Source organism: Dromiciops gliroides, chromosome 1 (genome assembly GCF_019393635.1).
Source record: "Dromiciops gliroides isolate mDroGli1 chromosome 1, mDroGli1.pri, whole genome shotgun sequence".
Taxonomy (NCBI): domain Eukaryota; kingdom Metazoa; phylum Chordata; class Mammalia; order Microbiotheria; family Microbiotheriidae; genus Dromiciops; species Dromiciops gliroides.
Genome location: NC_057861.1, coordinates 500487819 through 500559907, shown reverse-complemented (window position 1 = coordinate 500559907; position 72089 = coordinate 500487819). Strand labels below are relative to the sequence as shown.

Sequence of the window (72089 nt, the reverse complement as noted above, 5' to 3'; positions counted from 1 at the left end):
CATATGAGGAAACTGAGACAAACAGGGTTAGGTGACTTGCCCAGTGTAACACAGTTAGTAAGTATCTGAGGCCAGATTTGAACTCATGAGGATGAGTCTTCCCGATTCCAAACCCAGGGCTCTATACACTGCACCACCTAACTGCTGCTATCACACATTATATTCCATTCCTTTTCTTGGGCCCCAAAAGGGCCCAAATGCCAAACACCAGGAGATGAAACTTTCAGTAAGATCTTGAAAATCTTTCAACAATTCTGTATCTCTCCTTTATTCCTGTCTCATTCTACTTTGGTTCATTATTTTATATTGTAAATTCCTTAAAGTTAGGGATTGTGTCCTTTTTCATGTCTGACTCCAGAAGGTGCTTAATAATTGCTTATTGAAGACTTTCATTGAACTGAACTTTGTAAAGACTAAGCAAACATTTTCGTCCTTCTCACCCCCACTACCCACTTTACCCAGTCCCACTTTGAAGTGGGACAGTTTAAACTGTGGACAGTGTTGTTGTTGCTTTTGTTTGTCCTTCATTCTCAAAGAAGACCATAACATTGTTGTAATGTCGTGAGTTTCACTGCATTGGATTTAAGTTAGGAAGGGCTGTGCAATGTCACCAAATTCGCTCTCTCCTCCAAAGTCATCTGGGTCCAGTGACAAGATATACATCAGGGCTACTGGAGATGGCCCTTGATGGTTAAGGCAATTGGGGTTAAATGACTTGCCCAGGGTCACACAGCTAGTAAGCATCTGAGGTAAGATTTTAACTCAGGTCTTCTTGACTCCAGGGCCAGTACTCTATCCACCTAGCTGTTCCAGTATGGACAGGGAGGGAATGAGAAATACGCAATACATGTACTGAACTTGCCTATCCTTTTGTATAGAGGCCCACTTGAGAACGAAGAAAGGATTTGTTTTCCATTTTCACAGGTGCTATGTGGATATTTGGAAATGGGCATACTTATACATAAATGATCACTTTTCTGAAAATTGGCCATAGCATTTGTAGAGGGGGTGTTGTCGGTATCACTGTAGGTTCCCCGCGTAGAACAGGAGCATGGCTTTTCCCCCCACGTTGGCTTCTCCATTGCTCCTTTCTCGTTGATACATAATTAATTGTATCCGGAGTATGGAATATGAAAAATTTTCCTGCCTCAAAATGTATGGGTTTCCTTTCTCATAGCCCTGTTTCTGGCCAACATAAATGCCAGGTAAGAGGCATAGCATGGTTTGGTAGAGGCGTTCTGGTTTTTTTTTTGGGGGGGGGGTTTGCAGAGCAATGAGGGTTAAGTGACTTGCCCAGGGCCACACAGATAGTGTCAAGTGTCTGAGATTGGATTTGAACTCAAGTTCCCCTGAATCCAGGGCTGGTGATTTAACCATTGTGCCACCTAGCTGCCCCTGATGCATTCTGTTTTGTTCTCAGGATATTGTCTGCCATTTCAGTTGTTCTCCTAGTGGATCCATGTGGGTATGTGCAATGCCTGCCTCTGATTTTGCTTTGATGAAAAACTTGTGTGTCTGTATAAGGAAATAAACACGTTATTATGTGCTGGGCAGTTTACCAATATCTCATTTGAGCCTCCCAACAACCTACAGAGGTAGGTACTATTATTATCCCCATTTTACAAATGAGGAAATGGAAGCCCATGAGGTTATATGTTTTGCCCAGGTCATACAGCTACTAAGCATCTGAGGCTGGATTTGAACTCGTTTTGTGACTACAGGTCTAGTGCTCTATCCACCGCACCATCTCCTCACTTGCCATGAAGCATCATAACAATTGATCCTTTGTCATTTCCATGGAGGCCCGGCCTTGAGTTCTATTTCCTTTAATATCTCCTTCCTCCTGGCTAATAAAGATTCAATTCAACAAGGAATTAGTAAGTGCCTTGTATCTTGGCAAAGCAGCCTCTTCCCCAAATGGGGTAATCTTATATAGAATACATAGACTACGGTCTTTTGGTTTCTCTCCTTTTCTAGGTCATTTCTGTGTTGGTGGTGTGGTGTTATGTGTGTATGTGTTTGTGTGCATGTATATGTGTTTATGTATCCATATATGCATATGTATGTGTTTGTAATGTATATTTATATTGTACATATGGTGATATGTGTATATATGTGTTTATGCATGTATATATGAATCTGTATATACATGCATTTGTGTGTATATTTATATTGTACAAATGTTAATATGTATATGTATGTATGTGTATGAAGCAATGCAAGCTATAGTAATGTCGTGTTGGGGGGATGGGGAGAAGATGATGCAAACCCTCTGACAGTTCGTTTTCCTCCTGTTTCTTGCTTTGCTTGCTTGCTTTAGGCAGGAGGTAGTGGTGCTGGTAGTTGTGGTGGTGATTTGGCTTCCTGGTGGTCACCCTTTCCCTCTTCCCTCTAGGCCAATATACAAGCTAATATACAGCATATTACTGAATGCCTTAAGAAGCTGTCCCCAGACTACATTTCTAAGCTATTGGCACCTAATTATTTCATACGTCCTACCTTCCAGCCAGGCTTGTCTCCTTACTAAGTGTCTCCCATGCCTGGAATACATGTCTATTGGCTTGTCTGCTCACCTCTTTCTACTTGAACCTGGACTCTTAACACAGGGGCTATTTTGTGTCAAGGAACCAGCTTCCATACCCAAACAATGTCCAAATCATTCTCTTTGCTCCTATTCCACCTTCCCTTTATATTGCATCTCTCCTCATTAGAATCTGAGCTCCTCAAAGGTAGGGATTGTCTTTTATTTATATCCCTAGCACTTAGCACAATGCTTGGTTCATGGTCAACATTTATTAAATGTTCTATCATTCCCTGATCATTTATAGCTGAAATTTTCAAGACCTCAGAGCTTACCTAGAGCAGGGCTTTAAGAACCAGGTTAAGAACTAGGAGTCACAGATTCCTTCGGGTTTAGATTTCAGGCAATCCATGAACTAGGATAAGAAAAAAAATATCACTTTATGCAATGTGTCTTAAGCATTTAAAAACATTATTCTTAGAAGCAGACTGCCAAAGGGATCCATGACATTAAAAAGCTTAAGGATCGGGGCAGCTAGGTGGTGCAGTGGATAGAGCACCGGCCCTGGAGTCAGGAGGACCTGAGTTCAAATCCTGCCTCAGACATTTGACACTTACTAGCTGTGTGACCTTGGGCAAGTCACTTAACCCCAACTGCCTCATCAAAAAAAAATAGTATTAAAAAAAAGCTTAAGGACTCCTGGTCCAGACCACCCTCCTACTCATAAAGTGAGGAGCAGATGTCCAGAGGTTAAGTGAGTGTCCTGCCTAATGTTACTCACCTGGTAAGTGGGAGAGTCAGGAGCTGAACCCTCTGACTCCAAATCTGAATCTAAACTCTTTACAGTGGATGGTTCTTCTAAGATAGGAAAACTGTAACCCACATTGGAACTACTTCTCTGCATGAGTCTCTTGAATCTACTTCTAATTTTTAATATGTACACTCATATCAGTATTGTCTATTTCTCTAAGAATGTAATTCCCACATGAGTCACTGTATCCATATGATCCCCTTTTTTTACAGTGTGCAGCATATAAACAGTGATGGTTAATAAACACCTTTTGATGATGCTTCAAAGATTTCAATTTCAATTTCAATTCAATTTCAAAGATACCATTTGAAGGCTTGAAATGGTGCCCTTAAATATTAGGTTTATGAAATATGTTACCTAAATTTGGTTTGGTCCCTTGTGTCTGGTGGGAAATTAAATATGTATTCCTTGGAATGTATAGCCATAAATTTTTTTTTAAATCTAATATTTGAAGGTTAAAAAAATAGTTCAGAGTACAAGTTATCACTGGCAGGGTAAAACAAAACCATTCAAATGAATAATATAACATCATCTTAAGCTTTGCTAAAATTGGCTTCTGTTCAGCAACATGCTTACCTGTGACAGACATTGCCTGCAGCATTGGCTCAAACTCTTATTCTTGAATACCTAAGGCAGCCTTGAATGAGAAACATATAGAGAACACCCTGTTCCAAAAGGTATCTCTGTCCTCCCATTCCTATCTCTTCTTTAGTTAGTCTCTCTTCTTTAATCAATCAGTCAAGAAGTGTTTATTAAAGCCTACTAGGTTCTAGGCACTGTGCTAAGCCAATGAAGATACAAAGAAATACATGACAGTCCCTGCCTTAAGAATCTAATAATCTTTTTCTTGGGGGGGGTGGCAATGAGGGTTAAATGACTTTCCCAGGGTCACACAGCTAGTAAGTGTTAAGTGTCTGAGGCTGGATTTGAACTCAGGTCCTCCTGAATCCAGGGCTGATGCTTTATCCACTGTGCCACCTAGCTGCCCCTTCTAATAATCTTTATTATTTGTCATATGGTATAAAAATTGGGGTTGATCCCCTTGTCTTTTAGGATTCACATATAAAGCTAGACTTCTTATCACCTTCATTAGAATGTAACCTTTCTGAAGACCTTGTATCCCCAGTACTTAGCACAATGTCTGGCACTTAATAAATACTTGTTGATTGATCAATCAATTGAGGCCCAGTTTAGAGGACTGGATCTTATCCGATTCAGAAAACTACCAAGCCTTCCCAGGCTACAACTTTGGCACATTACAGACTCGTTGTACAAATTGTTGTTCAGTTATTTCAGTTATGTCCAACTCTTTGTGACCCTCTTGTGGGGTTCTCTTAACAAAAGTACTGGATTGGTTTGCTATTTCCTTCTCCAGCTTATTTTATAGATGATGTAAGGGTCAAATTTAGTATGGGGAGAGTTAATTGGGTGGCTCACCGTAATATTGGGGTAAGAAAGGAGATTGACAGCCTCTTTTCAAGAAACAAAACAGTGTTTATTAATGGGAACAAATTTAAAATACAAGTGAGGTTAATAGAGCTAGGGACAATGAGAAAGGGAACAGGGGAAGGAAAAAATATGGTAAAAAGGCCCCAGACATCCCAAACCTGCCTCCAGACCAGCTAGCTCCAAAGAGCTAGCCTCACCTCAACAACACAAACTCACCACCACTCAGAATCTGCAGTTCCAAAGAGAACCAGCTGCACAGCGTCCCGTGGCCCAGTCCAAAGGTCCACCCCACCAGTGTCTCTCTCCTTTTCTCTCGTGCACCCGAGTGAGAGCTCTCCTCTCTCTGCTTCCTCCCCAAAACCCCCGCGAAACCAGAAAACAGGGCTGTCCACACACATAGCCCTAAGCCAATTGGCTGGCAGCCCTGATTGACAGAACTAACAGGTGACTCTACAGATACAAGCTGGCCACATTCCAGATGCTGAAGACCATGTGACTTGTCCTTACTAGGCTTCTTGTCATGGCGGGGCTTCTCTACAGTATCTCTCTAGCAGTGGGTGGTATTCCAATTCTCACAATGAGGAATTGAGACAAACAGGATTAAGTGACTTGCTCAAAGTCACACAGCTAGAAAGTGTCTGAGGCCATATTTGTACTCAGGAAGATGAGCCTTCCTGATTCCAGACCCAATATCCTATCCACTGTGCTACCTGCCTGCTCCATTACAGACTTGTCATTTCGTTGTTTTAATCTGTACTCCTAAAGGAGCCTTTGCTGTTGATGTTCAAAGTTTTTTTTTTAATCTTACAAATACATCTATGCTAATTTAGTCATTTAACTTCAATCAATGCCATCCTTTCTTCCTTTTCTCACATGAAGAAAATGTTGGAATATGGAATCAAGACAATACACACTCAAATGGAAGAAGGATTTCCTATAGTGATGAGGTCCTCTAGATGCACTTGTTTACAGATGTCATTGTAGAGTCTCCTAAATGAGAGTCACAACCACTCATAAGTGTTCAGCCTAACAATCCCCACAAGAAAAACCAAAGGGATAAATAAAGACTATTATCCACATTATTATATGCGGTTGGTCAGACAGTCAATTGAATTGGTCCATTGGTACGTATCACTTGGATAGGCATAGTAAAAGAATATTGAATTGGACTCTGGAGTAAATATGAGGTAGACAGTAGACAGGATTGCATGTGGAAAATTGTTCTGTGCTTTCAACAACCTAAAATTTCTCCGTGAAACAAAATCCCATCTTTTTTTTTTCTTTAGTGAGGCAATTGGGATTAAGTGACTTGCCCAGGGTCACACAGCTAGTAAGTGTTAAGTGTCTGAGGCCAGATTTGAACTCAGGTACTCCTGACTCCAGGGCCGGTGCTCTATCCACTGTGCCACCTAGCTGCCCCTAAAATCCCATCTTTTAAAAATCAATATTGCTTATATTACTATGTTCTTGAAAATCATAAAATATTCTCTGAAAGAGCCAAAACTGAGAGTCATTCAATAGACAACAAAGAGACATATGGAAGACATAAATAAATTCTATTGTGCTAATAATGGAAAATGGAGTTTAAGAAGTAGTAGAAAAGATACCATCAAAGTAATATTATCTGCATTAAAAATGTGCCAATCATTTAGCAAAAACAAACAGAGGCTTCTGAAGGAACTCACCATCCATAAAGACACATTGACTTTGTGTTGAGTTCTTCTTCCTTACGGTGGCCAATCCTGTTTTTCATTTGATATTAATAATCCATGGGCCATTGAAAAAAATCATCTCTGTTGTTTCATTGTTAGTACCCTTCTGGTCTACTCCATCAATTTGCATTCACATTCAAAGGTTAAGACCTCAGAAGAGATGATGACTTTCAGATTCTGGAGGCAACCCTACAGTTGACTATTCCTATTATTATTACATCCCATGAGCCCCCACTGCTAAGCATGCTAGTACCCTTTAGAAAAGACATTTACTAAGATTATAAAGAGTTGTCACAAAACATTCCCCATCCAGAAACCTAAAGAAATCTACCACCATTAAATATAATGTCCATGGGAAGAGTCGGTTCAGAGTGAGTGTAAAATGATAGTGAGGCATAGGACATAGGTGTTACAAATGGTAACCAAAAATATTTGTACTGCAGGCTTGAAAGTCTTTTTTCTTTTCATAGAGTCCTCACACATCTCTCCTCAGTTTCAGTTACTTTGACAGGTACACCTTTCTGATGGGCTCATAGGATCTTCTTTGTTATTAAGGTTCATGGAACCTAAAAAGCTGTGTCCTCCCTCAAGTGACTGTCTCTCTGCATCTGTGTCTGTATTTCAGCATACGTCTTTGTTCCTGGTTAAATGCAGCGTCTACTGATCCTTTGAAGACATGGCCTATGTTGGGAGTCAGGGAGGAGAAAGGAGAGAAAATTCCTTCTTCCTCCTTGTTGTCTTCTGGTATAGGCAAAGTGCTCTGCTTCCACAAAGTACTGTTTTATTTGGTGGGGCAATGAGGGTTAAGTGACTTGCCCAAGGTCACACAGCTAGTAAATGTCAAGTGTCTTAAGATTGGATTTCAACTCAGGTCCTCCTGAATCCAGGGCCAGTGCTTTATCCACTGCACCACCCAGCTGCCCCCTCCACAAAGTACTTTTGAGCTTTGATGCCTCAATTCTCAAGCATCCTGGATGCTTGGTTAGCCTGTTTTCTCAACCAGTCCTGATGTTCCCTTCTTGATGAACCTTATAAAGGGATCAGAGGGGGTAGATGCAGCTTGTTTACACATTAAATCCTCATCATATGTGACCACATTCTGTGATTACATCAGCTGAATTGGGGAGGAAAACTCTCTCCCTTACACATCTATCAAGGAATTTTGTATAATCTTAATATATGCATGGGAAACACCTCATTAGATGAGAGCGCTTAAGGCTGTGTCTTGCTTTACTGAATCAGAAATGCTTTAGTAGTTAACAAATAGTAAGCACACTTAAAGCCTCTGCACATTTCGGTCAATTGTGTAACTCTAAAAAATTGTGTAAACTATATGAACTATGGTCTACTACTGAATACCATTTGTAAAAGCCTGTCTGTTCATTTAAAAATATTTTTCCATTCAGGATGCCCTGAGTGTATGCATAAGTTATTCTCATAAAGATTTTATGAAAGTAAGAAAGCTGGCATATGGGCAAAGAGTTATTGGCATTCTCATAGCTGCTTTTCTTTGGTAGGAGTAACATCTGTAATTTTTCTACTTGTTCCATATTTACTTCTCTTAAAGACATCACTGAACTACCTTAAAACTAGACACATTATGTAAAGGACCTCCTATAGTATAAGTATAATCAGAAAGAAAGTAGACTGGTCTTGTAATGGAAAAAAAAAACACACATGGGTGGCTTGATGCTTCACTGGAATCCACAAAATATTAAAAGAGCCAGAACCAAAGCTGTGGAGGGAGATGTTCTATGGAGTATTTACAGAAAGGCAAGCCAAGAATTAATGCCAATGGAATCATAGATCTTTCAAAATATTAAAGTATGTCATTCTAGTAGGTAGGCTTACTTTACAATTATCTGAAGTTAGGACAATCTGAGGGTACATATGATAACCTATATCTATATCTTTAGAGACACACTTATATATGTATGTATATATATATATATGTTTGTGTGTATAAATATAGATACACATATTTATAGTATATACCTATACATTTGGAAGAGTGTTCATGGGAAGTGTTCATGGGAATTTCTAAATGAAAACTGAAAAAAGACCTGACAGAAATCTCAAAGTGCTAAAACCCAGAATTCTGCAAAAAGGTCTTCTCAACCTTTCTGATTTCTTCTCCATTACTGATATTCATAGGAAACACACTCCAAGTACAAGTCAAAGCAGGATTTCTCCCAGTGCCAGAATCACAAGTTCAAGCTAGTTCCTAGCAGTTGGACTGGGTTTCTTTTTGCCTGTAGCATAGTTTTGCCAACAAGGGCACCAAACTATCCTAGTGAAGATAATGCCAATGTGCTGGGGCCTTTGGGCTCAAGGACCCCCAGGATGATCATGGGGGTCACAGTCATGATCCTCCCAGTCATCTGAATCAGGTTGAGACAACTCCATGCTGTCACTAGAATTAGGAATAACTTGGTTATTGAGTTTGAGAATAGGGATTGAGTTATGGGCAGGTTGGAGAGAGGGAGAGAGAAAACCAGTATGTTTCATAGATGGATCAAGGGGGAGGCAGGAAAACAACTAGTTTTTGTCAAGAAAGTTATACAGATAAGATGCAGAATACATAGATGTAGCAGTAGTGGAAAAATGGTCCATAGGACTAATCATGTCAAGCTCTAACACGTTATTCTTGAGAAACTCTATTTTAGGTAATAGCATCCAAGGGTACCAGATGTGCCATTGAAAACCTTTGGGGTCTTTGGCTGGCTGAAAGCTCAGCACTTAGTGCTAATATCTGTTGTTCTCTGGCACCCTAGACCAGGGAAGACAGAAGTGACTCTTTTGATATTTGTAAATAAGGTAGCAAACAATTCCACTCATAGAAACTGTGCAAATCCTTAACTATGGCGGTGGGTGGGGGGAACATTTTCTCATGGCCACATTACAATGTTATGCTAAACTGTGTTGTTTTCTTCACCTTTGCCAGAGCCTTTATCAGCCTACACACTGAGCAGCCTTTGGGGGGGATGCTTTTGTTTGTAAATCATTGGCTCAACTTGCACCGAAGGGTGAAGTTTCTATGGATTAAAAACAACCACCAGAAACAAGAAAAAAAAATTACGTATGGCCTCTTTCCTTGGGAAGGTATTTTTCGGTGAACTGGTCTGTAAGATGGCAATTCCAAACAATCTCACAATTAATTCCTGAGCGATGAAGTCCAATTAGAACAAATGCTTCCTTTCTAGTTTAATTAGAGATGGGTAAGCGCCTTTGAACTAATTTGTATAAAATATGTGCTCATTAAAGGAGACCTGGATCTGGTTCAGCTTGTTAGAAATGTCATGAAAAAGGAACTTTCTCACACAGTCGCCCAGTCCTCTTAACCCTTTAAATGCCTATCCTGAACATATTAACTGTAAAGATTATAAGTAGTACATTTGCCAAAGCAGATGAGAGGGGAAAGTGAGGCAGCTTAATGGATATAACATCGGATTTGGAGTAAGGAGGACATTAATTCCAATCCTGTCTTAGACACTTACTAGCTATGTGAGCCCTGGCAAGACATTTAACCTCTCACAGTGCTTCAGTTTCCTCATCTGTAAAATGGGGGTAATATTAGCACCTACCTAATAGTGCTGTTTTGAGAGTCAAATGAGATAATATGCTTCCCAAACTTTAGAGAGCTATATAAATGTGAACTGTTATTACTCTTTCTGATTAGAAACAAGCAAATTTATTGTAAAAGGATGATGGAGATAATATCTACTTGCTGGCACCACCCCCCTCTCATTTTCCTGGGAAATTGTCCTACCTTAGTATTAGTGGAAGGAAAAGGTCAGATGTGACTCATTAACCCTTCCTCCCAGACCAAGGGAGGGTGTTGCTAACATGATAAGATAGTGACTCTGGGTTGAGCATGCCAGCATGAGCATTAATGCATCAAAATGGGAAATTGTGGTGTGGACACCAAAATGCACAAAGAAGGATAGCCATATGCCCGAGTGTGGAGTACCACAAAACTAGTGAGACATACACAAACTCCCTTCAACTATATAGTATTGATCTTTGATGGGTGTAGAATAGTATGGTGGTGCTAGAGAGGAGCCTAGGAATGGCTTTCCCATCTAGAGTGGAATGTAGATCCATCATCCCACTCTATAATGGGTTTATTGCATACCCTTTGGGATTGCCCCCACTTTGAATATCATTGCCCTTGGCTATGTAAAACAATAGCCTAGCACTGCTTCCTCCTACCTCTGATTTTCACTTGTTGCCTTCTCCTAGTCTACAGCTCTATAGACCCCTTCTTCCCACTATCTTCTGCCATGAAAGCTTCTATTCACAGACATTAACTTTGGGAAAATACAAGACCACACTAGATATCAGATACTCAGTATACTCCAGGTGAAGTTTTTCTTTATTCTCTGAAGTACCTCTCCCTCTTCAAATTATCCAATATTTACTTGTATCCCCCACACTGACCCCAAATGTGAATGTACATTCCCTGACCTCAGGCATTATTTTTCATCAAGTTTTTGTATCCTCAGTACATAGCACAATGCCTGACACATTGTGCTTAATAACGAAGATACCAGTCATTCAATTTCTGTATTGATTTCTGTTGAATTCAATGGCTCATTGATAATAGTTAAAACAATCAATAGGCAATCACTTTTCTCTGGACCATCAATCCAGAAAAGCAACTGAAGGAACTTCTTGAAATGCTCTACATAAATATAATTCTTTGTTTTTTACTCTAGCCTTGATCTCTTTGCAAAAGAACTAGATATCAATTGGCTGGCACTGCATAATACAGCTATTTTGTGGGACTTGAACAAAGTCTCCTTCCACTTCCAGTACTGCCAGATGCATTACCTACAATGGCCAAGTCCAACCATAGCTTCTGTGCAGATAATAAGTCTTTCCTGGTCCTCCCAGCTGCTAATGCCTTTCTTTTTCCACATTACCTCTATATATCTTGTACATACTTGAATATTTTCATGTTGCTTCCCTATATTAGAAAGTATGCTCCACCAGAGCAGGGACTATGGATTTAAAAAATATATATATATTTTCTTTTTAAAAAATTTCCTTACAACCTCAGAACTTAATCTAGTGTTTGGCATATAATAAAGACTCAAGATGTTTGTTTGACTATTGACTGAATTCTCTTTCCGTACTCTATATGTATCATTATCTTCCACTAGTTATTGGAATGATGCTCTGGCTTGACTTTGAATTACATACCCCGAATCCTTTCCCAACCCTGCTAGCTATTGATGGGCAGGAAGAAAATACTGTTTAGCAGATCCTTAACTCACATAGGTGATAGAGTCACCTTTTATTACCAAGTAGGAAGGTGGGAGTCTGGTCTGAGGAGAGGAATTGGGATATATGAATAATATGCATGCCACAGAATTTATAGAGTCTTTTCATCCCATATCTCCCATCAAAACATAGGCTATAGGTATTGGGAGACGGTATGGGGGTAGGGATGTTGTCAAGCTCATCTTCATTTCTGTAGCTGATTGTGAAAGGGATTTTCCAATAGATTGTAAACTTGAGGGAAGGGGCTGTTTTTTTAACCTCTTTTTGTATCCCTACATTGTAGGCAAATAATAAGCGTTTATTGATTGATTGACTTGGTATGCCACATTGGCACATTAGCAGAGGGCGGCTGTGAAAATTTCAAGCAGCCTCCATCAAAAATGCTTTTTTGGAAGATAGACTTTGTCAGATAAAAATCACCTACTCCCTAACTCTATGTATCTTTATGCCTGATCCCCTATTCAAGTGCACTAGTTTTGGGGGGCAGCTAGATGGTACAGTAGATAAAGCACGTGCCCTGGATTCAGGAGGACCTGAGTTCAAATCTGGCCTCAGACACTTGACACTTACTAGCTGTGTGACCCTGGGCAAGTCACTTAACCCTCATTGTCCTGACAAAAAAAAAAAGCATCGCATGTACTAGTTTTCACCACTTGTCTTAGTCTATTGCCTTTTGGTACTCTGGTACCAATGCTCTGTCTCCTGTCTGGTCTCTGCCTCAAGTGTCTCCCCAATCCTGTCCATCCTCCATTCAGCTATCAAATTGATCTTCCTAAAATGAAAGTCTGACCACATCATCCCTCCCCAATTTAATAAGTTCCAGTATTACAAATAAAATCCTCTCTAGATATATGTGTGTATATGTATGTATAGATAGATATACACACATACACACATGTTTCTGTATATGTATATATACATGTATCTATATATTCACACACATATATGTATATGTGTGGGTATATTATGTATATATATGTATATATACATGTGTGTGTATATATATATGTATATATACACACACACACATATATATATATATATATATATATACACACACACACACACACACACATACCTGATTTTTAAAGTCTTTCATAAGGTATCCCCTTCCTACCTTTCCAATCTTCTTACACCCTACTCTCCCTTAGTTTTCTAAGCCAGTGACAGCACCCTCCTTGCTTACTCATATATGACATTTCATCTCCTAAATCTAGATATTTTCATTGACTCTTCCCCACACTGTAACTCTTGCTAGCTTCCCTGACTTTTTCCAAGTCTCAGTTAAAGTCCTATGTTCCATAGGAAGTCTTTTCCAATTCCCCTAAATTCTAGTGTCTTCCCTCTGTTGGTTATTTCCAATTTGTCCTGTAAATATCTTGTTTGTATATAGCTGTTTATATGTTGGCTCCTTCATTAGACTGGATACTACTTGAAAGCAAGGACTATTTTTTGCCTTTCTTTATATCCCCTGCACTTAACACAGTGCCTGGACCATAGTAGGTGCTTAATGAATGCTCTTGACTTGTGGTTGTAAGTTTGCCTTCTCCCTTTTCTTGACCTCAAGTCTGTCTAATTACCCTGTTGGCTCTTTCCTAGAGGAATACAATAGAGGAGACCTAGATAATTAAGGAACTCCAAGGTGTATTAGTATTTGCACATAGACTCAAATGGATAAATGAGTCCAATGCCACAGGATCCTCTTAGACAAAAAGACTCAGCCAAAGTATGGACCTGTCACTAGAATGTTCTTCATGCCCACTTTGTGAAGATCAATCACTAATAAAAAAATGTGCCTCTAGAAAACAGGACTTTTGTCATATCTGTCTTTGTATCTGCCCTGCCCAGCAAAATGTCTTGTTCATTGATGTTGGTTACTGGTGTTTAATCAATGTAAATTTGTTCTTATTTGTGGCTGTCACTGCGTCTATCCACACAGACTCCACATGGCCAAGGATACAAAATTATGTGAAATGCAAAATTGCCTGGGGAAGATTTTGCCAATTAGCATTCAAAGGGCAATTGGTGGGGAAGGAGCAATGGATTGGGACTTCATGGACTCTGTGGCTTACTAGTTGTGTGAGCTTGAGAAGGTTGCTTCCCCTCTTAGGATCTCAAATTTTTTCATTTGAAAAATGAAGGAGGGGCAGATAGGTGGTGCAATGGATAGAGCACCAGCCCTGGAGTCAGGAGTACCTGAGTTCAAATCTGGCCTCAGACACTTAACACTTACTAGCTGTGTGACCCTGGGCAAGTCACTTAACCCCCATTGCCTCACTAAAAAGAAAAAAAAATGAAGGGATTGGACAGGATGATCTCTGAGGTCCTTCCTACCTTTTTTACAGACTATGAAGACAATTTTAGGCAGTGGTTTGTTGGTAATTGTTTAAAAATCAGTTCTTTGAAAAAAATGTGCTCACAAGATACCTTTAAGTTTAATCTGTCTTGTAACATTTCCTCCATTACTTTTTTTTTTTTTTTTTTTTTTTAGTGAGGCAATTGGGGTTAAGTGACTTGCCCAGGGTCACACAGCTAGTAAGTGTTAAGTGTCTGAGGCCGGATTTGAACTCAGGTACTCCTGACTCTAGGGCCGGTGCTCTATCCACTGCGCCACCTAGCTCCCCCTCCTCCATTACTTTTTATACTTTAAATCTAGGATGGAAGATAATGACCTTATCTGCTTTACTTAGCCTTAGATATGGCTCAGCTTCATTGCCATTTCAAGCTGGAAAGCTCCTTGGGAATTTCTAACCCTGAATCAGATAGTTGTCTGGAACAAAGGAGAGCAATTCAGATCTAAACATAGCACTCTGACCATTAGTTGAATTCAGGGGTTTAAAGCTTCAATAATAACAAAAGAGGTAGCAACTTGACCTTGTGGGAAATAGGCTCTAATTGTTCTACACTAAAGAGGGAAGCTAAGATCAGTAGTATGTGCCTTGATGAGATGAAGTCCAGAAACTGGCTCAGCAATGAGACCAGGAAAGCACTATATAGGAGAGATCACATGAAACTAACAGGAAGCAACTCCTAGTGGAGACTACATGAATGTTCAAGCTCTGCATCATATCTTTCTTTGCATCTATACTGTCTAGCATAATACTTTGCACATTAATGTTACTTAACATGGTTTAATCAACATTGATTCTCTACTTTTACAACCTGGCTACATGTATTCTCTATAATTGTTTCCTTTCCTATGTTCACCCTGGAAACTATTCCCCAAACAAATGACTTCTACATATATTCCCTAGCCACAAATATTCCCTAGATATATTTACTATTTTGCTAATGGTGTGCATATATATGTGTATAATATAAATATTATCATAAAAAGGGAAATGAGCCAATAATATCTGATGAGCTTGTGCATACTCTCCCTTTACTCCCCTGAGATCATGGAAGTATGACACAAAACCACAGAATGAATCAAAAGAGAAATAAAACTAACAAAAGAAGAAATGAGGATTAAATTTGTCACAATACACACATGTGTATATGTATGTGTGTGTGTTGTGACAAATTCAGTCCTCATTTCTTCCTTTGTTATATATATATATATATATATATATATATATATATATATATGTGTGTGAATATATATTTACAAAAAAATTATCAAGCATTCATTTTTTCTCCCTTCTACATCCCCCATCCTCCCACACCCCTGCCCCCAATATAAAACTTTTGTTTTTCACTATTAGTATAGTCAAACAAAACAAATCCTAACATTGGCCACATCCAAAACTGTGTTTCTCATTATGCATATTAATTCATCATCTGTTTGTCATGAGGTGGTCCACATTTTTCATCATCAGTGCTCTGGCATCATTGATCATTGCAATGATCAGAGTTTTAAAGTCTTTCAGAGTTATTAACTTCTTTTCACAATATTGATGTTATAATATAAAACATTTTCTTGATTTTGCTTACTTGCATATTTGTGTGAAAATATGACTCAGGTTTATGGGACAAATGTTGTATTGGTACCTTTCATATTATCCTATTTTATATTATCATAGATTTAGAGCTAGCAGGGCCATCAGAGGACATTTGATTCAATATCCTCATTTTACAAATGAGGCAAAAGACCTGTAAAGTTTAAGGAATTTGTTCAAGTTCTCACACATGGGAGATGTCAGATTTTGACTTCAAATTCATTACTCTTTCCATTGTATCACACTGTGTAAATGCCTTTGGATTACATTCATAAGATGTAGATCTATCACTCAAAGGGACCTCAGAGGCCACCAAGTCCAAACCTTTCATTTTAAAGGTGAGGCAACTAAGGTCTACGGAGGGTAAATGATTTCCTGAAAGTCACAAAAATAAGAAGCATTACATGGAGGAAAGACTGTGACTCTCCCGTGCTCCCTACAAATCTGTCCAGATATCTCCAAAAATAATGCCATGAGACAACTCCTGGAGCAGCATAACCCACAAAAGAACAGAGTTAGACTTTTTCCAGCCAAAGATGGCTTAATTAGGTGACTGGGATCATCTGCTGTTTGAGGTTTGAGAGAAGCTCAGTGGGCCACACAGATCCAGTCCCAGGCAGGCTGCACCTTCAGAGGCTTGGAATCTTTAGCAGCTTCTTTGGAAACTCAGCTCACAGACCCATGAGAGGGTTCAGTGGTTGGCTAGGGGGAAAATGGCTGCAGTCTCTGCTGAGCTAAGGCAACTCGACCATATTCTGAATCAGTAAGCAGATTTGAGTGGCAACAGCCCAGTAGGGCAGGGGCACAGGCATGTCAAGCTTCTGACCATAGAGAATCAGATTTCAATTAGACTTCTGCTGCCAGGTTAAAGAGAAAGCAGGCAGTGGTTACTTACAGACCAGGTGGGCTGAGAACAAGCATAATCACACTCCCTGGGATCCCCTGTTGCTTGGGTCAGTGTGTCCTGGAAGCAGCACTACATGTTAAAAAGAAGTTAAAAGCCAAGAAATAGGCAGTAAAGATAAGCAGGCAGAGAAAGCAGCAGACCATCAAAAGCTTTTTTGGTGGCAAGGTAGATAAAATTACACCCTCAGAAGAAGATAATAGCAAAGTCAAAGCCCCTACATCCAAAACTTCCAAAAAAAAAATATGAATTGGTCTCAGGCCAAAAAAGGCCCAAATTTAACAATTTCAATTACAATAAATCTTGCAAATGTGAAGGATTCAAAAAGGACTTGGAAGATAAAGAGAAGTAGAGAGAAAAGTTAGAGAGGTAGAGGAAAAAATGGAAAGAGAAATGAGAGTGATGCAGGAGGGTCATAAAAAAAGGCAACAGCTTGAAAAGCCAAATTGGACAAATGGAAAAGGAGGTACATAAACTCTCTGAAATAATTGCTTAAGAATTAGGATAGAGCAAATAGAAGTTAATGATTTTATGAGAAATCAAGACACAATAAAGCAAATTCAAATGAATAAAAAATAAAGGGCAATATGAAATATCTCCTTGGAAAAGCAGCTGACCTGGAAAATATATCCAGGAGAGATAATTTGAAAACCACTGGACTACCAGAAAACCATGATCAAAACAAGAGCTTAGGGGCAGCTAGATGGCGCAGTGGATAGAGCACTGGCCCTGGAGTCAGGAGGACCTGAGTTCAAATCCAGCCTCAGACACTTAACACTTACTAGCTGTGTGACCCTGGGCAAGTCACTTAACCCCAATTGCCTCACTAAAAAAAACAAACAAACAAACAAACAAAAACAAAACAAGAGCTTAGACAGCATCTTCCAAGAAATTGTTAGGGAAAATTGTCCTGATATTCTATAAGCAGAAGGTAAAATAGAAATTGAAAGAATCCACCAATCACCTTCAGAAAGAAATCCCAAAAGGAAAACTTCCAGGAGTATTATAGCCAAATTCCAGAGATCCTATATCAAAGAGAAAATACTGCAAGCAGCTAGAAAAAAGGAATTCAAATACTGTGGAGCTACAGTCAGGATAACACAAGATCTAGCAGCTTCTATATTAAAGGACATGGAATATTATATTCCTGGAGGACAAAGGAACTGGGATTACAACTAAAAAATCACCTACCCAGCAAAACTGAGTATAATCTTTCAGGGGGAAAATGGGACTTCAATGAAAAAGAGGACTTTCAGGCATTTGTGATGAAAAAACCTGAACTGAATAGAAAATTTGACTTTCAAATACAAGATCCTAGAGAAGCATAGGAAGGTAAACAGGAAAAAGAAATCATGAGGTATATTAAAAGGTTAAACTGTTTACATTCCTACATGGGAAGATAATACCTCTAACTCATAAGAACTTTCTCAATATTAGGGCAGCTGAAAGGAATATACTTAAACAGAGGGCACAGGTGTGAATTGAATATGAAGGCATGATATCTGTAAAGCATTTATTTTTTGATTATCCACCCCTTTTTTGTGGGTCAGGCAGGGTGGGGTGACATGTCTGGGGCTGGATTTGGGCTCAGGGCTTCCTGGGTCCATGGCTGGTGCTTTGTCCACTATGTCACCCAGCTGACCCATGATGACATCTTTAAAATAAAGTTACAGGGTAAGAGGAATGCACTGGAAGAAAGGAAAAGGGAGAGGTGGACTGGGGAAAAGTAGCTCACATAAAAGAAACAAAAAAAAAAGCTTATGGAGTGGAGGGGAAGATGGGGAAGGAGTGGGGGAGTGAGTGAGATTTACTCTCATCAGAATTGGCTCAAAGAGGGAATAACATACACACTCAAGTGGGTATAGTAATATATTGTGCCCTGAGGGAAAGTGGGAGGGGAAGGGGATAGGGAGGGAGAGGAAAAGGGAGGGAGGGCAGATTGAGGGAAAGGGGCAGTATAAAACAAAACACTTTTGAGGAGGGATAGGGTGAAAGAAGATAGAAAATAGAGTAAATATCAAGGGGAGGGAATAGGATGGAAGGCAATACAGTTAGCAATAGTAACTGTGAGCAGGATGCTATCAGAAGGATGTATGAAAAATATATACCATCAACGGAGAAAGAACTGATGGTATCTGAATACAGATTGAAGTATAATTTTATTTGTTAGTTATTCTTTATAAAATTGTTTTGTCTATTTTCTTTCACAACCTGACTAATGTGAAGATGTTTTGTATGACTGCACATGTATAACTTATATTGAACTGCTTGATTTCTTAGGGAGGGTTGAGGAGGAATGGAGGAAAAAAAATTGGAACACAAAGTTTTAAAAAAACAATGTGAAAAAAATTGTTTTTTTTACATGTAACTTGGGGAAAATGCTAAATAAAACTTTAAAAAAAGTTAAACATTTCTACATGTAAATAAAACAATAAAATATATGGGGGAAATGAAAAAAAAAAGAAGCATCAAAGGTGGAATTTGAACCCAGGTCCTCTACTCCCAGAGCCAGTGTTTTTCCCACAGTGTACTTTCCAGTATGAATTATTTGAATCCTCTGAAACTGATGAGATCTTATGAGCTATAACTTTTGAATGTATACAGACCTTCAGAGTATCTTCTTAGTGGAGTATCTTTTCTGTCTAGGTACTATGGATAGAGGGAGAGTGATCTGGTTTTTCTCCTTCATTAATTAATTTACCTAAGCTATTTTCAATTTTGTTAGCTTTTTTTAAGCTAATAAAGAACCAACTATCCCTTCTCCTCCTGCTTTATTTAGTTTGTCTACTCTATCCCCAATTTTTTTAGTTTAATTAAGTTATTAATTTCTTTTTCATTTATTTACTTACTGATTTCTATCCCTGTTTTGACATTTCTTTTTCCCTGGCCAGTTAAGTGAATAGGTCAATCTTTCTTTTTTCTTTCGATATAAGCAATAACTTATGAAGATGATGTAAATGGTTTCAATTAATCTTATTGAGAGCTATATGTATTTCTTCCTCTGAAATGTTTGAGAATCAATTAATCTATGTACTACCTTTTTGGGGTTTTGTTTTGCAAGAATGCTTTGAACTCTTTTTAATTGATCACCCATCTTTTTCCATTGATGTTTAGGTTCAGGTTTCTAGGTTCAGCTACTGTGAGTTTCAACTCTAGCTCCATTGCCTTTTGGAATATAAAATCCATTATTTTCTCCAATTTCTTGTAACTTCAAAATAGTCCTATATTATTCAAATTGACTATCCTTCACATTTGCAACATTTATTGCAATTGCAATTGTTAAATTTACTACTATTTTGTAGTTTGAAATATTTTGTTTCTCTTAAAGAAATCTGTTGATTCTCTCAACAGATGATTTGTTACCTGTATTTCGGCATTCTGGACAGTTTTCTAATATTATTTCCTGTATTATGGAAATGAGTTTTTTTTAAAAAAACTTTGTCATTTTCTTTTGGAAGGCCTAAAATTCTCTGTGCATCCTTTCTTTAAGGAGATTCATTTTGGTATTTGTGGAATTCCTGTATTCTTTTAATATTATTGTCTTTTGTTTCAATTCTGCCATATTTTCCTCAATGTTTTCTTTTATTTGGTTTTGTTACAAACCTGATAATCTCTCTTTTATGTCTTTAGAGAGACTTCATCATGGGTTTATTTTTCCTAGTCTGTTTATTGTGTTTTGTAATTCTTTGTTGATCACTCTATTTTCTGTATTGCGAGCTCTACTTTCTTACACATATTCAATTCTAATTTCTTCCTTTGTTTTATTTCTCTTTTGAGTCATCCTGAGATTTTTGTGTCATGTTTCTATGATATTTGGGAGGGGGGGAAGGGAGATTATTCACAGGATATTGGCTCATCAGATATTATTTACTCATTTTCCTTTCTAATTTAATACTTATGTATTGTGTACTGTGATTTTGCTCATCCCCGTCTTCCTCCCTGCACCCTTTTAGGATCCTCTCTATGTGCTGGGATTTTATTGATGTTTTAGCCTTTGTATTTTATCCCTGAACTCAACTCTTTGGCCTCTTCTTCTTTAATGGTGTTGAAAACCATAAAAGGCTGTGCTGCCTCAGCCTCCTCAGATCTGGGGCATAGGGTTACCCGGCCTGGGTCCTTGTCCTAGTAACCTTCAGGGGTTGGTATGGTCTCATTTTGGTTTCTGGCTACCTTTCCCTCAAGGCCAAGGCATCTGTGCAGGGCCATTTTCAGTGTCTATAATTACTCCTTCCTCTGCTATCTTCCTTTTCTTTCCACAGCTATACAGAGTCTGCTGCTTCCCGAGAGAATGTGGTATTCACTAGAATAGGTGTGTTCACTAGAGTCACTCTCACCCTAGGGTTCCTGCTCTGCATAACTTCCCATCTCAGTTTCCCATTACTTTTCCCTCCACCTGTGTGGACATGTTTTCAGCTCCCCTGATTCCTTCCTCTGCTTTTTTTACTTTCCCCTCAGTGGCTAGGTAAAGCCAACATTTCTTGTTTCTTGTGGGGCAGCAGATGTATTTGGACAGTTATTGTAGAAATAGGGTTGCCTGCTCCAAGGGCTGACAGGACTACAACTTGGTTTAGGATGGCAGAGAAGGAAAGATACTACTTAAATAAGTGGTCTAAGTATTATATATATCTAGTTTGAATTCATAAGATTCTGACATTATTGGGGGCTATTTTGCCTTATCTTGAAGAATCAACTCCATTTACTCTGCACTGGCATTTGTTATATAATCCCTTTGCTTTGAGGATTGACATATTACTATTATTAATAGCTAGCACTTCTATAATGCTTGAAGTGCTTTGCAAATATTATCTCATTTTATCTTCATAGCAGACTCATTTTACAGATGAACAAATGGAGACAGAGGTTAAATGACTTGCTCAGGGTCTTACAGCTAGTATTTGAGGCTGGATTTGATCTCAGGTCTTCCTGATTCCAGGTCTAGAACTCTATCCACTGTACCATCACTTAGGTGTCCCTAGTATTGAAAGTTATATGTGAGAGTGATTAATCACTATCTATAAAATGAAGGGGTTGAACTATATGACCTCTGAAGTACCTCCTAGATCTATGATCCCTTGTACTTTTCTCTTAAAAATAATATACACATATATGTGTATGTATGTATTTATCATATTTGTGTTTTAAATGTAGATATCTACTTATCTCTATGGCCTCAGATATAGAGCTTTACAAATATGTTATCTTTCAGATTGGCTAAAATGACAAAAAAGGAAAATAATAAATGTTAGAGAAGCTGTGGGAAAATTGGAACACTAATCCATTGTTAGTGGAGCTGTGAACTGATCCAACCATTCTGGAGAGCAATTTGGAATTATGTCCAAAGGGCGATAAAGCTGTGCATACCCTTTGACCCAGGAATCCCACTTTTAGGTCTTTTGCCCAAAGAAATCATGGAAGGGGGAAAGGGACCCACATGTACAAAAATATTTATAGCTGCTCTTTACGTGGTGGCAAGGAATTGGAACTTGAGGGGGTGCCCATCAATTGGGGAATGGCTGGACAAGTTGTGGTATATGAATACAATGGAATACTATTGTGCTGTAAGAAATGATGAGCAGGAGGAGTTCAGAGAAACCTGGAGGGTCTTGCGTGAGCTGATGATGAGTGAGATAAGCAGAACCAGAAGAACATTGTACACAGTATCATCAACATTGAGTGTTGATTTACTGTGATGGATTATATTCTTCTCACCAATGTAATGGCACAAAAGAGTTCCAGGGAACTCGTGATGGAAGAGATCTCCAAATCCAGGAAAAAAAAAAAAAGAACTGCGGAGTATAGATGCTGAATGAACCATACTACTTCTTTTGTTTTTGATGCTGTTGTTTTTTTTTTTTTCTATTTTGAGGTTTTTCATCATTGCTCTGATTTTTTCTCTTATAACATGACTAATGCAGAAATGGGATTAATGTTATTATGTGTATACATATATGTGTGTATATATATGTGTGTGTGTATATATATATATATATATATATATATATATAAAACCTATATCAGATTACCTGCTGTCTAGGGGAGGGGGGAGGGAGGGGAGGGAGGGAGAAAAATCTGAAATTGTAAAGCTTGTATAAACAGAAGTTGAGAACTATCTTTACATGTAATGGAAAAAAATAAAATACTTGATTAATTAAAAAAATAAAGTAACGGTAGATAATAAAAAATATGTTATCTTTATCCACAGATATAGGTAGATACCTATTTATCTATAGATATATATCTATAGATCTCTATAATAAATTAAAGATTCTCTCTCTCCCTTTCCCTCTCTCTCGTATCTATCCAATTTATATTCCTGAAGAGCAGAATCCCAGAACTGAAATGTCCTAGGCTAAAGGTATTTAGTAAATTATTAGCTCAGATCAAAGCATTCCTAAGCATTTCTAACCTAAACCACCATCATGTACATATGTTGTATACATATACACATACCCCTATAGAAATGTATATATGTATAAATATATACATATATAATAAAAAATTCATGTGTATATATACATAATACTAAATAAATACACACACACATACATACATATATATATATATATGCAGGGATATGCTGGTAAATACTTAACAACCATCTCTCCAGAAAAAAAGTACACACATACTTTTAAATTTAATCTACATCATTATCTTTTTCATCATCACTTTCTCAAGTCTCCACACGAACCATAAAACAATAAATCTAAGTCCTAATAGCATTTGTTGATTTGTGAGGCATAAATATTTACACTAAAAATTTAACAATCAACTCTCCTGAGCCTATCAGAAACAACTCTAGCATGCCGCTATATATATATGGCAAACTCATTTGCTATTTCAATTTCTCAATCCATAAATATTTACTGAGAACCTACTGTATACCTAGCTCTATACAAAATCCTATGAGTTTTGTGTAAGGACCACTGGTTTCTGCCCCCAAAAGATCCTATGATCTGGTTGAGTAGACATGACCTATTTTTTTTTTTTGGACTAGACTTGTAATGTCAGGACTATAGGAAGCTCCAGAGAGAGAAGATTCCCTTTGCCAATGCAAAGATTATGCGACTTATACTCTTAGAAAACCATCTAGGACCCCGAGACATTAAGTGTTTTACCCCTGCTCAGGATGCCTGAGTCAAGACTTAAGCTTAGTTTTTTTCTGATTTCTGATTCAGACACTAATCAATCAATTAATCAGTATTTATTAAATGCCACCAAGTGCCAAACACTCTGTTGCAAGTTGGTTATAAAAAAGCAAAAAACAAAATTGTCTTTGTTCTTGAGGAGTTAACAATCTGGCCAGGAGAAGGGGAAAAAAAACCCATGTACATCAGTATACAAAAAATACATAGTAAGTGGATAAACCACTGGTCCTGGATTCAGGAGGAACTGAGTTGAAATCTGGCCTCAGACACTTGACCCTTACTAGCTGTGTGACCCTGGGCAAGTCACTTAAGCCTCATTGCCCAGCAAACAAAAGAAAACAAAACCATAATAGATATAGGATACAGCTGTACTGGGGAAATACAAACTTCATTTATGGATTACAAAATGCATATAATATGTATTTTATTCATATGTATAGACAACTCTTTCCTCTATACATTTACCAATTTTAATTTGCTTGGGACCAATTATCTTTTTCTTATTTTATGGCTAGAGAAACTAAAATACTAAGACCATAAGAAAATTCCCAAGATGATATAGCAAGGGTTCTTAACCTTTTCTGTTTCATAGATCCCTTATTCTGTCTAAATTTCAGTTAGAGGTTAGTAAAAATAAAGATGTCATTATCTTCCATCCAAATTCACAGAGTCCAGATTTAAGAACCCCTATTTTAGAACAAATAAATGTCAGAGCAAAGAATAGGAACACTGGCAAAATGTTACATTCATAAATGGATGAATCGTAACATGAAGGGAATTTGAATGACAGCATGAATAGCAATAGCTACTCGTAGTTAGGGAGAGTGAGTGGCTTGTTATGTCTTGAGGGTTACTTTCCAGGCTAGTTTGATCACATTCCCTAGTCCATGATCTAGCTTTGGTATCCATGAAATACCTGCCAGGATAAGAAGCCCCCAAGCTAAGAGGGAAAGGAAATATTTCCACGAGTTGACATGACAAAGCGTGCAGCTCTGTGTAAGAGCTGGCACTGATGTGGGTATGCCCCAGCTCATCTCATCCCCAGCACCAGCCGCATTTCTGAGAGCATCTTGTGCATGACTTGGATGCAAATTTTGGGAAGCAAAGTTAAGCCATTTTTTAAAGACACCAAGTGCAAGTTTCTATACCCTTTCATTTGAATATTTATTACAGATGTCTGATATTAATATTTCTTTCTTAGGTGCCAAATTGGGAGACTTCTGGTGTTTTGTATTGAGAAAAAGAATGTGCTTGTATGATGGAAATATTTGTAGGTCCATCATTGGAAACATTTGCTTCACTGGAGCTGCTCTATAAATAGGTTACAAAACAGTGAGAAGACAGAAGTTTCCCTGGGTGGCCTTGCCTTGTCTTCTTGCTAGGAGCACTTCCTCCAAGCATGTATCCATTAGCATTCATTTTTATCCACCCAAAAGTCCAGACGTCACTATGGCATGGCTCACAGCTTGTCCTAGGGCCTCTCTCTTTCTTTTTCTGTATTTCTGTCTTTCCATCCCTCCCTCCTTCTCTCTGTAGTCTACCTGAGTAAGGATCACAGCATCACTGAATGTAATGGTGTGGACCTGTGCAAGCACATGTCCCTAGGAGTCAAGGAAGCTCTTCTTTCCTCTGCTGTCACGAGAGGAAGCTGTGAATTCCCAGGACAAGAAGTAAACTCTCCTTACCTCACACTGGCAGCAAAATGAGGACAAACAACTGATGTCACATCTATGATAGGATTCACATGTTGGGATTTGAGATGGTCCTTGACCTTGACATTTAAAAGAAAACACAGGATCAAAAGGCAGGCATACAAAGGTCAAGAAAAGGAGTATAGGGGGCAGTTAGGTGGCACAGTGGATAAAGGACCAGCCCTAGTTTCAGAAGGATCTGATTTCAAATTTGGCCTCAGACACTTGACACTTGCTGTGTAAGCCTGGACAAGTCACTTAAGCCTCATTGCCTTGCCAAAAAAAAGAGAGAGAGAGAGAGAAAGAAAGAAAGAAAGGAAGAAAGGAAGAAAGGAAGAAAGAAAAAAGAAAGAAAGAAAGAAAGAAAGAAAGAAAGAAAGAAAGAAAGAAAGAAAGAAAGAAAGAAAGAAAGAAAGAAGAAAAGGAGTATATCTTAAGGGTGAAAATACTAGAAATTCCAAAGAGGTCCTTCTGAGGAAGGGAATGGAGAAAGAAAATAAACTGATACTGACATACAAAGAGATGCTAGGCTACAAACAGACATGAAGAGAGAGGTAAGCACATTCATGCATCAGCATCAAAGGCCAAGCTCATCTTAGGGATGGAAGCAGTCGAAGAAAGAGAGAGAGAGAGAGAGAGAGAGAGAGAGAGAGAGAGAGAGAGAGAGAGAGAGAGAGAGAAAACACCTTGATGAGAGAGATAAAAGGGACCCATCTATACATAAAATAAGTAGGAATTATGAACAGACAGCATTGTGTGTATTATAAATAATCAGATTTAGAGCTACAGTTATACCTTCCACACTGCCAAAGTTAGGGGTATAGCACCCCCGTGATCTGGAAAACCCACATTTAATTTTTTGGCCTCCACATCATACCAGAGAAGAAGTCTTAAGTTTTTTTCTTTTTCTTTTATGGGGTGTTTACTACAGTACCTTAAGCTTAAGCATTTGGTCATAGGCTGTATGTAAGTCAATGTTAAATAAAAATACTAGCCTTTGTGTGTCATCTGTTGGCTTTCATGTTCTTTTTGCAAACTTTATCTTTTTACTTATTTTAACTTTAGAAAATAGGGGAAGCTAGGTGGCGCAGTGGATAGAGCACCAGCCCTGGAGTCAGGAGTATCTGAGTTCAAATCTGGCCTCAGACACTTAACACTTACTAGCTGTTTGACCCTGGGCAAGTCAACCCCAATTGCCTCACTTAAAAAAAAAAGAAAGAAAATAAATTCTGTGTATTTGTAGTATTAAAGGATCAAATATGTTGATATTATAGAATACTATACATGTATTTAATGCATTTCTTAGTTCCTCACCTTTTTCTGTGTTATCTGCTGGCCTTTGTGTGTTACCCGAAGCTTCCAGAAAACTCCAAATTTCCATCTAATTTCTTATGCTGACCTGTGATATATTGAAATCATGATGGGGAAAGTTGCAATGGGGGAAGTTGTGATGGGGAAAGGATAACTGTATAAGGGATCTTGGATGTCACCTAGTTGGACACCTCATTTGACAGATGAGATAACTAAAGTGTCAAGAGGTTAATTGACTTCCTAAAGGTTACACAATTAGTAAAGTGGAAGAGGTGGGATCTGAAGTCATGCCCCGTGATCCCAGAGCCAGTGCCAAAAAGGAACTGATTCCTTTCCTCAGCTTACAACATGTACACAGCTAAATAAACATAGCATTTGAGGAGGGAAAGGACACAAAGTGGGGGGGAACAGGAAAAGCTTTTTGTGGAAAGTGATACCTGAGCTGAGCCTTCAAGGAAGGTAGGGCTTCTAAGAGGAAGAGGTAAGAAAGGGTTGTATGAGGGGACAGTTTAACCAAAGACTCAGGGATGGGAGATGGTTACTGAGCTCTAGGAATACTTAATAGGCCAACTTGGCTGGAATATAGGGTGAAGCAATGATATAAGATGTCTTGTACAGAGCCCTTACCTCCAGATTTTAAAATGTGTCTTTTGTCCTAGAGGCAGTAGGGAGCTACTAAAGATTTTTGAACAAGGAAGAGTGACATGATCAGACTTGTATTTTAGGAATATTAATTTGACAGCTTAGTGCAGTCACTCCCCTTATAAATCTTCCACTCAGATGCCAGATTGATTTTGCTATCAGATCTACATAACAGGTCTGACCATGTTAGACCTCCCACCCCCTTAAGAAACTCTGGTAGTTTCTTTTTACCCCTAGGATAAATGCAAACTCCTTCATTTGTTTTTTTTAAACCCTTTACAATCTGGCTCTTCCTTCTAGACTTAAAATCTATTACTCTGACTTAAACATCACAAACTGGCCAATTTCCTTTTCCTCCTCTATAATATAGTCCATTTCCCACCTCTGCACTTTTGAACAGGATGTTCCCCCATGCATAGAATGTACTTCCTTATAGAATCCTGTTTCTTTGAAATCTAAACTCAAATGTTACCTCACACAGGAAGTTTCTCCTTATGCCACCTGTTGCTAATGCCCTTCATATCCTGGACTCTCTCTCTCTCTGTCTACACACACACACACACATGCATGTACACACATGTATATATGCATGTGTATATATACACATATATTGATGTTTTTATGTACATATTATTATTCAGTTGTTTCAGCCTTGTCTGATTCTTTGTGACTCCATTTAGAGTTTTCTTAACAAAGATATTAGAGTGGTTTGCTATTTCCTTCTCCAGTTCATTTTACAGATTAGGAAACTGAGGCAAACAGGGTTAAATGACTTCCCCAGGGCCACATAACTAGGAAGTGTCTGAGGCTAAAAATGAATTCAGGTCTTCCTGACTCCAGGCTCGGTGCTCTATTTACTACTGTGCTGCCTACCCTGTCCTGTACATGTTGTTTTCCCCAATTCAACTATAAGCTCCCTGAGGGCAATCGTTGTTTTATTTTTGCCTTTTTATCCCCAATGCCCAGAACTGTGCTTGCCACATTTTATTAAATTAACTGGGACATAGTAAATGCTTACTGAAATGAGCTGGAGGGCAGATCGGAAAAGGAGAGAGAACAGAAGCAAAAAGAGTGACTAGGAGGGCATTTGAATAGTCCAGACAAGAGCGATAAGTGGAGAGATGGAAATGGATATGAGAGATGTTGTGGAGACTGAATCGATAAAACCTTACAAATGATTGGGGTTGAGGGAGAGGGAAGAATAAAAGATAACTCCCAGGTAGCAAACCTGGGTAACTGGAAGCATGATGATGCCATTAACATAAATAGTCAAGTCTGGAGTATGGAGAAGAGGGGTGTATGTGTGTGTATGTGTTCATGTGTGTGCATGTTTGAATAAAAAGCTCCATTTTGGATATGCTAACTTTAAAATGCTGATGGAACAACCAAGCAAAGATGTCCAGTGGGCAGTGGATGATGTAGGAGTTGTGATCAGGTGTGTGTATAAACATATGTGGGCAGGTATAACAGTTGAATCTGTGGGAGCAGATGAGATCACAAAGACATGAAAACAGGGCCCATGACAGCATCTTATGAGCATACCTACACTTAAAAGGTGGGAGATGATAGGAGACTGAGGAGCAGTTGGACAGGTAGGAGGAGAACAAGTTGACGGCAATGTATACCAATGCCCTGTCACCACACTGGATAAGAATAAAGCACTATATGCTTAGGAGCTGAGGTAGAAAAAGAAGAATTTGTTGAATTGTGAAATGTTGGAAGTGGGTTGCAACTTGGACAATTTAGTCCAGTGGTGTTGAACACGCCTCCTACAAAACTCTGGAGTGAGGCCCAAACCAGATTAAAATAAAATTCGGAAATGTTTAATAAAACAAATAAAAAATACAACACAACATGGATAATTTTTTTTTTTTTTTAGTGAGGCAATTGGGGTTAAGTGACTTGCCCAGGGTCACACAGCTAGTAAGTGTTAAGTGTCTGAGGCCGGATTTGAACTCAGGTACGCCTGACTCCAAGGGCCGGTGCTCTATCCACTGCGCCACCTAGCTGCCCCAACATGGATAATTTTAATTTGTGGTTTCAATATGCCAGCAGCAGGGATCAGTTTCTCTTTGAGTTTGATAATACTGTTCTAGTCCAATGCTTTCATTTTACATACGTGAATGGGGATCCTCAAAAGTGAGTTGACTTTTCCCAGATAAAAAAGCTAATTACCGAGCTGAAACAATAACTGAGGTCTCCTGACTCTCATTCCATTGTTCTTTCCATTATTCTGTACTATCTTTCAATTTATAAAATAATTCTTCAGTGGTAATACCCAATAAAATGTCTTGAAAGGAAAACAAAGACAACTCAGCAAGCTATGGCAAAAATCTGTTAAAAGTCTGCATCTGGGGGCAGCTAGGCAGCACAGTGGATAAAGCACTGGCCCTGGATTCAGGAGTTCCTGAGTTCAAATCCAGCTTCAGACACTTGACACTTACTAGCTGTGTGACCCTGGGCAAGTCACTTAACCCCCATTGCCCCACCAAAAAAAAAAAAAGTCTGCATCTGGATTAAGGGTATATGAAATGCTTCATCTGGGGAAAAAATGGGTCAATCTTTCAGACACATGGCTAGAAACTAAGAGGTATTTGATTTCCTTTCGAAACATTTGTTTCCCATCCTAAGCTAGAGAGTGACATGGAGCGGACAATAATGAAATATGACGGTTTCTTTCTTCCTGCTTTCCATTAGTCATGTTCTTAATGTCTGAAGGGATCCTCTATTCACATTTCAGCCTGATCTCTACCTTATCTAGAAAGGGAGATTCTTATTGCTTGTTAGTCTGTAACTTCTGTAGTGATGATGCTTAGAATTCTTTCTCCTTGTAGTGAGACAAGGGTGAACTATATAACTTCTGAAGTAACACTAATTACCCATTACCAGCATGCCTCTTGGGACTCCTGGTGATTAAGCCTTTAGGGCTTCCACTAAGGTTGTAAGGTGACATCATCACGCAATTAAGATGACTATGGTGACTAACTACTCTGCCCCAAACAAAGGACCCCTGTTTTAATTTATCATGTGTGCTTTACTTGTTTAAAAAATGAGCTCTCACTGGTATTTAGGAAGATGGGTTAGTTGGGCTGAATGGGAGCAACAGTCAGGGACATGTGACAAGTTTGCAGGTTTGAAATGTTGAGTAGAGAATGAGTAAGGTGGAATAAGAAAATAAATGAAAAAGATTTTTAAAAATGGATACCTAATTCTAAACCTTCTTTTAATTAAGTTGGTTCAACACTTTCTTCCATCAGAGATGCTAACAACAGAAATCATTGATTTTCCATCTTTTATTTCATCTTTTTATTCATCTTTTTTCCTCTAATTGCTGCATAGTTTGCATAGCAGTGAGAGAGAGAGGGAGAGGGAGAAAGAGGAGGGAGAGAAAAAAAGAGAGAGAGGGAGAGGGAGAGAGAGAGATTAAAGGGCCCTGGATTTCCACAAAGTATTTTTTTTCTTGTAGGGTAATAGACTTAGAGCTGGAAGGAATTCTTAGATATTATCTAATCCAATCCTTTCCCCTTACAATTAAGATTGGGACTCACAGCAGGATTGTATAGGCAGTAAAAGGCAGAGTCAAGTTTTGGACCAAGGTCCTTTGACTTTTCTTTGTACTTAGCTCTGAAACAATATGGAAGTAAATAGAGTTCACTCCATTTCCAATTCTAGGCACACGATGAAGTGTGGTAATAAGAGTGCTCTTTTAACTAGTGAATTGGGACTAGGAAGGATGATGGAGGTCTCAGTCTACCACTATTTTCTAAAGGTGTAAATCTATTTCCTAAATACTTAACAGTTATTTTCATAGTTTATACACCAATCTTTTGAACTTGTTGTTACATGTCCTTGGAAATATTTTTATGGACTTACCATGAGTAACTTGACCTTTTTTTTTCCCCAAGGAGGGAGAATGTGCCTCTTACTTCTTTTATACAAGGTATCTCAAAATTTTAGCTATAATAGCTCAAAACTCCCCTAAGACTTTTGGAACACCATTCATATGCACTGCTCTGCCCCTCCCCAATAAACCCAGCTTGACCTAGTCCTGTCTAAAGACCACAAAAGGGAAGAGCCCAGCAAAACCAACATAGTAACCCCTTTGAATGTTTCTGCTCCCCCTTCCCCACCTTCTTGAGCCTCATTCATTCACCATTACATTCTTTGTGTGTGTGTGTGAGGCAGTGAGGGTTAAGTGACTTGCTCAGGATCACACAGCTAGTAAGTGTCAAATGTCTGAGGCCAGATTTTAACTCAGGTCCTCCTGAATCTAGGGCCAGTGCTTTATCCACTGTGCCACCTAGCTGCCACCATCATTACATTCTTTTTTTTTTTTTTGCCGTTTTTCTGATTTATTAAGACATATTCCACAAGGTTTCTTCAATTAGAAATTCTTTGAAACAATACCATCATTTTTTGCCAGCCGGAGAATAGAGTCATCAGATTCTCCCATTCTACGAATTCCTCCACAAATTGCATAAGTTTTAAATTGGCCTTTGAATCTGCCTGTGACCTTGTCAACCTTGGCCGCGTTCATCTGGATGGACGCGTGGTCCTTGGCCCCTATGATCCTGTTGCTCGAGGAGCATTTCCGCAGCACGTAGAGGTCCACGAACTCGCCAGTGTCGTTCTGCATGTTGGCAGCTGAGGGAACCGAGTGCAAACTCAAAAGCGGTAGAAGAGAAAAAGCCATCATTACATTCTAATCATTTATTTATTTATTTATTTATTTTTGCGGGGCAATGGAAGTTAAGTGACTTGCCCAGGGTCACACAGCTAGTAAGTGTCAAGTGTCTGAGGCCGCATTTGAACTCAGGAACTCCTGAATCCAGGGCCCGTGTTTTATCCGCTGCGCCCCCATCATTACATTCTAACACCAGAATTACTACGCAGTGGCAATGGTCTCAGTCAGAATGCTGACCCCACTCCTACTCCCAGATCCCACCAGGAGCTTCTGCCCTTATAATGCAATCTAAAGACTCCTGGGCCTTGACATCAGGTTTGCCACTGAATGCTAAGGTCCAAGGAGGTTTTACATCTATCCTGAAGCTGAGCTTTCTTATATATGCCATTTTCCTTAGACTGTGAGCTTGAGAGCAGGGACTTTCTCACTTTGCTATTTGTAGTCACAAGGTTCATCACAATATATGATTGTATCATAAGTGATAAATTAATTTTTTCCATTCCATCGCATCCCATCCCATTCCATTCTTTCCCATCGTACCCATCCCATTCCATCCCATTCCATTTCATTCCATTTCAAGTGTTTCCAAAGTATCAACTCCAATGATACTGACTTATTGGAACCTTCAGAGAAAAAAGACCCTCTTTCATGGAATCACAGAATGTCAGATTTGAAAGAGCCCTCAGAAGCTATCGGGGCTAACCCATACCAGAACAAGAATCCCTTCTACAGCATAAATAACAAGTGGTTGTCCATATTGAGCTTGAAGGCATAATGAAATATATTGCCAATGGGAGAAGACTATTCTACTTTTGAATATCCTCTAAAACTAGATGCTTTTTCATTTGTTGAATCTATATCTGACTCTTTTTATTTTCTACCCATTTTCTTAGTTCTGCCTTTTGGAGCCAAGCAAAACAAGTCATGATTGCTTTTCAAATATTTGAAGGTAGCTACTATGTCCCATTTGAGCCTTCTCTTCCCCAAATTAAATATTTTTAGTTCTTAAAACTAATTTTCATATACTATGATCTTAAGGTCTTTCACCCATACTAGTCATCTTCCTCTGGACACTTTTATCCTTGCTGAAATGTGGTAGGAAGAACCAAATCCTGTACTTGAGATGTGATAGGACATGATCAGAGGCCAGTTGAACACTCTTCCCCACAATGAAGCCTAAGGTCACATTAACACATGAGCTTTTTTGAGTGCTATGCCACATTATTCACTCATGCCAAGCATGCAGTCCATTACAATTCTCAGGTATTTTTCAGATTGAGACATGACACTTCTCCTGTTCTATTGAAGTTTTTTTTAGCCCAGTTGTAATACTTTAATATCTAGTAGACTTCATCTTATTCCATTTTGCCCAATATTCTATCCTGTTAAGGATTTTTTTTAATTTTCGTTTTCAGATTCTGTCATTTGGTGTTTTGTATCAATCTGAGCTATGTACCATCTTTAAATTTGACATGTATACACTATGCCTTTATCCAAATCATTAATTAAAATGTTGAGTAGCACTGGGCCAAGGATAGATTCCTGGATTACTTCCCTTCTAGTTAACATGACTGCATTAATAACTTCTGCTGGATCTGTCCATTGAAAAAGCTTTGAGTCCACAAAACTCTAAAGGTGGACTCCATTTAGACCAGCAAAGTTTAAGTTTTTAAAGGGGAAACACACAGGCAATGAAATGTAAATCTGAAGCCCTTTTAGGCAAAAAGCATTCTACATTTGTAGGGAACCTGAGGCATTAAGTAGATTAATTACAGTTGAGATAATAAATTTGTCCCCCAGAGAATATACTGCTTCAATACCATTTCCCCCAACTATTCATTTGCACAAACTCAATAGGTATTTGGAAAATGTACTGGATGATTGCCATGAGTTAGGGTGAGGTCCCTCACCAACTCCAGCTCTGAACCAAGAAAAATTGTTGAATAGGAGAGGCTATTTATTTCCCATTTCCTGCCTGGAAGATTCCAAACTGAAGAATTAAGCATCTGAGGGAGAACACTTAGAGGGGCTTCTGTCAATCCTTGGCCCAGAGATTATGCCATTTCTGAATGAGCACAATAGCAGTCCTGCTAAAAGAGCACTCAGTACCACTCAGTTGAACCTGAGACTCGATGCAGTGAAGACACAGCTGTCCATTATAGTAAGCCTAGGTGGTATAGTGGATTAATTTCAAAAGGATGAGATGTTGCCCCTTGTGAGGAGAAAACTCAGAAGTCAAACAAATGATCTAGTCCAGCCTGTCAGGGGATCTACCCATTCAGCACAAATGCCAGGCCTTGAGAATACCAAGTCCAGCTGAGGCACTAATCCTGCTGAGACCACGTGGAAAGCCAGTTCAGCCTATTAGCAAAGCATCCTGTCCATCTCCAGTGCCAAGCTCTATAGTGAATTTCAGAAGAACCCATCAGGGAGAGGAAGGACATTGATTGAGGCCCTGACATTTTGGCATTATGAATTGCCTTGGCCAGATGTTCTCCCTAAAATATGTGTCATTAGCATTACATTTTAAGCTTATGCCCATTCTCCTTGCTCACCCCACTTCTCTGTGTGTAAGAATGAAGCCCAGGTTTTTCTTTTGGGTATATGCTTTTTAATTACTATTCTTGCTGTGTTATTTTTAATTTTTTAATTTTGCTTTTTGTGGGGCAATGGGGGTTAAGTGACTTGCCCAGGGTCACACAGCTAGTTAAGTGCCAAGTGTCTGAGGTCGGATTTGAACTCAGGTCCTCCTGAATCCAGCACAGGCTACTTAATCTCCCAAACATATGTAAGTCTAATGATGTTACTCTCCCCCTCAAAATTCTTCAGTGGTTCCCTATTGACTTCCTTGATAAAATACAAATTCTTAAGCTAGAATTAAAAAACAACAACAACGTGAGGATAAATTCAAAGTATGGCATGACTATGCTCTATCCACTGTACCACCTAGCTGCCCCTCAAAGTTTTGCTAAAAAAAAACTAGGTAACCCATATCTAGAGCATTCTTTCCATCTATCAGTCTACTTCCCATCTCAAAAAGGAAAATGAAATTAATCTAACCTTGATAAAGTGATGCTGAGAATGAATGCATAAGTGAAAAGCATTCATCAAATATTTACTATGTGCTAATGACTCTGGTAAGCACTGGCAATATAAATAAAATGTGAAGACAGCCCCTGCCTTTGAGGAGTTTACATTGTAATGGGTGAGATAACACATAAATGGTATTTGTGGTTATGCTTAGGCTTTGGTTAGGCTTGTGAGTAGAAGCATGAGGGAGTATATTGGCAAATCCTTTACAGCTGCAAGGCTATTATTAATTTGATTATGCTTTCAGAACTGGAAATTGAGAATGAAAAGAACAACCTGAAGAATATGGACTTGGTGGCAAAGAAATCGATTGAGAGAAGATGGTTGGGGAGAAGAGCAAATCATGTCTATGGCCAGCATGCCTGCATATAGTAAGTTAAATGAGGCACTAACCAATCAGAACAGTAGCCCCTCAGTGTGGGGTTTTGGGGATAAAGTGGTTAACTTCTCCAGGACACAATTTCTGGTCAAGGGAACATGAAGAGAGCAAAGCGATGACTGGGGATTAATAGTCACCGTTTCCTCTTTTAGATTCTAACTAACCAACCTTTTAATAATATGTTCTAGAATCTCAGCAACAATCTAAATCAAACTCAAATTGGTCTATGGTATATACTTCTATTCTCTTCTCCCCTTTAAAAATACAAAACAGGGCATTTGTTCTTTTCCAATCCTAGGTCACTTTTCTCATTCTCCACAATCCTTCAAAGATCACTGTTATTGGCTCATCAATTATGGCTGCGATTTCTCCTGGATCCAGTTTGTCTGGGAATGGTAGCTTGACCTCATCAAGGGCAGCTCATTTTCTTTCTTCTACCTCCCTATGTATCTTGAGTTTTCATTCTCTATTAGTCATTTGTGTTCTGTCTTCTCTGGTCCAAATATCATTCTCTATCTCGATAGAAATCTAACAAAATAAAAGTTGAATAGTTTTCTCTTTTTTTCTTTCCTATATTGCTATAATCTCACATACCCCAAGCAATGATCTTTTATATTCTATGATCCTTCTTTACTTTCCCATAGAATTAAAAAAAAATGTTGTTGTTACTCCTTGCTAGCCTCAGCTCATTCTGAATTACAGCGTGCCTAATTTTATTCTGAGAAGGTCATGCCGTACTTTGAATTTATCCTCACGTTGTTGTTGTTTTTTAATTCTAGCTTAAGAATTTGTATTTTATCAAGGAAGTCAATAGGGAACCACTGAAGAATTTTGAGGGGGAGAGTAACATCATTAGACTTACATGTGTTTGGGAGATTAAGTAGCCTGTGCTTCCTTTTAGTCTCTATATATGCTTTTTTCAAATCTAAATTAGTCAATGAATCCAATGCTTTCAGCAGTGTTGTTATACAAGTTTGTTTTTTCTTTCTCCTTAGGATCATTTCTTTTCAGAATTTCATTCTTGAGAGCATGTCATCTTTCTGAGGCTGTCTTCCATATAATTCTGAGCCATGGAATTTTATATATTCTTTCTCTGAACTTTTGAAATCTGCTCTTCCCAAATCTAGAGAGCATGTCAGACTATGCCCAGTTTTCCTATCTTTTTTTTTTATGCAGGGCAATGAAGTTTAAGTGACTTGCCCAGGGTCACACAGCTAGTAAGTGTTGTGTCTGAGGCCGGATTTGAACTCAGGTCCTCCTGAATCCAGGGCCAGTGCTCTATCCACTGCGCCACTTAGCTGCCCCCTCCTATCTTTTTTATCATAAATTTAAGATGGAGTGATTAATTCCCTCCCCTGTCCCATGATTTCCATTATTTTCACTCAGCAACCAGTTACTCCTTGGTGAGATTCAAATTTGAAATAGAAGTTTTCTTTATAGTACTCTCCACCTTTTGAGAGATAAAATTATAATTAATTCAAGCCAAGGAGTTATTATAGTAGTTTCTGTGCTTTTGGCAGAAAGAACAACAGTAAATGTGTGACTGGTTGAAATTCCCTGTTAGTCCAATATAATGCTTTTTTAGTTAGTTTGCTGTATGTTTCCTGAAGTTTTCATATAATTCCTTCTTCTGACCATGTGACCTGTGGTTGTTTTTGTTGAGCCATTTCAGTTGTGTCTGATTCATAGTGACCCCATTTTGGGGTTTTCTTGGCAAAGATACTGGAATGGTTTATCATATCCTTCTCCAGCTCATTTTATAGATGAAGAAACTGAATCAAATAGAAATGTGACTTGCCCAAGATCCTACATTTAACTAGGTGGCACAATGGATAGAGGACTGGCCCTGAAGTTGGGAGGACCTGAGTTCAAATCTTACCTCAGACACTTATTAGCTGTGTGACCCTGGGTAAGTAACTTAACCATGATTGCCTCAAACTTCTGGGGCCATCTCCAGTCTTCCTGATATATATCTTGCCACTGGACCCAGATTGTTCTGGAAGAGAGAATGAAGTTGGACCTTGCATAGCCTTCCTTCCCTCCTTCACTTAAATCCAAATCACAGCAAGTCATGGTATCATCCCGTTGTCATGGTCCTCTTTGACAACAAAGGACAAACAACAATAACAACAACAACAGCTAGTAAATTTCTAAAGTCAAATTTGAATTCAGGTCTTCCTGACTCCAAGCCCAGTGCTCTATCTACTGTGCCACCTAGATGCCCTGATGTGGACTTGTTATGTATCCCTATAAAGATATAGTTTCTACTTGATCCTCACAGAAATACTCTTCATAGCTTTCCCTGACAATAACATTCCTACTATTATCCCTTCCCACCAGATCTCAGTGATACCCAAAACAATTTTTTTCTTTACCTTAGGCTCTCTTGTTTTTGTTGTTCAGTCATGTTTGACTCTTCATGTCCCCATTTTGGGGTTTTCTTGGCAAAGATACTGAAGTGCTTTGTCATTTTGTTCTCCAACATTATAGATGAGGAAACTAAGTCAAACAGGGTTAAGTGACTTACCTATGGTCACACAGCTAGCAAGTGTCTGAGGCTGGATCTGAATTCATTTGTTTGTTTTTTGTTTTGGGGGGGTTTTTTGCAGGGCAATGAGGGTAAAGTGACTTGCCCAGGGTCACACAGCTAGTATGTGTCAAGTGCCTGAGGCCAGATTTGAACTCAGGTCCTCCTGAATTCAGGGCCAGTGCTTTATCCACTGCACCACCTAGCTGCCCCTTGGATCTGAATTCATTCGAAAATGAGTCTTCCTGTTTTCAAGACCAGTGTTATATCCACTGTGCTATCTGGCTGCCCAGTAGGATCTTTCGGTCATCTCAATTTTTTAAAAAAGCAATATTATTGATGCCATTTATTTTTACATAACAGTTATTTCTGGATATTAGTACCTCACATTGTCATCCAATTAACTTTTCCCTATAACAATACAATACAAATTATTTTAAAACTAGCCGACTGTTTTTTTTTAATCAACACATTAAATAGGTCAGGTTGGGGTTGCATTAATTGTATACCATGTTCTGATTTTATTTTACTTTAAGTAATACAAATTACAAACTTTGTTTAAGAGAAATGAAGATGGATGAGGAAAGAAATAACCTTGTATTATTTTGGTCAAAAGGTGTGAAGAATGTTACATACTATCAGATACGTTTATGGTATTGGCTAGTCTTTAAATAATTTTTTGTTATAAGGAAAAGTACATGGGATGACAACATGGGGTAGTAATATTCAGAAATAACTGCTATGTAAAAAACAGATGGCATCATTAAGTTGACGTTATGGTTGTACTTGAGTGGCTGATTGGAAAATTATTCCAACATTGGTATCCAGTCATTTCCTGTCTGCAAGAATATAATCAGCTTCCTTTTTTGTGATTCCATTTGGTGCTTGCCACATTCAGTACTTTTGTTCTCTTCTTGAAGCAGGTGTTTGTGATATATAGATTTCTGTATAGTGTAGAAGGCTTCCTCTGAGTCATGAATGAATGAATGATAATTGGGTGTAAAACCATGCTCTCTCTCTCTCTTTCTCTCTCTCTCTCTCTCTCTCTCTCTCTCTCTCTCTCTCTCTCTCTCTCTCTCTCTCTCCATCTCTCTTTATCTCTCTCCCTGCCACCTCTCTCTGTCTATCTCTGTCTGTCTTTCTTTCTGAGTCTCTATCTTTCTCTCACCACATCTGTGAAAAACCTGTCTGTTTGATCAAAAGACTTGCACTTCCTGAAAGCAATGTATCCTGATTTCTGGAAAATTAGGTAGGAGGAAATAAAATAAGTGCAGGTTTTAGAATCCAAAATGTAAAAAGTAACAGTAAAAACTATCTTTACATGTAATGGAAAAAAATAAAATACTTTATTAATTTTTTTAAAAAAGTAACAGTAAACCATTCTGGAAAGAATATGGAAAGAATTCTTAATTTGTGATGGAAGACCTCTGAAACCATTTAAAAGAGCTATGGGGCAATAGTATTGTCATAGAGTCCAAAAGCCCAATATGCATCACATTTAACAATGGGACAGAAGAACTGAAGATATAAAGATATGCATACTCACAGACTGAACAAGAGAAGGAAAGAGGACCAGTATCCCATGCCAAAAGTTCAAGGTGCCTTTGATTGCATGTTGCACAGCCAATGGTTCTCAGTGTTGGATATTCAGTGGACACTATGAGATTCCTATGGCAGAGGAAGGGAAATAGACAATTATTTTCATCAGTCTAACTGGGTTTTACTAGTTTGAGCTCATATCTCAGAGAATTTCAGTTGTACCTGGCTAGGGAAAAAATTGGTAAGAGACACGACTTATTTGGAAGTGATGGTATGCCTTGATTACCTTGTTGTCTTTCAAAAGATGCTAGAAGACCATGAGAGACTGATGAATATGTTGGATCACCTAGAGGATGCTGATCTGAATCTGTCAACTAACACAAGCCATTTTTGCAGAGTTTTTGTGAAATATGTGGCTTACAAAGTATCATGTCAAGGCATGAACACTGGTACAGAGAAGATAGAAACACTACAGAATTGTCTGTGTCCAAATAACCATTGAGACTTAAGGGCTTTTCTGGGATTTGGCTTTTATTATATAAGGACTATGCTGCAACTGTTAAATGACTGAATGACCTCAGTCATGCATACATGATTAAACAGAATGAGAAGTAGAAGGGCAAGAAAGGTCAAATTCCTCTAAAACCTATGAAGCCATTTAAAGATCAACAGACAAACAAATGTAAATAAGTTTTCATGGATTTGGTCAACTGCTTCATACATGTACCAATGGTGGCCTATGCAGACCCAGAAAAGCTTTTTACACTACACACAGATGCTAGCTTCCAGACCTTGGGAGCAGTTCTGGACCAAGAGAATAACAGTTACTAGAGACCAGTTACACTTGTGACAGTGAAGTTTACAATTCCATACACAATTTAGTGTTCTTGGCTTTGAGGTAAGGTGTCACTAAGGAGTTCAAAGACTTTGTATATAGAATGAAATTTCAAGCAACCTGAAAAAAATCTATTGGTGTACTTTGATCAAGTTAGATGCTGCTTATGAGAAATGGGTAGCATTATTAGTCAGAATTCAGCATACTCTTTCAGCCAGGAAAAATTAATGTGGACAAATGTTTCATCCTAATAACAAAACATCAAAGTTTTTAGGAAACTTAAGGAAGGAATGAAGGCTGTATGTCATACCCTGGGACTTGAGCCACCATCATATTAAAGCATAGCTGAAAATTTGGCATTTCTACCAGAGAGCATGCCAGTGGCCAACTCTCTCTGACTCAGTTTTCTGTGGATGATTGGTGGTGAGAGCAGATGACTGATGAAGGACTCTGAGGAGTGATACAAGCCAAGGAGTGAGGAACTGATGCTTAAGTTGCAAGTTCTATTTCATAGAGAATACCTTATTATTGCTACAATGGCGGAAGTTAGAGATCCATAATGTTAATTCTGTACTGGAGCTTAACTGATCCCACGGAAGGTACCAGGGAGTAGATGATGCTAGTCAACATATATCTTCATATCTCTTCAGTATCTTCTCAGTCTGTCTTTCTCTCTGTGTCTCTGTGAAAGGGTTACATAATGGCTTTGGATATACAGATCAAGAAATTACCCTGGATGAGACGTGTGATGTGGTTCTCATGACGTACAAAGAAAAGTGCTATAAACTCTTCTCCATATTTGGACAAGACAAACACTAGCAATCCTTTGGAATTTATGTGCATTGGGCTTCTTATCTCTGGAAGTAGATAGTGAGAATATTAAGAGCGAATGATCTGGGGCAGCTAGGTGGCACAGTGGATAGAGCACCAGCCCTGGAGTCAGGAGGACCTGAGTTCAAATCCGGCCTCAGACACTTAACACTAGCTGTGTGACCCTAGGCAAGTCACTTAACCCCAATTGCCTCATCAAAAAAAAAAGTGAATGATCATTTCATCAGATATACACAGGCAGGATCCAGAAAGTGTCTATGATTGCTAAAGGGTGGGAGAAGCATTTCTCAGTCTGTGAATTCCCTGCATTTCTGATCCATTTTGACCAAAGCAGAAACTTTGAGACCACTCTACTCAAGCAAATATCAGCATGGGCAGGCATTTAAAAGTCTAGAAGTATATCTAATGAGAGCCAAATCATGAACATTTTTTGTTTGTTTGTTTGTTTTGGTGAGACAATTGGGGTTAAGTGACTTGCCCAAGGTCACATGGCTAGTAAGTATCAAGTGTCTGAGGCTGGATTTGAACTCAGGTCCTCCTGAATCCAGGGCTGGTGCTCTATTCACTGCACCACCTAGCTGCCCCCAAATCATGAACATTTTAACTATATTGTTGAACAGGTTAGGAATAGTGAACACTGCATAAAAATCTTAATGGAATCATCATGTGGCACTTCTAGTACATATGTATGACTCCACCAGGAATAATGTATATCATTCTTGCTGATACTAAAGAGAGGGCCTCATTTTTCTATTGATCTGATTTAAAGTCTCAGGTGATAGAAAGTTTACAAATATAGCCATGTAACTAATAAGCATCTCAGCTAAGGAAGAAGCTTACCAATATGCCTGGTTTTTAGCTCAGAAAAGCTCTGATACAAACAAACAATGGTATGATGCCCAAATTCATCATTAAAGTCTTTCAGCAAGGAATTTTGCCGAGAAATTTTAGTGTTCAGAGAACACATGTTAGCAGGTAGGTGGAAATCTGCTGCATACCAAGTTGTTGAAAGGTTACAAAATTTGTATGTTCACAATAGCTCCAGAGAGTGGAAGTCCTGTAAAGAAAATTCACCACAATTCATTTTTTGCTCTCTGGGGAGTTAGACTCTCTGAAGAGCAAGAGGAGAGAGAGATGATGGATTCATCTGAGCTCAGTAGGCTCTGAGGAAGACTAAGCTTTAAAAAGACAAAAGCTTATAATGTGATGTTTTAATTGAAAGAGAAAATGTGTACTGTGGCCCAATAATGTTGATTCAAATCATGATAAATCACAGATCAGGCAAGGGAAGTGAACTGAACCTGGAGGTGATGTCTTTTCTGCCTAGAGTTTTAGCTGTGGAGACTCCTCAGATATAGAGATAATCCATAGATTCAGGAACTGATGATAGCCTGGATCCTGGCTCAAGTTTAGAAATGTAGGTAGAGCTATAGATCTGGTGGTTATCATCCATGTTATCTATGATAGAAGAAATAGCTACCAGGGTCCCCACCATGAAGTCTAAGCTAGTTCTTTTCCAATTGAAACTGTCCTTGAGATTTAATTAGCTCAGGGGACTAAAAGTTTGAGTTGTTGATATGGATTTCTGATCTCCCAAATAGAAAAATACCAGGGCACACACAACTCTAGCCTCTCTCCTACTTTTGACCAGCAGAGCATCATGGGCAACAAAGCGATATAGATGGTTGTGTTTAATTGAAGTGAGGCTGGATGCTCATTAAATAGCCCTTCCTTTCCTACTCTTAATGTTCTTCTGCCATTTCTAAATGGTCTTCCTATTTTGAATGATCAAATGTTCTTTGAGTGTTTCATTGAATTCCAATCTTGGACCTAAAATACTAGATTGGCTTAGTATTGTTTATTATTCTGCTATTTATGTGTATTTGCTAATGAGCCTCTCAGCCATGGCTCCAACAAGCTGTAGCATATGCAGTGGCCACACCCTGGTAAACTATCTCAGCAAATGGGCTAAACCAAGTTGAGGGTAACTGACAGGTATCAGACTTGTTGGTGAGTTAGTGAAGACTTTACCTGGTGGAATGGGTGGATGAGAATAATTGTTCTAATTACCCTGAAGGCAGGTGAAGTAAGCGCCATGGAGCACTTAGATCTTGGGCAGATACTAAGATGCCAAGGTCATCCAATGCACCTGGGCCATCACCAATCCTCTTGACTTTTGTCCCATCCCTGGACTTTAATGACTCTGGAAGACAGAGTGAGGCTGATGACTTTGTGCAAATGACTCACTTAAATCCAACTGACACAAGAGTTAAGAAATCACCCATGATGTCATTGATCCTCTTTGAAAATGAAGGACACACAACAACAGCTTATGTGCCAGTGTCCTGCATATATTGAAGTGTTGGTCTGTTAGCTATATATTATTTTGCTCTTTTTTACTTACATATAGCTTAATGAAGATGTCCATATCATCATATAGGCCTACTGATATTGTTATTATTGATTGATACTGATTATTATTATTGATACTGTTATTATAAAATATCTTTTTGCTATTACTGATTATTGGTTTGTGCACTGTGGGTACATGTGCACTATTATAAAGTCTGTATGTAATATGTCCCACATATATTTTAGACATTTAGTTGGTGAAGCGTCCTGTCGAGCAAAGCTATGCATTATGCTCTGTTTCCTGAAGCTGTTAATGTGGATGCTGTATAAACAGTACTATGGGATAATTACTCATGATAGGGAAAGTACTTGTTTCATTTTGAGTACTGATATTCATCCTGGTGCTTCTGTCATCTATTTGAAGATGCCAAGTGTAACTCAAAGATTTTTGAAGGGGCAGCAAAATGTGTTGCTCCAGAGAGCATTGTAATCATCTTTCTCGTCTGAGTGTACACACCACAGTCCTTGTCCCTAGTCTCATACACGTCTACTGAAGGAGAGGAAGGTGTGTTTTATCATCAATTCTCAAGGTTCCTTTGCTACCCAAGGTGCTGAGTGGCTCCCTGATATTCTGACATTTTAGATGCTTCACATTTCATAATCATAGGCTGTCCAACAGTCATTCTCACAAATACAACATAATTGTCTCATCCTTTTTTTCAGTCACACATTTATCTGAATGATGTTGCCTATCCATAATAATGAATAAACACATGTGATAATATGAATTTCTGAAGGTCACTAGCAATATATTCATCATGATGGTCAAAGTTGCGGTACACTGAAGCATTCAGGATTGCTTCCATGGAGACTTACTCCAGAAATTTGAACATTTCTTTGAGATGATCCCTTTTGAGGAATTCACTCAAGAAATATTGTTGGGCACTTCATTTGTCTAGCTCTGAGCTAGATGCTATGTATAGAGAAGACAGAGAGAAGTCTAAGACATCATGTCTACCCTACAATCTGGTTAAAAAACAACCTATCTAGAAGATTAAACTAGCTCAGCAATCTATTGGGATTCAGAGTTCTGACATGGCTAGATTATTATGAATTCATTTCAAACCCCTTTGGGGAGTCTCCTGTGAATGACTTTGGCTGAACTTCCAAGATGGATTATATTCTCTAAGCTACATTTTACTTTGAGGTTTGGGGCTTTAAGAAAATCCTTAATCTGGTAAATGGATTCTCCTTCTATTTATTGCTTTTGGTTTGTTATGGTTTTCTTAAGTTTTAGGAGCAAATTTTCTAGTGTGACCGGATTCTCCATGAGCAGCAAGGTTTTATGGTTTGGGTCTGAAATTGGAAATTGAAATAAGCAATGAGGGAAGTGGTTCAACCAACAGCCAAAGTTATTCTCTACCTTTCCTGAGGCAGGAGAAGACAATGCCATTTGCCAAGTTCTGGGTCTATTTCATGCTTGTCTTTGTTGGTCTGGACTTTGGGACTCAGATGGAATGGTTTTTTTTTAATGTTCAATTTTTGCTTAATCTTGACAAAACAGAACTTCCGGCTTCAGAGAAAGACGGACCCCTTAAAAAAGAAAAGCACCAAAGACATAAAAAGTTCTGACAAAACTTCATGGTGAAATATTTAAGTGCAAATATATCAAAGACATATGGTTTTAATTTTCCCTGAAATAACACATGGATTTAAAAATCAAGGGGAAAAGTGTTTGGTAAAACACATTTGGTTCTTTGCTAAATGGTTTAAAAACTAATTTAGACAAGATGTGGCCTGAAGGGGAAAGCGCTAATGAGAGCAAATTCTGACCTGCCTCTGGGAAAAGGCCTTAGCCAATATCAGGGTCCAGGCTTTTTTTGTTCTTGTTATGGTAGCCATGGAGCTGACTTGGCCAGCTGGTGCTGAAAAAGACCTGAGGCTGATGTATGCATCCTGAGCCCTCACCTTTGGCCTTCCTCCCTTCTCTGTATACCTTTCAAGGCTGCTTTTTTGAGCTTTTGTCTTTTCTCCAAGTGCCTTCCCTACACATTCATTTTAATTTGATTTCACTAATATAAATTTTTTTGAGTGTGGCACAGGAAGCACAGCATAATTGACTCCTGTCCCAGTGCCCCACACAGAATAAATCTACCCAAGAAAAGTTTGGATTGAGGGTGTGGGTCCAAACATTTGAAAGGCAGAATCAATTATAATGTGAAGGGACTCTTTCACTTTCATTGGTGTATCCTCAATGCTTAGCACAGTGCCTGACTTAACAGACCCTTAATAAATGCTCATTCATTGACAGATTTAAAAGTGTACCAGATTAAGAATCAAGAAACTTGAGCTTTAGCCCTAATTTTAACACGATCAGATGCATGCTCTCAGTAAAAATCTCTCTGAGTCTCTTCATTTATAATATGAAGGGGTTGGAATAGATGCCTTCTAAGATTCCTTCCAACTCTAATGTACTATGATTCTTCCCAAAACAAAGGAGAACAAATCCTCCTCAAAAAAAACCAGCCAACAAACAAAAAAACCCACACCCAATCTGTCCCATAACCTGAAAAGTGCTAGGAACTTCTTCCCAGGTTCTAGGCTCACAATGTGATTGTTTTGCCTGATTTGAAGGGTTTTAGAGTTGAAGAGTTGTTAGCACTTTTCATATTAAAGTTTGGGGCTTTGTTTTGTTTCCTTTGCTTTTTTCCTGTTGTGCTTTTCTTGGTGCATTTAGTTCCGATTAAGAGAGGAGAAAAAGGGGAGGATGCTTGCTGGCAGCTTAGACCTATAAATATTTGTGCAGTGTTTATGACAAATGTTTTCCTGTTATGGAGGAATCTGACCTTCATTAAAAATCTGGAACTTTTTAATGCTGTGCCAAGGCATGAGAAATGGCAACATACTTTTCTGATGGTTTTCATATTTTAATATAAAATCTTATTTGGAATTATGGTCATAATTTGGTGGGTAGATCAATTAATTAACAAGCACTATCCCTGAAAGAGTTTACAATGCATCTTGGGAAACAACATCTAAAGATATATTTGTGTATATACATATATGTGTGCATAACATGTATACATATATACACACATTTGGGGCACAGGGGACAGTGGTAGAAAATATCCATAGTTGAGAGTTGGAGTATCTTGTTTGGGGAACAGCTAGGAAACCAGTGTCACTGGATTTTACACCTGAGATAGTGTATGGTGTAAGGAGACAGAAAAGGTAGGGGTTATTTTTTTGAGGGGGGTGAAGTTTGTGAAGGGCTTTGAATGCATAAGGATTTTATGTATGATCCCTTGGAGTTTATTGAGTAGGGGTGGAGGGTTACATGATTAGACCTGTGCTTTAGAAAGATCACTTTGACCGCTGAGTGGAGGAAAAGCTGGAATGAAGAGAGATTTGTGGAAAACAGACCAACAGGCAGGTTATTGCAATAGTCCAGGCATGAGATGATTAGGAAGTCTTACACCAGGGTGAGAGCAGTGTCAGAACAGACAGTGAGGCATATATGAAAGATGTTACAAAGGTAAAATCAAAAGCCCTTGGCGATAGATTGGATGGGGGTGGGAATGAGAGGGAGTGAAAAAAGTAAAGGAAGATACCTAGGTTGTAAACTTGGGAGGATGGTCAGGTGTCTTGGACAATAATAGGAAAGTTATGAAGATGAAATGGTTTGGGGCTAAAAAATAACGAGTACAGTTTTAGACTTCTCAAGCTTAAGTGTTCTATGGCATATCCAGCTCAAGATGTCCAATAGGCAATTGAAGATGCAATTTGGGAGGTCAGTAGAGAGGTTACTAGATAAGTAGATTTGAGAATCATCAGATGAGTTCAACAAATGACATGATACAGAGAGAAGAGAAGAGGGCCCAGGACAGAGCACTGTGGGATACCCACAGTTAGCAGGTGTGTTTTAAAAAAATTATTGCTGGGGACAGCTAGGTAGCTCAGTGGATAAAGAACCAGCCCTGGATTCAGAAGGACCTGAGTTCAAATAAAGTCTGAGACACTTGACACTTACTAGCTGTGTGATCCTGGACAAGTCACTTAACCCTTATTGCCCCGCAAAAACCAAACAATTATTTGCTACTACTGTACTTTATAAATTAATTGATTGCTACCTATATATTAATTGCTATTTTGCCAGTTTTGTCAGTAAGCATTTATTATTAATTAATATTGTATAGAAGTAAAGTATTGACTGTATCTCCCTAACTTCTCATGGTCCCAAGTCTTCAGGTCAAAATTTTTCTAAGAGGAAGAGTGCATACCAAGAGAGAGCCTCCAGAGCTAAGACAGGGAAGCAAGAGAGGAGTCAAACCCTGGAGAGGTCAAGGGTTTTATCCTCTTTAGATAGAGGAGGGTCATTATATATTGATCTAAACTAATTGGTTAGCATCATTCAGTCCCACTGATTGACTTGACTTGTGGATGGTCTAGATTAAAATGAACTCTACAGATAACATCAGAGAAAAGTATGCAAAAGACCCTAGCTGAAGGACAAAGTACAGCATCTAGGGGTGATCCTTCACTGAGCTATACAAAAGATTCTATCTCCATTTCTTTTGTTCCCTTGTGCATGTCCCAGGAAAGAGCTGGTCCTAGGCTAGAGCTGAACTTTCTGGAGTGAGGGGAGAAAGAACTGAAACTGATCTCTGAGTCTCCCTCAGAAATCCATTATTAATACTTATTTTCTCACACAGGTATGATCCAGATAAAGATCAAGTAGAGGAGAATGAGAAGGACTGGTCAGATTGGTAGGAGGAGAAGCAAGAGAGAGTTGTTTTCCAAAAACCTAAAGAGAATAAAGTATGAAGAAAAGGATGATAAAAAGAGGAAAAGGCAGAAAATGGGTCAAGAAGGAGGACAATGGATAAAAGGCCATTAGATTTAGCAACTAAGAGATCACTAGTAACTTTAGAGAAAGCAATTTTGGTTGAATGATGAAGTCAGAAAGACAAATTGCAGAGTGAAGAAGAGAATGAGAGGAAAGGAAATGGAAACACCAATTGTAAATGATCTTTTCAAGGAGTTTAGCCACAAAAGAAAGGAGAGATATATTATGATAGCTAATGGGGTTGGATGGATCAAATGGCAAGTTTAAAAAAAAATAAATAAACATTTTTATTTAAAGTTTTGAGTTTCAAATTCCTTCCCTCCTCCCCTCCCTCCTCTCTGAGATAGTAAGCAATCAGATATAGGCTATACATGTACATATATATATCTATGTATGTATATATATATGTATATATATGTGTATATATATATATATGTACATGTATATGTGTTTGTGTGAAAAGTTTTTGAGAATGGGTGAGATGGACATGTTTATAAGTAGTAGGAAAGTAGACAATAGGAGAGAGTGAACATAAGTGACAGAGTAGGGATGATAAAGGGGACAATCTGCTGGAAAAGATAGGATGGAGTGGTGTCACTTATGCATGTAGAAGGGTTTATTTGTCAAGAAGAAGGACCACCTTATGTGAAACAAGTGAAAGTAGAGATTCTGGAGATGTAAATTGAGGAGGAGGGGAGAAAGGAAGCTCATTTTTTTTCCAGTTAAATATGAAGCAAGGTTCTCAGCTGAGAGGGGGATGGGAGAGGGAACCATAGGGAAGAAAAGTTTGGGAAGAGCTGCTGTTGAGTGGAATAGTCCATCAAATATGGAGGTATAAAAGGATTATTTTATAGCAGTAATGGCCAAGTTGAGATCATATAATGTTTGTAATGGATCTAGTCAGCATAGTTTTGTGTTTTTCTCATTTCATTCAACAGTATGTGAGTAATAGCAAAGGCAATGGATGGTGGGAGTAATCCAGTATAGAGGAATGGCACAGCAAGATTGGGGATAGGTGGGGCAGATAGGTGGTGCAGTGGATAGAGCACCAGCCCTGGATTCAGGAGGACCTGAGTTCAAATCCGACCTCAGACACTTGACACTTACCAGCTGTGTGACCCTGGGCAAGTAACTTAACCCCAATTGCCTCACCAAAAAAAAAAAAAAAGATTGGGGATAGGATAAGGGGACAGGGTATTCAAGAGAAGACAGTATAGAATTGGACTAATTCAGCAAAGGGCCAAAATAGGGAAGGGAAGCGACTATAGCTGATGTAGGCATTATGGCTTGGGAAAGAACTAAGGAGTCAAGGGATTGGATGGCAAAGTGAAGCATAATAACATATTTGGGGGTTGAAAAGTAGAGGGAGGGGTGCAGTAACAACAGATTATGGTCAGATAAGGGAATTTCAGAGTTCACAAACATGGAAGTGGAACATTTGTGGGTGAAGGCAAGATCAAGAGTATGACCATCTCTGTGTATATCCAAGGTGGGGAGGAATACTAGGTCTTGTGAAGTGAGAAAGTTGTGGAATTAGGCACTAAGATGTTTGAGGAAGTATCAATGTATGTTGAAATCCCCTAGTATGGGGGCAGGAGTTGGAGAGGAGAGAATGACTATGAGCCAGGCACTGAACTCATTGAAGATAGAAGAGAAGTATCCTGGAGTTTGGTAGACCACATCTACCAAACTTTTAATTAGGTAGTAAATATCAAAGGAGAAGCTAGTGCAGTATGGAGGTAGAGGGAAAGCCTGGAAGTGGCAATGGGGAGCAAGTTATATTCCTACCTCCTTACAACCTATGATGGGGATGGAGGGAGGAAGGGGATGAGTGAAAATGTAATCAGTTCTGGGAAGGTTGGCCAAAAAGGTTGTGTCATCAGGAAGGAGCCAGGTCTTAGGGGGAGCTAGAAGATGAAAGGAATGGGAAAGGACAATATTTAAAATGAAGGCATTTATTATTTATACAACATATATTTCAGAAAGCACGGTGTGAGGGGTAGGTAGATTTAGAGTATAACATCGGAGGGGTGAGATTTGAGGGAAATGAGAATAAGAGAGTGGACAGTGGAAGGGGAAGGAAAATGGGGTTTATACAAAGACAGATGGGGTTCAGGATCACTGGGATAGGGAGGGTATGCCTTGGTGGGACTTTGTTAATCATTACTGTTAGTTATTACAGTAAAAAAAAATTCAGCTTTTCATTTGCATTTGGCATGTCTTTATTTTTGAGATGTTCTTGTAAACAGCAGATTGTTGGGTTTTATTTTCTTGTCAATTCTGCCATGCTTTCATTTGATTGGATTATTTAATCTATCTCTTTTAAAGTGACTGTCAGGTTTGCCTGTTCCCCATTTAGTTCTTTCCCATTGAATTCTATTCCCTTCCTCTTTGAGTATCCTCCTATTTAAACTATTTTGATGTTCCTCTATTTCTATGGGCTCTATCCCTACTCTCATTTTCCTGGCTCATCCCAAGGTCTTTGAATTTATGCTAATAGGGAAGTTAGGGACTCCTTATATGGAGACAACTTCAAAGAGAATAAAATGACTATCATTCCTAGAGAGTTAACCTTTCATTTGCCCAAAGGCAGGAAACTGGGTAACTGAAAGTCCCTTCTATTTTCATTATTTTATGATTCTTGACCCAAGAATTGATTCCTTTGGAATGGATTGAGATATACTATGCATCTAAGCCTTGGAAAGAGTCACCAGCTGGCAGGCTCTTTTTATTTGGCCCTTTTTTCAAAGCAGTCCCTAATGGATTGCACAGTGAACCACACTGCTGTTTGTGTAGCCTTGTTTGTCTGGGCCTTTTCACCCCTGATTTTTCCAAGGGAAAAATTGGCATGGAAACGTGACATACATAAGTCCCAGAACCAGGGTGGCTTTGAAAGCAAGAGCTCATGTGTTCCTTCATTAGATAATTGTGACCATAAGGAATGCTTTTTAGAGAGGAAAAAAAGGAAGTTTAAAGTGGAGGAAGGTTTCTGGGTCACCACAGAGGCTGGGGGTACTGTGCCCATTCCCTTTTCCACTAAGGGGCCCTTCTGTCCCTGGACCCAGGCATACAGTTTTGGATTAGATTTCCTTCTACAGAATATAGCCTTTAATGAGAAGGGTTCTCTGTTCTCACATTCTTTGGTTCATTAAGTTCCACACTCCAGAATGCCCAGGGATGAATTTACTGATGGTTCCTGTTCTAGGGCCTTCCAAAAAAGAAAGGGTAAAAAAGGTACTCAATATGTAATATGAATTAGGTATGGAGTAAGTAATATACGTTTACATACTCAAAAAATTCTGAGCACAAAAGAATCACATGCATGAATTAATAGGACAGGATTCAATAACTTAACTGGTGCCATCTGCTAGGAGAATGATATTTAAACTCAACAGAATTAAAACAGTTTGTGGAATTCCTGGTTAGGTATTTTGCATTTCACCTTGGCTCTGCACTGTCTTACCACTCTTAACCATAACCTTCTCTGAACTTCTTACTCAGACATTTTTACAGTCAACTACTTCTACATTTTCTGCAACCAACCATTCTTTTCATTGGGCTTTTCCTCTTACAAGATTGCCTACAAGTCTGGACTTGTATACTTCAAAAACTACATTCAGTCATCTACAGAAGGATATATAAAATAGAAATGATTTCCAGGGGCCTAAATACAAGTTCACCTTGTAAAGTCCATGTTCTACATGGTGAATGGGGGCTGAGGGTAGGAGGAGGGAAAAAGTAACAAACATATTCCCATCTCCCTTCCATTATTTGATACATGGAAGTCAAAGTGAAGAGACTGAGCCAGATTCTACCTCTATTTTGGATGATCAAAAAACTACACATGGTTTAGACAAAGTCAGATTACCACACAGTTAAGAGTTTGGTCCCCCAAAGTTTCTATGTAGTTGTCTAGAATGAGAAATGGTCCCATGCTTCAAGGGTTTCAAGGGAGGAAGCAAGTGTCACCCACTATAGAAGAAAGAAAAAAAATCTTTAAAAAGAAAAAAAAAGTCTATATTATGCATGATCATAGGGGCAACTAAATGGCTCAGTGGATAGAGCACTGGGCCTGGAGACAGGAAGACCTAAGTTCAAATTCAACTTCAGATATTTACTAGCTCTGTGACCCTGGAAAAATCACTTAACCTCTGTTTGCCTTAATCTACTGGATAAGAAAATGGCAAACGACTCCAGTATCTTTGACAAGAAGACCCCATGGGTCGATGGGGTCACAATGGGTCAAATGTGGCTGAATGACTGAACAACAACAAAGTATGATCTCATATATGAAATGAAGTTAGATTTGTGGCCATATTCCTGTTGGTCAAGTGTTCTCTGTGAGGCACAAAACATGCAAAAACCACTAGGATTTTTCCCATTGTGGAAAAATAAAGAAAGAAAAGGGAAAAACCCTCATGATTCTCTAAATTCATAAGATCAAAAATCTAGAGCTAGAAGGAATCTCTGAGATCATTGAGTCTGACCCCCTCAGTTTGATGTAGGAGGCAAAAAGGGGTTAATAGAAAAAACCTAAGACCCAGCTCTAATACAGATATCAGCTCTAAAAGGGAGTCAGATCCCAGTTAATGGATAACTTATGTTAGGTTCTCATACCCAGAGTGATCAACATCCATAATGGACCAGAATGGGTCAGGTCAAAATAATAATAAAGGAAAAAGACAACCTATAGAAATTCTAATGAAAAATGATTATATTTTGAAACTAGCCATGGGAATCAGAAAGAGACATGCGCAGAAAAGGCCAAATTTGTCCCCAGATTCACCTTATGACGTGTAAACCCCCAAAACACACCTCCACAGAAAAAGGTACCCGCCTAGGGGGTTGGCTTAGGACCCCCAGGAACTCCAAATTAGGATAAGCCCTCCCTTGTAACACCCCTAGGTGGAGAATATTATAATGAGAAGGACAGGCCCTCCCCTGTACCTCCCCAAGGTGAAGATTATTATAATGAGACTGATAATCAATTTATCCATAATATAAATATAACTGTTTTTCCTTTCCTTATTTGAGAGATACCTTTCCAATACTCTGGTTTTCTCCCTGTGGTCACCCTCAGTATTGCAATAAAACTTGGTAAACTGAGTCACTGAGTGTTGTAATTCTTTTGGGACGACTCAAAATCAATTTGACCCTAAATTCCAGCCCACATCAAGTTTAGAGATAAAAGAATTGAGACCCAAAGAACTGGTAAATGTCCAAAAAGAGATTTGAACCCATATCTTCCTGCCTTTGAGTCCTTTCCTCTATCCTCTAGAATTCATTAAGTGAAATTATGGAAGGTTTTGTTGGGAGTGGGGGGAGAGTGAGTGGTAGTCGCATGGGTCACATGGCTAGTTTTTGAATACAGTCAATAATGGGGTGGGGAGGGAAGTACTGCTCTGTCTTTAAGCCTTCAATTGCTTTTCCAAATATTTATGTAGTCAGGACTACATGACTCCTGACTTTTAGGATCCTGCAACCTCTGACTCTTTATCCATTGTTCTATATACACAACATGATACTGCTTTCTGGCAGTTTGATTGTAATAATTGCTAGCTCTCGACTCTAAAATTATAGAACTATTTACCTGTTATTCAGGTATGAAGGACAGCAAGTAGATGTCATCTCTAGCTAGTCTGGCCTGGGACTCCACATTATTCTTCAAAGAAGTCATAGAAATGTAAGAATCAAGGATTTGCAGAGAACAATCATTAGATTATAAGCTTCTTGAGGGCCGGTACTGTCTTTTATATCTTTTTTTTATCCCTGGCACAGTGCCTAGAACATAGTAGATGCTTAGATGTTTATGGAATGAATAGAGTAAGCCTAGAAAATATATTTTCATTTATATATGATGATGGTATATACTATGTATGTGTTTTGTGAATATCCCAAGTGACTCTAAGATGCTGCTGTGGCAAAAGCAGCACATACTAGGAGTGTTTCTTCTTGTCTTCAAGTATATAGAAAAGCAGGCTGTCAACTAAATAATTAAACAGGAAGGAGTTAATATATATATATATATATATATATATATATATATACACACACATATATATATATATACATACACACACACACACACACACACACACACACATATATCTTGGTCAACAAATGGCATTACCTCAAATCACAAGCCAAAGGGTCTCATTAGAGGTTAAGATGCATGTACATGCTGGTTTTCTCAAAGACTTTAATATCCTCACTTCTCCCTCGAAAGTAATCATCTGCAAAGCTTTTAGACTACTTCCTATCTCAACACCAGAAGCCCTTGTGGCTTACAATATAGCACTGGTTCCAATTCATTAATAGTCTAAGGATAGGGGAAGCTAGGTGGCACAGTGGATAGAGCACCGGCCCTGGAGTCAGGGGTACTGAGTTCAAATCTGGCCTCAGACACTTAACACACGCTTACTAGCTGTGTGACCCTGGGCAAGTCACTTAACCCCAATTGCCTCACCAAAAAAAAAAATAGTCTAAGGATAGAGAAAAAAGAAAATGGGATATTGACCTGAAATATTAAGACTCATGGAAATCTCAGTTTCTCTCTCAATTTCATACCCACCATGTGTTTTGGAAACCTCATATTTTCCCTTGACCAATCTTATTCCTAAGCCTGATATGGGCAAGCCATTCATCTACAGAGGTCACATTGTTTATTAAAGCTCTATACAGTGAAAAAACCACAAAGTGTCACATATAGAAAACTGTAAACAAAGTACATCACCTGATTGTATCTTCTCCCAGACCTCCTCCCAGCCTGTGGATCTTGGTATTGGTTAATGGAAAGAATTATGGGTTTCTAAGCCTACCAGATCTTCTCTGAAAACAAATAAGGAAAATAGGCGAAAGTACCCTGAGGTTGGGATTGGTCTCTGAGCCTGATCTCACCAGTGGCTGAGGTTTTATAGCAGGTACCAATCTTACCTTTTCTGTAATGGGGTCTAAAAACCAATAATTTGTTTTGTTACCATGAAGCCTTAGTCCGGTCTCCCTTCAGAAGGAGGGAGTCCTCCAGTTTTGCCACTGCTGCTCATCAGAATGTTTTCTAGCTTGGGGTATATCAGTAATGGCAGCCCAAGAAATAGCAAATAGTGAGCAGCTGTGGAAAAATAGTTATTAATAATTGATTTCTTGGGTGACTTAGGGATCAGTTCTTTCTCCCCTCTACTCCAAAAAGTCGGGTTCTCCTTAAGAGATTTCATCAAATCTCCTCTAGGACCAACCTGCCTGGATCTCCACCCAGTCTGGGGTAGAGATAGATTCTTTTGTCTAGATAGCCCAAGTACTTACTGATGAGTTTAAGCCACACATATATGAATGGACTTTGCCCTGATCAGCTTGAATGGGGGTCCTGCATTCTTCTCTCTGATGTTGTCCTTGGACTTCATTATAATATAGCCATGTTCAAGTCATGTCAACCAATAGATTTGAATAATTCTAACCAATTAGATTTGTTTGATGTATAATGACCCAATTAGATTATCCCTCTTATTGAAAAGGGATAAAAAACTTGGACGGGTAACATGTTGGCTCTCTAGGACCACATGGTCTCTGTCTCTCTGTCTCTGTCTATGACTCTGTCTCTGTCTCTCATTTGGGTAATGTCTCTCTGGGGAACCACTTGTACTTTGGGAGGTTCTTTTCTTCTACTTACAATAATTGGCATGCTGAAGCTGTCTCTCTGCCTCCTCTACCATGCAGTCTTGGGAACATAAGAAGTTAGGGAAACATGTGGTCAATCCCTTACTGACATAATATTGATAAATTAATTTAAGCTTATCCAAAACTTTTGTCTATAGTAATTATTTAAATGTCACACAACAAAAAGCTGTGTTATTTGAAATATTGGGGGGAAGCCTGTCTCTGTTCTGAGTTATTGGGAAACTTAGCTGGGGTTTCTAATATATCGATTGCTATGTATAACTTAGAGGCCATTGCACCAGTTTTGGCAGCAAGCATTTATTAAATCATATTAAATGTTAGTAAAGAGTTGGCCACATTTAACACAAGGTGAAAACCCCCAGCATCATAGAGATAGAGCACATGGCTCCAGATTTCAGAGGTCCTACATTACCTAGAGCTAGAGAGAAAAAAGAGCAGGGGACAAGTGGCTGCCTCCTTCAGCATCCCAGCCCAAGGGAGTGTAAACCTCTTGTAGAACAGAGGAGAGGTGGCTCTTGTACATTGTTCAAAGCTAAATGTTTGGCATCATTCAATTCCATTGGTTGATGGGACCTGAGGGTGGTCCATACCCAAATGAGCAGTACTGGGCCAAGCTCAAGGTCTGAGCTTTGCTCTGAGAACAAAGGCTTTCATGTAGGTGTGGTTTATATTGTCTACTGAGGAAATCTGATCTCCAATGTAACTTTGGGGCTGGTTCTGAGAAACCAGCCAGAGTTCCTGAGTGGAGGTAGGGTCACTGCATCTCGCCCAAAACCCATTATTAATAATGATTTTCTCACAAAGCCAACAGCAGCCTCTTGATTCACCAGTAGTAACATTACATAATGGAGTGGGATAGTGAACTGGAAATCTGTTCAAAGATGAGAAAAAAGGTAACTAAGGGATTGGAGTGGGTCAGGTACATCCAGAATAAAGCTTCCTTTTCCTTCCCAGGTATCTCATTGGTTTCTTTCTCTGTCACAATTATGGGAAAAACAGGGGCCATTAGATGCACCTATTACAGATAGGATGGAAAAAATTATATAGGCATTCCAAAGGTTTACAGAACCAACAAAAATAGCTGGAAATTATAGTTGTTCTCAGGTCAGGATTAGCCTTACAAAAGTAGGTAGAGTATATAGCTTCCTACATTGTAACAGATAAAGATGAAAGAATTTAGATCTGGAAGGAAGCTTAGAAATTATTTAGTCCAACCCTTAATTTTGTAGATAAGGAAACTGGGGACCAGAGAGGGGAAATCCTTTGTCCATCACACAATATGTTAGTTCTGAGCAGCTAGTTGGTGCAGTGGATAGAGGACTGGACCTGGAGTCAGGAAGATCTGAGTTTAGATCCAGCCTATAGGGGCCAAATTTATTATGGAGAGAGTTAACTGGGTGGCTTGCCGTAATATTGGGGTTCAGAAATGTGAGATTTAAAATTGGATATTAGATCATAAATCTCCCCTCTTTAACCTTTCTCTTAATTTATCTCCCAGACTAGTAAATGAAAGAAGCTTCTGGTTTTCTAGTTAGAGCTTTTATTGTATGGTAGTTACCAGGTGATGTTGATTAGAGGGATAGGAAAGTAGAAATACAAAACAAATAGTCTTACATCTAAGTTTAGTCTATATTCCGTATAAAACTCACCAAAACCCAAAGCCACCGTTGGGGAGAGAGAGAGAGAGCCGGGCCGAGTCGAACTCCAGTCAGCGTCTGTCTGTGCAGCGCAGTCAGGAGACCAGCAGAGCAGGCAAAAAGATCTCTCACTTCCGTTCTCTCCTTGCCTTTTAAGCTCGCACCCCGGAAGTGGAGTGCTAGCAGGCTGACTGGTGTGCGTAGCTCATGCCGTTGGTCTCCTCCCTGAAAGGGTGGTCCTTAAAGAAAAACTGGCATCTCTCCATTATCGCTAAGCGAGTGTTAAAACTTTTTACCACAGAAAATAATGAGAGACCTCTAGGTCCAAAGTTTCCTCCCTTGCAAACTGCCATTTTTAGTTATTTCTCCTAGGCTAATAAGAAAGGAGATTAACAGCCTCTTTTCCACAAACAAACCAGGTTTTATTAATGGGAATAAATTAACAACAAAGGTGAAGTTAATAAAGCCGGGGACAAGGGAATAAGGGAAGAAAAAAATGGATAAGCTCCCTAGCTCTAGCAAAGACTGACTCAAATCCCAAACTTGCTTCCAGCTCAGCTAACTTGAAGAGCTGGCCTCACTTCTTTTTTTTTTTTTTTTTTTTTTTTGAGATATTTTATTTTTTCCGTTACATGTAAAGATAGTTCTCAACTTTTGTTTATACATGCTTTACAATTTCAGATTTTTCTCCCTCCCTCCCCTCCCTCCCCCCTCCCCTAGACAGCAGGTAATCTGATATAGGTTATATCTATATATATCTATACATATACATATAGATATATATATACACACACATATATACACATAATAACATTAATCCTATTTCTGCATTAATCCTGTTACAAGAGAAAGAATCAGATCAGTGATGCAAAACCTCAAAATAGAAAAAAAAAACAACAGCACCCAAAACAAAAGAAATAATATGGTTCAATCAGCATCTATACTCCACAGTTCTTTCTTTCTTTTTTTTTCTTGGATTTGGAGATCCTCTTCTATCATGAGTTCCCTGGAACTCTTCTGTACCATTGCATTGGTGAGAAGAATATAGTCCATCACAGTAGGTCAACACTCAATGTTGATGATACTGTGTACAATGTTCTTCTGGTTCTGCTCATCTCACTCATCGTCAGCTCACGTAAGACCCTCCAGGTTTCTCTGAACTCTTCCTGCTCATCATTTCTTACAGCACAATAGTATTCCATTGTATTCATATACCACAACTTGTCCAGCCATTCCCCAATTGATGGGCACCCCCTCAACTTCCAATTCCTTGCTACCACGTAAAGAGCAGCTATAAATATTTTTGTACATGTGGGTCCCTTTCCCCCTTCCATGATTTCTTTGGGCAAAAGACCTAAAAGTGGGATTGCTGGGTCAAAGGGTATGCACAGCTTTATCGCCCTTTGGGCATAATTCCAAATTGCTCTCCAGAATGGTTGGATCAGCTCACAGCTCCACCAACAATGCATTAGTGTTCCAATTTTCCCACAGCCTCTCCAACATTTATTATCTTCCTTTTTTGTCATTTTAGCCAATTTGATAGGTGTCAGGTGGTACCTCAGAGTTGTTTTAATTTGCATCTCTCTAATCATTAGAGATTTAGAGCATTTTTTCATATGGGAATAGATAGCTTTGGTTTCTTCATCAGAAAACTGCCTGTTCATATCCTTTGACCATTTCTCAATTGGGGAATGACTTGGATTCTTATAAATTTGATTTAATTCCCTATATATTTTAGAGATGAGGCCTTTATCAGAAGCACTGGCCTCAAAAATTGTTTCCCAGCTTTCTGCCTCCCTTCTAATTTTGGATGCATTGCTTCTGTTTGTACAAAATTTTTTTAATTTAATATAATCAAAATCATCCATTTTGCATTTTATAATATACTCTATCTCATGTTTGGTCAAAAACTGTTCTCCTTTCCAAAGATCTGATAGGTACACTATTCCTTTCTCTCCTAATTTACCTATGGTATCACCTCTTATGTCTAAATCATGTATCCATTTTGACCTTATTTTAGTATAAGGTGTAAGATGTTGGTCTAAGCCTAATTTCTGCCATACTATCTTCCAGTTTTCCCAGCAGTTTTTGTCAAATACTGAGTTCCTATCCCAGAAGCTGGAGTCTTTGGGTTTATCAAACACTACATTACTAGTGTCATTTACTACTGCATTTTCTGAGCCTAGCCTATTCCATTGATCTACCATTCTATTTTTTAGCCAGTACCAGATAGTTTTGATGACTGCCGCTTTATAGTAAAGCTCCAGGTTTGGTACCGCTAACCCACCTTCCTGTGAATTTTTTTTCATTATTTCCCTGGATATTCTTGATTTTTTGTTTTTCCAGATGAATTTTGTTATTATTTTTTCTAGCTGTATAAAATAATTTTTAGGTAGCCTGATTGGTATGGCACTGAATAAGTAAATTAATTTAGGCAGTATTGTCATTTTTACTATATTAGCTCTGCCTATCCATGAGCAATTGATATCTTTCCAATTATTTAGATCTGATTTGATTTGTGTGAAGAGTGTTTGGTAGTTGTGTTCATAGAGTTCCTGGGTTTGTCTTGGCAAGTAGACTCCCAAGTATTTTATATTACCTACCGTTACTTTAAATGGAATTTCTCTTTCTATCTCTTGCTGCTGGACTTTGTTGGTCATGTATAGAAATGCTGATGATTTATGTGGATTTATTTTATATCCTGCTACTTTGCTAAAGTTGTTAATTGTTTCAAGTAATTTTTGACTTGATTCTCGAGGATTCCTTAAGTATACCATCATATCATCTGCAAAGAGTGATAGTTTTGTTTCCTCCTTGCCTATTCTAATTCCTTTAATTCCTTTCTCTTCTCTGATTGCTAAAGCTAACATTTCTAGGACAATATTAAATAATAGGGGTGATAATGGACATCCCTGTTTCACCCCTGATCTTATTGGGAAGGCCTCTAATTTATCTCCATTGCATATAATACTTGCTGATGGCTTTAGGTAGATACTGTTTATTATTCTAAGGAAAGCTCCCCCTATTCCTAAACTCTCTAGTGTTTTTATTAGGAATGGGTGCTGTACTTTGTCAAAGGCTTTCTCTGCATCTATTGAGATAATCATATGATTTTGGTTGGTTTTCTTATTGATGTGGTTGATTATGTTAATAGTTTTCCTAATGTTGAACCAGCCCTGCATTCCTGGTATAAATCCCACCTGGTCATAGTGTATTATCCTGGTGATCACTTGCTGTAATCTCCTTGCTAATATCTTATTTAAGATTTTAGCATCAATATTCATTAGGGAGATTGGTCTATAATTTTCTTTCTCTGTTTTTGCTTTGCCTGGTTTTGGTATCACCACCATATTTGTGTCATAAAACGAATTTGGTAGATCTCCTTCTTCACCTATTTTTCCAAATAATTTGTATAATATTGGAATTAATTGTTCTTTAAATGTTTGGTAAAATTCACCCGTAAACCCATCTGGCCCTGGGGATTTTTTCTTAGGGAGTTCATTAATAACTTGTTCAATTTCTTTTTCTAATATGGGTTTATTTAAGGATTTTATTTCCTCTTCAGTTAACCTGGGCAGTTTGTATTTTTGTAAATATTCATCCATTTCATTTAGATTGTCAAATTTATTGGCATACAGTTGGGCAAAATATTTCCTAATTATTGCTTTAATTTCCACTTCATTGGTGGTAACATCACCCTTTTCATTTTTGATACTGGTAATTTGGTTTTCTTCTTTCTTTTTTTTAATCAAATTAACCAGTATTTTATCTATTTTATTGGTTTTTTCATAAAACCAGCTCTTAGTTTTATTGATTAGTTCTATAGTTTTTTTGCTTTCAATCTTATTGATTTCTCCTTTAATTTTCAGGATCTCTAATTTAGTGTCTAATTGGGGATTTCTAATTTGTTCTTTTTCTAGCTTTTTAAGTTGCATGCGCTGGCCTCACTTCTAATAACTCACCACCTGGGATCTGTAGTTTCAATGGGAGTCAGCTGTGCAGTCCCTCTCTGGTAGCTCCCAAAGCTCACCAAAGGGAAAGTGAGAGCTTCTCAGAGCCAGCATTCTCCTTTCTCCTTTCTCCTTTCTCTCTCCCTCCCCCAAAGAGGAGGTCCTTCAAGCTGGTTGGCTGAGAGTGGTCCCCTAGTGACATCAGTAGTACACCAACATGTCACTCAGGGATGGCCAGGTGTGGCTACAATCCAATCATCCCCAAGTAGCGACTTAGTCAGTTTCTCATTCTCATCCAATTCAAACAATACTAAATCAATCAGGTGGGGCCCCTGGGCATCTGCTAAATTCCATTATTTTAATCACAGCCTCAGACACTAGTTGTGTCACCCTGGGTAAATCACTTAAACCTGTTTGCCTCAGTTCCTTCATTTGTAAAATGAACTGACAAACCACTCCACTATCTTTGCCAAGAAAACCTCAAATGGGGTCACAAAGAGTTAGACATGACTGAAATGACTGAACAATAACAAGTTAGTGCTGAAGCCAAGACTAGAATCCAGTATTCTTTGTAAGAAGAATAGCAGGAAAACACCCCTACCTACTACATTCCCATTCTATCCCATTAGTATGGCCTACCTCAATGCCTTCAGTCATACCCGTAAATAGTAATTATTTTAAGTTGTATTCTTTACATGGCACTCTTTAAGTATAGAAATACATATGGAAGGCACAGTATCATCACTCATACTTGATTGTATATTAGTTTTTAAATTACTTTCCTTTGTGACTAGAGAGAGCCCAGCTGTTGGAGAGGGCAGGAGATCTGGAAAAGGAAGATTCATAGAAACAAAAACTCAGAGAAAAAAGAGGGAGAACACCTAAAAGCAACTAGAGCAAAGTTACATAGAGAGGAGGCAGCTAGAACAGAGGGAATGCTAGAACAAGTCAGGAGATCACTTCTGTTCTACCTTTCAATGTGCTGTGTGGATGTAGTTCTGAATCTGTGGTGAAAGTCCCTGGAAAGAATAATTTTCCTATCTGGAAGGAAAGACCAAAAGATCAAGAGAATTATTGTTATTGCTGTTCCTTCTTTATTCTTTTTTTTTTGGGGGGGGGTGGCAATGAAGATTAAGTAACTTGCCTAGCATCACACAGCTAGTATGTGTCAAGTGTCTGAGGCTGGACTTGAACTCAGGTCCTCCCAAATCCAGGGACTGCTTTATCCACTGCTCCACCTAGCTGCCCCCATTTGTCCTTCATTTTTTTTAAGTGAGGCAATTGGGGTTAAGTGACTTACCCAGGGTCACACAGCTAGTAAGTGTTAAGTGTCTGAGGTTGGATTTGAACTCAGGTACTCCTGACTCCAGGGCTGGTGCTCTATCCACTGCACCACCTAGCTGCCCCTTGTCCTTCATTCTTGAAGAGAACCAAGGAACCTTGGAACTACACAGATAAGGATACTGGGTAGGGGGGAAGGGTGGAGTCTCACTTAGTAGAGTTATCTCTTCCACATCGAAGGGATTATAGGCACAGTGCCCCCTCAATCTGGAAAATCCTTGTAAAACGTTTTGCCCCTCCCTTCATACCAGAGAAGAAGTCTGATTTTTTCTTCTTTTTCTTTTATGGGGTGTCTACAGTGCCTTATTGTAAAATTTGGGTTAAATATTTGGTCATAGGCTATATTATACAATAGTATACATATATTTTATGCATTTCTCTGTTGTTAAACTTTTTCTCTGTTGTCTGTTGGCTTTTGTGTGTCATCTGCAGCTTCCACAAAACTTCCCCAATATTCCCTTTTAATTTATCTTTTTTTCCCCTTTTTTCCTCCTTTCTTCTTCTTCTTCTTCTTCTTCTTCTTCTTCTTCTTCTTTTTGCGGGGCAATAAGGATTAAGTGACTTTCCCAGGGTCACACAGCTAGTAAGTGTCAAGTGTCTGAGCCAGATTTGGACCCTGGTCCTCCTGAATCCAGGGCTGGTGCTTTATACACTGTGCCACCTAGCTGCCCCACCCCTTTTAATTTCTTATGTAAACCTATGATACATCAAAACTGTGATAAGGAAGAGTGCAATGTGGAAGGGATAATTGTGGTAAGAGTTGATGGAAAGTGAAGGGCACTGTTATCCTGTAAGGACTATAGGGTCAACTATAATTATGAGTGGCTCTTACCACATCAGTTTTGCTGCTCTGCTTAAGGAGAGATGTACCTGGACAATACTTGCTGTTTTCCTGAATGTGCCTGCCTTGGGTGCTAAAGGTGATCTGCTATAATGGCACACCCTCTACTTCCTCTCTTCTCTATTTCCAAGTCAAAACAGTTGAGAGGCATCTTATTTCTCCTCTTCTGGTTTCCATACATTTTAGGTGGAGCTGAATGTGATATTTCCCAGAGCTCATGGTAGTTTGTAAGCCTGATTCTCTTGATCCTATGTTGTTGCTAGAGATACACAGTTGAAACCATCGCGTCTCTAAAGATGTGAATACTGTACCTAAGGAGCAAAACTTGACCCTAAAGGGAAAAGGAAGGTGGAATATACTAGAAGAGAAGGTCCCACCTCTGTACTGGCCCAGTAGGCATTGTCTGTGAGGGTTTCAAATGATTCCTCTTTCTGTTCTGGAGGGGAAAGTGAGGAGAGCAGATGTGTTCCACAGCAACACTCATTGTTGCATCTGAGTGGTCACTTTCTCTTTCCATTTCTCCACACCTTAATAATTTTATATGGGGGATTGGGCTAGATTCTCCTTATCACTGATGATATGCCATTAACGTATATATTTAACTAGACTAATCCCGAAAGGCCTATATTTACATCATGGTAAAGAAAGGAGTCTATATTATCCCTGCAAATGTCACATTGCCTTCTACTACATATCTTTCATTTTCTTATCTTTGTGAAAACATATACTGCTCTGCTCTGTTTGTTTAAAAAGCATCAGACAGTGCCTCTTTCATAGCTTATACTGTTGCATTCAAAATCCTTGGAGGGTCCTCCTAAGATCATGAGATTTGAGTCAGTCAGTTAACAAACATTCATTTTGTCCGTAATGTGTGCCAGGAAATGAAGTGGCACAGTGGATAGAGGGCCAGGCCTGGAGTCAAGAAGACTTAAGTTCAAATCTGGCCCCAGACACTTACTAGCTATGTAAGGCTAGCTTTACCCTATTTGCCTCAGTTTCCTCATTTGTAAAATGAGCTGGAGGAGGAAATGGAAAACCTGCTCCAGTACGTTTGCCAAGAAAACCCCAAATGGGGTTAAGAAGAGTCATACAAGACTGAAACAATTGAACAACAACAATAACAACACTTGTGACAGACACTGTGCTAAGTGCTAGAGAGACAAAGAGGCAAAAGGAACAATCTTTGTTGTTGAGGAGCTGATGATCTAATTGGGGAAGATAGTGTGCAAACAGTATGTACAAGCAAGCCATTAACAAATTGGAGATAATCTCAAAGGGAAGTGCACTAGCATTAAAAGAAATCAGGATTGGGCAATTTTAACATTATTTTCCATTTTAAGAGGTTCTTTTGAATGTTAAGATAAATTCACATTTTAAAAAAATGAATGTAACTACCATGGACAAAGTAGAAGGAAGAAATTTGCTTCCCAATAAGGTTTCAGACCTTCTAAATCTGAAGAAGAGTTATTCTTGTCATCTTAGAGATTGCTTCCACAAAGTATCTGAATACATATGAGCACTATACACAAACCACTTATTATATCCGGTATTTAGTAACCAAGTGCTATTAATTAAATGGCTCAGGAAAACAATAGTGAAGATGATTCAGATCCAAATTTGGAAATGGAATCTGAGGGTCTTGTGTCTTCAAACAGAAGAGTTCTAACAACTGTGTGTGCCAAGTCTCATTCACTGACATCTTAGGCCTAGATTACTCTAGAAAAACAATGACCACTCTATTATTATGCTCAACCAGCAACCATTTATTAAGCTCTCATTTTATACAGTATACTACTATATACTAGATTCTGGGGGGAGACAATAAATCACCCTTTCTGCCCTCAACAAGCTTATGATCTTATACCAGTGATGAGATGTATGTAAACTGATACAGAATAGAATATGATAACCTCATTACCAACTGTTATGAGATTAAATGAAAGAGATCATTTCCAGCTGGAGTAAGCAGAGAAGCTGTCATAGAGAAGGTACCATAACAAATAACCCCTGAAAATCAGTAGGCTATTAATAGATAAAGCTTGAATGTGCAATGGGGCAGTGGGAAGAGTATTGGATTTGTAGACAAAAGAATTGGGTTCAAATCCTGACTCTGAAGGAAGGAAAGAAGCTATCATTTATTAAATGCCAATTATGTGCCAGAAACTGTACTAAACACTTTATAAATGTTACCTCATTTGATCCTTACAACAACCCTGGGTCATAGCTACTATTATTATGGTCTTTATTTTATGGTTGAAGAAAGTGAGACAGTCAGAGGGTAAGTGACTTGCCCAGGGTCACACAGCTAGTAAGTGTCTGAAGCTGGATTTCAAATCGAAGAGTCCGACTCAACTGAAAAATGACTGAACTGAAAGATCAGATTTCAACTCACCTCTTCCTGACACTATGCCACTTGGCTGCCTCTGTCTCTTTGCTACCTCTGTAACCTTGGGTGAATCAAATAAACTCCCTGAAGTTTAATTTCTTCATTTGTAAAATGAGAGTATTGGACTAGTTGCTCTTGTTGTTGTTATTTCAGTACTGTTCAATTCTCCTTGACCTCATTTTGGGTTTTCTTGGCAAAGATACTGGTGTGGTTTATTGTTTCCTTTTCAAGCTCATTTTACAGATGTGGAAACTGAGGCAAATGAGGTCAAGTAATTTGCTCAGGGTCACGCAGCTAGTAGGTGTCTGAGGCCAGATTTGAGCTCAGGTCTTCCTGATTCCAGGTCCACCACCCTATCTATCCACTGTGCTTCTTAAACTTTTTTTTTCCACTTGTGACCCTGGGTATATAGGTATATAAAATAAGTATACATAACCTTTTACTGTTGCCAAATTTTTCACGACCTCCACATTCAGTTTAATCCATAATTTAAGAATCTTTGCTTCAGAGGACCACTATCTAGCTCTAACCCTATCATACTATGAATAATTCATACTTCCTGGAGCCATTGGCTTCTACAGAATGAAGTCATTTTTGTAATATAGCCATCTTGTAGAAGAATCATAGATAAAGTGAATAAATTTATGTCCAATGACCCCTCTCCTCACCTCCCACTCTGCCAAATTGCAAAATGATAGAGAATTAAGAACAAAAAAATCTAAGGGGAAAGAAAAGTCCAGAGTGAAATTAAGGGACAACCTGACTATGGCCTCATTTCCCCTTATGAGCACAAGAGATAAAAATGGCAATAAATTCATTCATCTACACCCACTTTAAATATCTGAACTGATCAGTAGTTTCACTGATGTACAGCCAGACTTTGAAGTCTATCTTAGTTCTCTGGAATTCAACGATCCACTTTTCAGACCATGTAATGTATTGCAGATCTTCCTCTTTTATGCATTCCAGATGGCCATAGTAATTCTTTGTGAGTTTTCTACTTTCTTGTTTGGGTTACTGGGGTCATTTGCGAATGAAACATGCATGCTGCAAAGTGACAATTGACAAGCTGTTACTGCATAGTGCTTCACAGACACTGATCATGGACGTAAAAAATACTGTCCTATTAAAAAGATGGGGGTGGGGATGAGGTGGATGGACACTCCTTAATTTAGTGGTTTTCAGACTTTATGTAGTGACACCTCTATTTTTTACTACCAAAAAAAAATGTTGTCAGCTTCCCTTTGATTTTTCACAAAAACATCTGCACAGATAATTATTCCAGCTTGTATTTTAAGTGAAATTAAGAATTTATTTAAAGAAGTAGGGAGGGGAAGGACTGAGGAAAAGAATTTGGAACTTAAAATTGTTTTAAAAGAATGTTAATTTTGATGGGGCAGCTAGGTGACACAATGATAAAGCACCAGTCCTAGATTCAGGAGGACCTGAGTTCAAATCTGGCCTTAGACACTTGACACTTATTAGTTGTGTGACCCTGGGCAAGTCACTTAACCCTCATCCCCCCCCCAAATATTGTTAATTTTTTTTGTTTATATGTAATTGAGATAAAATAAACATTTAAAAAGAAAAACAAAATTTTAAAAAGAATTTATTTACATTTTATAATAATACCCAAACAAATCTTAAACATACAATACACATAACATAACATACACAAATTTTCATTTACCAAATCCTATATAATTTTCAGGCAGTTTGGTGGTATAGTGGTTAGAGTACTAGGTCTGGAGTCAGGAAGACTCATCTTTCTGAGTTAAAATCTGTCCTCAGACACTTACTAGCTGTGTAACTCTGGGCAAGTCACTTACCCTTTTGCCTCAGTTCGTCATCTGCAAAATGATCTGGAGAAAGAAATGGCAAACCACCCTAGTATCTTTGCCAAGAAAACCCCAAATGAGGTCATGAAGAGTTGGCCACAACTCAACAACATATAATTTTCATATTACAACATAAAACAATCATATTGTTATTCATGTAAAGGATGGGTTTGTTTTTTCAGTGCATGGGTTCTTAAAAGTGGTTCTATTGATTATAGTTTGCTTATTTGTAATTCTTTTTCAATTATCAGTTGATATAAGTATTTTTATTACAATTATAACAGAATCCCATTTCACACAGATAAGAGTCTATGAGCAATGAAAAAAAATATCATTTTGTTTGGCAAACAAGACAACTCTTTATTTGCCTACAGTCCAGACATATTAAGATTTTCAGGTTCAAATGTCTGTTTCAATGTACTATCACAAGAAAAGTATATCCATCATTCTTGTTCCATTGGAATAAGACCAGATCAAATAGGTTATTTATCTACTTATATTTAGAAATGTCTAGATAATTAAAACAAAATGGGATTTTATTTTATAGAGCAATCAAGTGATTAATGAGCAGGTCTTTACTTTTTTCTATTTCATTTTCAGATCATTTGTTTTTTTTTATTAGAAATATAAACATATTGTTTCCTAAATTTGTTCTCTAATCCTCAAATTTTTAAAGAATTCTAGTCACTTTATTTTCTGAATAAGAGTATGAAATTGGGGACTTTGTATTGATTTAAACTACTAGGTTTTTTTAAACCATTGAATACATATTTTAGAAAGTAATTTTGTTTAGAAAATAACTTTCCTTCATCTTTATTATCACCACTAATAAAAATGTTTTATCTCTTTTAGATCAAGTGACAATGAAGTACTTTGGCATAAGAAAACCAGCATTATTCTCAATAATATTGAAGTAACATGCTCTTTTCCTATTTTGTATACAATTTTGCAAAAAACCTTCCTTTCAATGAACTGATCTTTCCAAAAATTGACTACTTCTCTGCAAAACTCTTTCCCCTCAAATTTCTTAATAATAGTGTGAAGCATGCAATGTGTTTAAATAGCAGTGTCTGAACATTTTTCATTAGTACTTATAAACCTGCATTTTATCCTCTCATCAACTGAACTCTGACTATGCAAATCACAATATGCTTCTAATACATTGTCATTTTCACTTAAAAATACACTAATCACATTAAAGTTTTATTCTGATGTAACATTGACTTCAGCAGGTTTTCAGAGTAACACATTTTCCCTAGTGTCAGTTTTAATAATATGTATATCAATTGCTTTTTCTACTTACAATTCAAAATAGGAATATTTTTGTCAATTGATCACAAAAGTCTTCACACAAATAAACATTTATTCTTCCAAATGTATTATCTGCAAGTTGAACCATTTGAAGTTGCTTCACATATTGCCAAGAACTGTTTCGAATGTTAATAATTTCAGATACCATCAACATTATTATTAGTGAATGAAATATTTATTAAGCATTTACTGTGTCTTAAACCTGGGCAAACAAATGCAAAAAGAAAATATAATCTCGGCCTTCAAGATGCTTATATCTTTTTTTTCAAGGTAATGACAGTTAAGTGACTTGCCCAGGGTCACACAGCTAGTGTCAAGTGTCTGAGGTCGAATTTGAACTCAGGTCCTCCTGAATCCAGGGCAGGTGCTTTATGCACTGTGCCACCTAGCTGCCCCCAAGATGCTTATATCTTAATGGAGTTAACATTTTCAGTCAATAAGTATTTATTAAGCACCTAGTAGGTGCCAGCCACTGTGTTATCTGTTGGAGATATAAAACTGGATTGGAGAGGGGAGAAATTTGAGGCAAGGAGACCAGTTAGGAGTTCTATTGGTAGTATCCAGATGAGAGTCCATAAAGAGGTGATCCTGGTTAGGGATGGTACAAGAGAAGAAGAAAGGAATCTCCAAGGCACCATAAAGTTAGAATCAGCAGGATCAGACACCCTACTGGGTGTAGGGTTAAGGCAATTTCCTATTTGAGAAACTAGGAGGATTGTGGCATCATTAATGAAATAGGTTACATGTGCAGAGGGCTGAAGCACATTTTTGTTGGGAAGAGAAGTTCTCTTTGGAACATAATTTGAGGTTCCCATAGGACACCTAAGATAAAATGTCCAGCATAAAATTTGTAAAGCAGACCTGAATAATAATGGGGAGTCCAAGGGGAATGGTGTCAGAGTCAACTGTGAAGATCCAAGCTCTTTCCTGTCTGAATCATCCCCTCATATAGGGAGACAATTTTGGGATCAAGATGCTTAGTCTAACTATAAGTAAACCTTTTCCAGAGGTTTCAGAGTATCCAGTTAAAAATATGGGGCTGGGGCAGCTAGGTGGTGTAGTGGATAAAGCACTGGCCCTGGATTCAGGACTCCCTGAGTTCAAATTTGGCCTCAGACACTTGACACTTAACTAGCTGTGTGACCCTGGGCAAGTCACTTAACCCTCATTGCCCTGCAAAACAACAACAACAAACAAACAAACAAAAAATATGGGGCTAAGGTGAACAGATGGGCAGCTAGAAGCTGACTGAACATGGAATCAGGAAGACTCATTTTCCTGAGTTTATATCTGGCTTTGTGACCCTGGGCAAGTCACTTAACCCTGTTTGCCTCAGTTCCTCATCTATAAAATGATCTGGAGAAGGAAATGACAAACCACCCTAGTATCTTTGCCAAGAAAATCCCAGATGGGGTCATGAAGAGTAACTACTGGACAATACAACAAAGGTGAAGGGGAAAAACTAAGGATTGTGTCCCCTGTGCCAGAGAATCTAAATCATGTGCTAGACTTTAGTTAAAATAGCACCATAAATTTGTTCTCACTAACCTCATCTATTTGTGCTTTTGTGCTTTGTGTTTTTATTAAAAGAACTTCAACTGTGTCTAGGCAGAACAAAGAGGAATTCTTCTAAATTGGGTTCAGGATAGGTATGGGTAACAAGGACTAAGATGGAAAGTAGGCATGGTGCTTAATAATGACAGCCAGTCAGCCAGACCAGCTCCAGTACCTACAAAGAGTCAGGATAGTTGAATCAAGGACTGAGGTAATGCAGACAGGAGATATTTGTGAATGCAGATCCCCTTTCCCTCATAAGTCCCCTCAAGACATTATTGTTATCATCATTACCATCATTATCACCACCACCACCATCATCATTGCAATAATAATGATAATAGCGTTCATTTATCTAGTTTTTTTTTTTAAGCTTTGCAAAGGACATAAATTATCTCATTTGATCCTCACAACTACCTTGCTTAAGAACTATAGATAGGGGGGCAGCTAGGTGACGCAGTGGATAGAGCACTGGCCCTGGATTCAGGAGTACCTGAGTTCAAATCCGGCCTCAGACACTTAACACTTACTAGCTGTGTGACCCTGGGCAAGTCACTTAACCCCAACTGCCTCACCAAAAAAAAAAATACAAAGAACTATAGATAGGGAAACTGAGGCTTAGTGGGATTTCGCTGATTGGCAAAGGGTCATACAACTAGTTAGTGATTGAGGAAGGATTTGAACCTAGATCTTCCTATCTCAAATCCAAGAATGTAGCCACCTTGCCATGCAACCCCTCATGATTACTCTGATCAGGGGAACTGTGAATTGTCTTGTTCAGTTTTCCACATGGATTGATTTCTATGAAAGAAGATAAAGGGAAGGCAAGTACACAGGTACACTTACTTTTTGCCCCAGTGACAATAGAAAGTCAACAGTTAACCAAGAAAGTGAGCATGTTGGCAGTAGGCATGGGTGGCTGATTCTAAATCATGGCTAGACTACTTAAATTGGGACCACACATTTGCTTTTTTATAACCTCAGCTGTTTATGTGTTTTGATAGTTTGTGTTGTGCTGGACTACATTGTAAAAAATTAACTTGAGACTTCTAAAATAAGGGATACAA

At 38.5% G+C, this 72089-nt stretch overlaps 1 protein-coding gene across 1 annotated transcript; it reads right to left on the bottom strand.

Moving 5' to 3' along the window:
* Positions 1-31734: 31734 nt before the first annotated feature.
* On the bottom strand, positions 31735-32046 carry LOC122736990 (40S ribosomal protein S21-like). The gene has a single exon (XM_043979386.1). The coding sequence runs from the start codon at positions 32044-32046 to the stop codon at positions 31795-31797; it is 252 nt and encodes an 83-aa protein (XP_043835321.1). The 3' UTR covers positions 31735-31794.
* Between the last annotated feature and the right edge of the window lie 40043 nt (positions 32047-72089).

Bases quoted from the DNA above. Each gene is read 5' to 3' on its own strand.
- LOC122736990 (XM_043979386.1), bottom strand. From the start codon at position 32,046: ATGCAGAACGACACTGGCGAGTTCGTGGACCTCTACGTGCTGCGGAAA.